The sequence below is a fragment of the Oryx dammah genome, unplaced genomic scaffold, assembly GCF_014754425.2.
Source record: "Oryx dammah isolate SB20612 unplaced genomic scaffold, SCBI_Odam_1.1 HiC_scaffold_28, whole genome shotgun sequence".
Taxonomy (NCBI): domain Eukaryota; kingdom Metazoa; phylum Chordata; class Mammalia; order Artiodactyla; family Bovidae; genus Oryx; species Oryx dammah.
In genome coordinates this window covers 3285464-3357552 of record NW_024070212.1, presented here as the reverse complement: position 1 = coordinate 3357552, position 72089 = coordinate 3285464, and the positions used below count along the sequence as shown (strand labels likewise).

General features: G+C 44.3%; 1 protein-coding gene and 1 pseudogene across 1 annotated transcript; both read left to right on the top strand.

Moving 5' to 3' along the window:
* Positions 1-21126: 21126 nt before the first annotated feature.
* Positions 21127-21820, top strand: LOC120855502 (annotated as a pseudogene).
* A 15854-nt stretch (positions 21821-37674) lies between these two features.
* On the top strand, positions 37675-63264 carry LRRC52 (leucine rich repeat containing 52). The gene is made up of 2 exons (XM_040229980.1): positions 37675-38565; positions 62777-63264. Exons 1-2 carry the CDS (start codon positions 37944-37946, stop codon positions 63100-63102), a joined length of 948 nt encoding a protein of 315 aa, XP_040085914.1. The 5' UTR covers positions 37675-37943; the 3' UTR covers positions 63103-63264.
* The last annotated feature ends 8825 nt before the right edge of the window (positions 63265-72089 follow it).

The window sequence follows — 72089 nt, the reverse complement described above, 5'->3', positions numbered from 1 at the left end:
GGAAAATATAAGCAAGGTGAAAAGACAGCCTTCTGAATGGGAGAAAATAATAGCAAATGAAGCAACTGACAAACAACTAATCCTCCATTCCCTCTTGAGGTTCGGGGAGTTTGAGATTGGGTGAGAGCCCTTCTTCTTCTTTTTTTTTTTTTTTTTTTTTTGAGTTTCCCATTTTTTTAAATTTATTTTTTATTGGAGGATAATTGCTTTACAGAATTTTGCTGTTTTCTGTCAAACCTCAACATGAATCAGCCATAGGTATACATATACCCCTTCCCTTTTGAACCCGCCTCCCATTCCCCTCCCCATCCCACCCCTCTAGGTACAGAGCGCCATTTGAGTTTCCTGAGACATACAGCAAATTCCCCTTGGCTATCTATTTTCCATATGGTAATATAAGTTTCCATGTTACTCTTTCCATACGTCTCACCCTCTCCTCCCCTCTCCCAATGTCCATAAGTCTATTATCTATGTCTGTTTCTCCACTGTTGCTCTGTAAGTAAATTCTTCAGTACCATTTTTCTAGATTCCGTATATATGTTAGAATACCCGCCCCAGCTCGCACTGTGGCCGTCCGTGCTCAGCAGCGCCCCCTCTGGCAGCTGGCCCTCCAGGCTTCGGACGGGCTCGCCTGCTGGGGAGCTCTGGCGCCTCTGTGCTCCGAGGCGCTCCGCGCGACTCTCCGAGACCGGCTGCTGGTACATAGCTCCGTAACAACTATTGCTATTGGCCCCTCCCTTCCCTTCTCTCGCCAGCCTGTGCCGCTTCTCGGCCTCCCCCTTCCTCCCGCGGGAAGCATGGAGCCTGGCATGGAATGTGGCCGACCTGGGGCGGGAATGGCATGGAGATACTCTCCTTGAGCTGAACGGCTGGGCAGTGGACCTCCGCTCCCCATTCTAAACCGCAGCTCAGAAACTCCGCTCCACGCGCGAATCCGCCCCTCAAGGGGCACACAGTGTGGCCCAGCGCACCATCGGTCTTCACTAAATCTTTATTAAATTGAATAGAACGCCTGCTTTGTTTTCATGATTATTCTGTCTCCTGCACAAGCAAGCTGGCAGGTGTTAGTCCAGTCTAAGCAAACAACAAGCCGATTTCTAAGTTTCTGACTTGGCGGTTAATATCTCTGGTATTACCATGTGAAAAAAGACAGATGCAAAAGGCCAGATAGTGTATGATTGAATTTACATGAAATGTCCCAAATAGACAAATCCATAGAGACAGGAAGTAAATTAGCAGTTGCCAGAGACTAAAGGGAGGGGGGAAGTGGGGCATGACTGTTAGTAGGTATGGGGTTTCTTTGGGGAGTGATGAAAATAAAAGGTAGAATTAGCAGTGATGGTTACACAATCTTGTGAATATACTAAAACCACTGTTTGTAAATATAAGATGGAGATGTGAATTATATCAATTTTTGAAAGATCTCGGACTTTGGACTCAGTCCACCTGAGTTTGAATCTGGCCCCTGCCACATCCCAGCTGTGCTACAGGCACAAGTTAATTTATCTCTTTGAGATCCAGTAGCATGGTCTGGAGAAGGCAATGGCACCCCACTCCAGTATTCTTGCCTGGAAAATCCCATGGCCAGAGGAGCCTGGTGGGCTGCAGTCATGGGGTCGCTAAGAGTTGGACACAACTGAGCAACTTCACTTCCATGCATTGGAGAAGGAAATGGCAACTCACTCCAGTGTTCTTGCCTGGAGAATCCCAGGGATGGGGGAGCTTGGTGGGCTGCCATCTATGGGGTTGCACAGAGTCGGACACGACTGAAGCGACTTAGCAGCAGCAGCAGCACGGTCTGGAAAGAGAATGATCAAAGTTCCCATGTTATAGGCTTGCTGTGAGATTTAAATAGGACAGTCTTTGAAAAAATGCCTGGTACATCAAAAGTGCTAATGAATGTTTACTGCTGACATTAAATCCAACAATTCTCAAACTTAAGATGCATAAACATTACCTGGAGAGCTTGATAACCCCTTACATCTTCAGATTTATAAGCCTGGAGTTTGGCTTTAGAATCAGCATTTTTAATAAGCTTACCATTCTGATACAAATGGTCCTGAGAATGACCCTAAGAGAAATACTGTTCTACACTTCCATAAAATGGAAGAATTGATAAATCATATTTTTAAGAAGTACATGTTAGCTTCCCAGTTAGGAGATAGAAAACTGGAAAAAAATATTGCTCATACCCTCACACCAAAAAAAAAAAGTTGGACAATCTACAAATCCACAAGTTCTCTTGAACCCAGCAGAGAGCTGAAACTGAAGAGAAACCAACTGACACAAAATTTACGTAAACTACAGGCACCTCCCCAGAGAGACAAACATGAGCACTCTGTAATCTGGAGCAAATGTCACTAGACCCAGATAAGAATAATTCAACTAAAACTTTCAACACATTGTTAAAGGCTGAGTTTAGGCTGGCAAGAAATGTAGAACCGCTGGAGACACAGACAAAGGAGAACTATGCACACTTTCACAGGCTTTTCTCCATAGACCTTGCCAGGTACACCCAAGAAAGATTAAAGCAAGGCAAGAATCCTGAAACAGCATCCTGTGTGCTGCAGGCTGTCATAGTGGCCCAGATGGTAGAGCATCTGCCTGTACTGTAGGAGACCCAAGTTCGATTCCTGGGTCAGAAAGATCCCCCGGAGAAGGGAATGGCAACCCACTCCAGGATTCCTATCTGGAAAATTCCATGGACAGAGGAAGCTGGCGGGCTACAGTCCATAGGATTGCAAAGAATCAGACATGACTGAGCAGCTAACACACACACATGCTTCAGGCTTGGGAGAAAGGGTCGCAGTCACCATGGGAAACACGTGATGCTCCACCTGGATCCTTAACCTCTATTTCTCCTACAGAACACAAAGCCTTACAATACTGGCAAAAGGGCAACAAGTCCTGTCACTCATAGCGCATGGTGAAAAAGCCACTGCAGCTGGGAGAAGGAGTGTGGTGAGGACAGAACCAATTTTCTAGCCATAGCAGGGAGCAAGAACACATGCTGGACCCAGACCTGCAGCTGAAGGTAAAGGGTGACCACTGAGAGAGCACCACCCCCGAGACCCAGAGACACACTGTCTGCTTACAGCTGAGACTCAGTCAGGGCACAGAGGGTGCTTTCTGCTGCTCCAAACCACCGGGTGACCAGCGATCATAATCCTGCTGAGAGAAGTGCGAAAGCACAGGGAGAGGCCCCACTGAAGCACAGTGCAAAGGCAGCACTGAAGCTGAGGGCAGAGCAGACACTGGGGCAACAAGCCTTCCAGCAAACCAGTTCCCCACCCTAAATACAAGGTACACTAGAGGTACTGGAAAACTCTTGTACTGCAGCTGACCAGCGCAACAGCATCCCAGACGGGTTCATCTTTTAAGTAGCCTGACTCATTTCCCTACATTAAGTGCCTAGAATAAGAAAAGGCACGTGTGTGTGCTCAGTTGTGTCTGACTCTTTGCGTCACCAGGCTCCTCTGTCCGTGGAATTTTCCAGGCAAGAATTACTGGAGCAGGTTGCCATTTCCTACTCCAGAATATCTTCCTGACCCAGGGATCAAACCCACATCTCTTGTGTCTCGTGCATTGGCAGATGGATTCTTTACCACTGCACTACCCGGGAAGCCTAAGAAAAGGCATGCCCATTTCTAAATGTAACAACTAGTTAACTCAGTCACTACCATCCTACATAAGATGTCTGGATTTCATAAAAAAATTACAAGGCATTCAAAGACACAGAGAATGAAAACCATTGTCAAGAGGCAAAGCAGTCAACAAAATCAGATTGTTACTGTCACAACTACACTCAGCTATGACGCAAATGTCAGAATTATCAAACAGGGAATTTAAAACAACTGTGTTTATTATTAAACATATTAAACTATTTAAAGGCTCTAGTGGAAAAGCTGGGAAGTATATATGATGAGATGAGCAATTTCTATGAAGAGAAAAACTGTAAGGAAGAATCAAATGGAAATGTTAGAAACGGAAAACACAATAGCACAGATAAATGCCTCAATGGGCTCATAAACAGACTTTAAATAATCAAGGAAAGAATAAGTGAATTTGAAGATAGGTCAAAAGCTGAAACCCAAGAGAAAAAAAAAAAAAGAATGGGTTAAAAACAAAAAACAGAATAGCACACCTAAGAACTGTGAGACAGTATCAGTATAATCTGCATGTAATTGGAATCCCAGAAGGAGAAGAAGTCTCTAGCAGGACGTGAACTGTGAACTTCCAGATGTTCAAGCTGGATTTAGAAAAGGCAGAGGAACCTGAGATCAAATTGCCAACATCCGTTGGATCATCGAAAAAGCAAAAGAACTCCAGAAAAACCTCTCTTTCTGCTTTATTGGCTATGCCAAAGTCGTTGACTGTGTGGATCACAAGAAACTGTGGAAAATTCCTCAAGAGATTGGAATACCAGACCACCTTATCTGCCTCCTGAGAAATCTATATGCAGGTCAAGAAGCAACAGTTAGAACTAGACATGGAACAACAGACTGGTTCCAAATCGGGAAAGGAGTATGTCAAGGCTGTATATTGTCACCCTGCTTATTTAACTTAAATGCAGAGTACATCATGCAAAATGCCAGGCTGGATGAAGCACAAGCTGGAATCAAGATTGCTGGGAAAAATATCAATAACCTCAGATATGCAGATGACACCACCCTTATGGCAGAAAGCAAAGAACTGATGAGCCTCTTGATGAAAGTGAAAGAGGAGAGTGAAAAAGTTGGCTTAAAACTCAACATTCAGAAAACGAAGATCATGGCATCCAGTCCCATCACTTCATGGGAAATAGATGGGAAACAGTGAAAGACTTTAATTTCGGGGGCTCCAAAATCACTGCAGATGGTGATTGCAGCCATGAAATTAAAAGACGTTTACTCTTTGAAAGAAAAGCTATGATCAACCTAGACAGCATATTAAAAAGAAGAGACATCACTTTGCAAACAGAAGTCCATCTAGTCAAAGCTAAGGTTTTTCCAGTAGTCGTGTATGGATGTGAGAGTTGGACTGTGAAGAAGGCTAAGCACCGAAGAACTGATGCTTTTGAACTGTGCTGTTGGAGAAGACTCTTGAGAGTCCCTTGGACTGCAAGCAGATCCAACCAATCCATCCTAAAGGAAATCAGTCCTGAATATTCATTGGAAGGACTGATGTTGAAGCTGAAACTCCAATACTTTGGCCACCTGATGTGAAGAGCTGACTCATCTTAAAAGACCCTGATGCTGGGAGAGACTGAAGGTGGGAGGAGAAGGGGATGACAGAAGATGAGATGGTTGGATGGCATCACCAACTCGATGAATATGAGTTTGAGCAAGCTCTGGGAGTTGGTGGTGGACAGGGAAGCCTGGCATGCTCTAGTCCCTGGAGTCGCAAAGAGTCAGACACAAATGAGTGACTGAACTGACTGAACTGAACTGAAGGAGAAGAGAAAGCATGGCAGAAAAATATTTTAAGAAATAATGCATTTAAATTTATCTTCATTTATTCCATTTTCAGCTATTTTCTTCATTTCTTTGTATAGATCCAAGACTCTATCTGGTATCATTTTAACTGATACCAAAAGAACTTCCTTGAACATTTCTTATAGGTCTACAATTTCCTTGGATAGCATTACAGGCTTTTCTCTTCCATCTTCTATCACCCGAAACATACCTCCTAGTCTCCTTGCAAACTTATCTATGCTATCTATGGTCCATTCCTTTGGACTTTACTAAAGTGTTTATCAATCTCTCCTTTTCTCCACAGAGCTAAATTACATTTTCCAGCCTCGCTTGCTGTTAGTTTTGACCATGTGCCTGAGTTTTGGCCAATATGAATAAGAAAAAAACTTTTATTATTCCCCATCACTCCTAAGATTTAGGAGTATTTAGGCACAGCATTCAGATTGATTATATTCTTTGCAGCCAAAGATGGAGAAGCTCTATACAGTCAGCAAAAACAAGACCAGGAGCTGACTGTATGTGGCTCAGATCATGAACTCCTTATTACCAAATTCAGACTTAAGTTGAAGAAAGTAGGGAAAACAACTAGACCATTCAGGTATGACCTAAATCAAATCCCTTATGATTATACAGTGGAAGTGAGAAATAGATTTAAGGGACTAGATCTGATAGACAGAGTGCCTGATGAACTACGGACAGAGGTTTGTGACATTGTACAGGAGATAGGAATCAAGACCATCCCCAAGAAAAAGAAATGTAAAAAAAGCAAAATGGCTGTCTGAGGAGGCCTTACAAATAGCTGTGAAAAGAAGAGAAGCGAAAAGCAAAGGAGAAAAGAAAATATATTCCCATTTGAATGCAGAGTTCCAAAGAATAGCAAGGAGAGATAAGAAAGCCTTCCTCAGGGATCAATGCAAAGAAATAGAGGAAAACAATAGAATGGGAAAGACTTTAGTTCTCTTCAAGAAAATTAGAGATGCCAAGGGAACGTTTCATGCAAAGATAGGCTCAATAAAGGACAAAAATGGTATGGACCTAACAGAAGCATAGGATATTAAGAAGAGGTGGCAAGAATACACAGAAGAACTGTACAAAAACAAATCTTCATGACCCAGATAATCACAATGGTGTGATAACTCACCCAGAGCCAGACATCCTGGAATGTGAAGTCAAGTGGGCCTTAGAAAGCATCACTATGAACAAAGCTAGTGGAGGTGATGGAATTCCAGCTGAGCTATTTCAAATCCTAAAAGATGATGCTGTGAAAGTGCTGCACTCAATATGCCAGCAAATTTGGAAAACTCAGCAGTGGCCACAGGACTAGAAAAGGTCAGTTTTCTTTCCATTCCCAAAGAAAGACAATGCCAAAGAATGCTCCAACCACCGCACAATTGCACTCATCTCACATGCTAGTAAAGTAATGCTCAAAATTCTCCAAGCCAGGCTTCAGCAATACTTGAACTGTGAACTTCCAGATGGTCAAGCTGGTTTTAGAAAAGGTAGAGAAACAAGAGATCAAATTGCCAACATCCGCTGGATCATTGAAAAAGCAAGAGAGTTCCAGAAAAACATCTATTTCTGCTTCATTGACTACGCCAAAGCCTTTGACTGTGTGCATCACAATAAACTGTGGGAAATTCTGAAAGAGATGGGAATACCAGACCACCTAACCTGCCTCTCGAGAAACCTATATGCAGGTCCAAAGCAACTGTTAGAACTGGACATGAAACGGCAGACCGGTTCCAAATAGGAAAAGAAGTATGTCAAGGCTGTATATTGTACCCTGCTTACTTAACTTATATGCAGAGTACATCATGAGAAATGCTGGGCTGGATTAAGTACAATCTGGAACCAAGATTGCTGGGAGAACTATCAATAACCTCAGATGTGCAGATGACACCACCCTTATGGCAGAAAGTGAAGAAGAACTAAAAAGCCTCTTGATGAAAGTGAAAGAGGAGAGTGAAAAAGTTGGCTTAAAGCTCAACATTCAGAAAACACAGATCATGGCATCTGGTCCCATTACTTCATGGGAAATAGATGGGGAAACAGTGGAAACAGTGGCTGACTTTATTTTTCTGGGCTCCAAAATCACTGTAGATTGTGATTATAGCCATGAAATTAAAAGACGCTTACTCCTTGGAAGGAAAATTATGACCAACCTAGACAGCATATTAAAAAGCAGAGACATTACTTTATCAACAAAGCCCTGTCTAGTCAAGGCTATGGTTTTTCCAGTGGCCATGTATGGATGTTTGAGTTGAACTATAAAGAAAGCTGAGCGCTGAAGAATTGATGCTTTTGAACTGTGCTGTTGGAGAAGATTCTTGAGAGTCCTTTGGACTGCAAGGAGATCCACCCAGTCCATCCTAAAGGAGATCAATCTTGGGTGTTCACTGGAAGGACTGATGTTGAAGCGGAAACTCCAATACTTTGGCCACCTGATGTGAAGAGCTGACTCATTCGAAAAGACCCTGATGCTGGGAAAGATTTAGGGCAGGAGGAGAAGGGGACGACAGAGGATGAGATGGTTGGATGGCATCACCGACTCAATGGACATGGGTTTGGGTGGACTCTGGGAGTTGGTGATGGACAGGGAGGCCTGGCGTGCTGTGATTCATGGGTTTGCAAAGAGTCGGACATGACTGAGTGACTGAACTGAACTGAACTGAGGCACAGCATTTAGCCCACCCTGACAAATACACTAAGTATCTACCCTGTCAAAAGTAAACTAATTTTTAGATAACTATTACAGAGGAGCCTGGTGGGCTGCAGTCCATGGGGTTGCTAAGAGTCAGACACGACAGAGCGACTTCACTTTCACTTTTCACTTTCATGCATTGGAGAAGGAAATGGCAACCCACTCCAGTGTTCTTGCCTGGAGAATCCCAGGGACCGGGAAGCCTCATGGGCTGCTGTCTATGGGGTAGCACAGAGTCAGACACGACTGAAGCGACTTAACAGCAGCAGCAGCAGCAGTGAATTCCTTGGAATGATATGTTTTATGTGAAAATATGTTTTATACAACTGCTGGCAATTTCAGAAAAAAGGCTATAAGAACAAATAAGTAAAATTTTATGTATTCTCTAACTCATACAACATTGAGAGCCACATATGTTACTTTACCAATATCTACCTCTTGGGAGCTCCTGGCAAAACTCCTGGGATTTGTGCTCTTAATTAAACATGGTATAGTACAATGGAAAGTGCCTTGTATTTGTAATAGGAAGACCAATATTCCAGCTTCTGAGATGCTACTGATCAGTCATATGGCCTCAGAAAGCATTTTACCCTTTTGATGTCCTTTTTATTTTTTTTTTAATCTATAAAGGAGGGATAATAGTACCAATCTTCAAGGGTAGAGGATTACACTGTGAGGCTTATGTAAAGCAATATCTGTGTGGTAGATTGCTGTAATCTCACCAATGCTTTTCCCTTCCCTGTATCTATACCTTTTGCCAGATGACTCTATTAATACAGCTCCTCCAGCAAAAGGAGTGAAGTGCATTTCCCCGTACTTGACCCTGAGTTCAGCCACGTGACTTCCTTTCACCAGGATCAGAAACCTAGCACGCTTCTGCCTACTCTTATGCTTCTTGCGTCGGCTCTTCCATCACCATAACACACCTGGGTTAGCTTGAAGGAACACAGGAGAAGTGGATCAGATCTGAGTTATCCAAGTCTTCACAGCGGAGGCCATTCTAGGTAAACTGACAGCCAGCTGAACTCTGGCTATATGACCAGTATAGCCAGACAAGATCAGCAGAGCCGCCTAGCAAACCTCCAGACACGTGAGCCGTAAATACTTATTGTTGTATACCACTGAGATGTCACAGTTGTTTGTTACACAGCATCATTGTGGCAGCAAGTAACCAACAGAGTATGTAATTAGGCTCCTACAAACTGTAAACTACTGCATAGATGAAAATTATTTAAGTTCATGGGAGAAAACATATATATGGGGCTTCCCCAGTGACTCAGCAGTAAGGAAGCTGCCTGCAATGTAAGAGCTGCAGAAGATGCGGGTTCAATCCCTGGATTGGTATGATCCCCTGGAGGGCATTCCAGTATTCTGGCCTGGAGATAGCAACCCATTCCAGTATTCTTGCCTGGAGAATTTCATGGACAGAGGAGCCTAGCCGGCTATAGTCCAAAGGGTTGCACAGAGTTGGACACAACTGAAGTGATTTAGTATGCACAGCACATATATAAATACATATATATATACACACACACATATATATACATATATATATATATGGAGTCCTGCCCCAAAGCCACAGGTGTGAGACCTTGTACCAAGGCCACAGAAGCTGAGTCCAGAACCAAGGTCACCTCCCAAGTTGACTGAGCCCTTTGTAACTGTTGCCAAAAGCCCCCTGATCATCACCAGTAGACTTTCTGACCCCAAATTAGGCAAAAATGCCCACTGCAGTAGGCACCCTATAGCACCCTAGAAAGTGAAGTGAAGTCACTCAGTCGTGTCTGACTCTTTGCGACCCCATGGACCGTAGCCTACCAGGTTCCTCCGCCCATGGGATTTTCCAGGCAAGAATACTGGAGCCCTAACCAATCACCTAATGCTACCCTTCCAGCAGGAATTTTCTTTGTCTCAGGGTTATAAAAATTGGCTACTAACCCATGAAAAGCATCAACTCTCCCTGGTCTGTGAGAAAGTCAGCCCACTGTGCTTGCAGCGTCCTATAACAGAGATATTAGTATTCTTTGTTCTAAATAAACTCACTCCCTTCTGAAATGCTGTGTCTGGAAATTCTTTTCCAACTTGAGTTTGGACTGCCCCAACATATATGCCAAAGCCTTAGACTGTGTGGATCACAATAAACTCGAAAATTCTGGAAGAGATGGGAATACCAGACCACCTAACCTGCCTCTTGAGAAATCTGTATGCAGGTCAGGAAGCAACAGTTAGAACTGGACATGGAACAACAGACTGGTTCCAAATAGGAAAAGGAGTACATCAAGGCTGTATATTGTCACCTTGCTTATTTAACTTATATGCAGAGTACATCATGAGAAATGCTGGACTGGAAGAAACACAAACTGGAATCAAGATTGCCGGGAGAAATATCAATAATCTCAGATATGCAGATGACACCACCCTTATGGCAGAAAGTGAAGAGGAACTAAAAAGCCTTTTGATGAAAGTGAAAGAGGAGAGCAAAAAATTTGGCTTAAAGCTCAACATTCAGAAAACGAAGATCATGGCATCTGGTCCCATCACTTCATGGGAAATAGATGGGGAAACAGCGGAAACAGTGTCAGACTTTATTTTGGGAGGCTTCAAAATTACTGCAGATGGTGACTGTAGCCATGAAATTAAAAGACGCTTACTCCTTGGAAGAAAAGTTATGACCAATCTAGATAGTATATTCAAAAGCAGAGACATTACTTTGCCGCCTAAGGTCCATCTAGTCAAGGCTATGGTTTTTCCTGTGGTCATATATGGATGTGAGAGTTGGACAGTGAAGAAAGCTGAGTGCCAAAGAATTGATGCTTTTGAACTGTGGTGTTGAGAAGACTCTTGAGAGTCCCTTGGACTGCAAGATCCAACCAGTCCATTCTAAAGGAGATCAACCCTGGGATTTCTTTGGAAGGAATGATGCTAAAGCTGAAACTCCAGTACTTTGGCCACCTGATGTGAAGAGTTGACTCACTGGAAAAGACTCTGATGCTGGGAGGGATTGGGGGCAGGAGCAAAACGGGACGACAGAGGATGAGATGGCTGGATGGCATTACGGACTCAACGGATGTGAGTCTGAGTGAACTCCGGGAGATGGTGATGGACAGGGAGGCCTGGCGTGCTGCGATTCATGGGGTCACAAAGAGTCGGACACGACTGAGCGACTGAACTGAACTGAACTGATACGTGTATTTCTCCAAGGACTCCCTTGGTCTATGAGATATTAGAGCCTGTGAAGAGATCTCATTGAGTCCTGATTCAGAGTCATGAGAGCAAAGTCTGAGTAGGGCAGAACCTTGAAAGTGAAAGTGTTAACCACTCAGCTGTGTCTCGCTCCTTGTCACCCCGTGGACTGTAGCCTACCAGGCTCCTCTGTCCATGAAATTCTCCAGACAAGAATATTGGAATGGTTTGCCATTTCCTTCTTGAGAGGATCTTCCTGAACCAAGGATTGAACCTAGGTCTCTTGCACTGCAGGCAGATTCTTTACCCTCTGAGCCACCAGGGAAGACAGAACCTTGAAAATGGTCTAATCTACCCTCTACCTGTGTATCTAGCCTCCTGTTTCCTCAGCCACATTGATTCTCTTTTGCACATACTGCAAGCAGGGTTGTTACTTCTAGCACTTTTATGCTCTAACAGTTATAAAAAGTTCACCTTTGAATCTTGCCCTCTCTCTGGCAGTCCCTGTGTTAGACAAGCCAGGAGGCTGGGTCCAGTTCCATTCTTCTCAATTCACCATTTCTCTGCCTTGCCCTCTATTGGTTATGCTCTGATCATGCTGTGAGTTACAATTTTTTCAGATGCCTTCAACATGCAGCCACTTTACAGACTAGAAGCTGCTAATGCTGTTTCATTTATCATGTTTTCCGGCATATTGCATTAATCTTAAATATCCAGCTTAATGCACACAAGAACACCCTCTCTGAATATAGGAGAGCTGGTCTACAAAAGCCCATAAAATAAGCATCCTCCTAGCTTCCAAAGGAATGAAAAACCACAAGAATAAATTGGAAGAGAAACCAAGCAAGCTGTTTTTTATTTTCTAGAGGAAGGAAGAAATTATTCAGCCTGACTCAGGCCTCTTTCAGGCACCTCACACATTATTATCGCTGAACATTTGTTATTATTTATTATTATGTTTTCTTAACAATCAGGTAATCTGAGATGGACCTTTTCTTCCCTAAAAGGAATAAAGAATATTTCCAGGTCTATTTCTGCATCCTAAATGGTATCTTTACCTTACTAGCTGAAGGATCATTTTTTTCCTCTGAGAAGAAGGCAGGAGGCAGAGTGCCTGTCTAGAAAGTGACAAATCAGACATGACATACATACAGACCCATTACTTCTGTCATATTTCTCCTGTTAACTTTTCTCAGCAATTAAGGTTTCCATGAGCCTCCCACTCCTTTTCAAATCCTGCTCGTGAGGCAGTTGTAATTAAATCCCTTGATTTCCCAATGCTTTTTTATAAAGTAACTTTATATTAGAAAAGTTCTCTTTTAAATTTCCCCAGACACCCTTTCCTGACTCAGACTGTGATGGGCCACAAAAACCTCTTCCTCCTTCTCTTTCGTGTCTAAATTCAGGTCAAGCATTGTCTCCTCCAGGAAGTCTTCCTTGATAACCTAACCCAGCCTCATTTTAAGGCTCTTTCTCTGGACTCCCATGCCCCCCTATACTTGCCACTATCATAATATTTACTACACTGTCTTACAGTCTTCAATGTCCTTATTGTCTCCCACACTTTGCAGTCATGGAGCTAGTTTTGGCAGTAGAATTCTAGAGTAGGAACACTGACCAGTTGTTTATCAACCCTCACAGCAACTATTTTGTTCCCCTCTGAAAGTATTCTCAACGTGGTAAGCCTAAACCCAGCATTGCCTTTGTTTCTGCCTTATTTGCATCACAGCGAGAATAAGATTGTGATGCTTTACCTGGAAATGAGCTTCATGGGATCTTCTGAAATCATCATATTATCAAATAAACTTTGGTACCACATTTGTACTGGGCACTGTGGTGGGTGATCGGGGGAAGGTGATGTATGGATGTGAGAGTTGGACTGTGAAGAAAGCTGAGCGCTGAAGAATGTATGCTTTTGAACTGTGGTGTTGAAGAAGACTCTTGAGAGTCCCTTGGACTGCAAGGAGATCCAACCAGTCCATTCTGAAGGAGATCAGTCCTGGGTGTTCTTTGGAAGGAATGATGCTAAAGCTGACACTCCAGTTTTTTGGCCACCTCATGAGAAGAGTTGACTCATTGGAAAAGACTCTGATGCTGGGAGGGGTTGGGGGCAGGAGGAGAAGGGAACGACCGAGGATGACATGGCTGGATGGCATCACTGACTCGATGAACATGAATTTGAGTGAACTCCAGGAGATGGTGATGGATAGGGAGGCCTGGCGTGCTGCGATTCATGGGGTCACAAAGAGTCAGGCACGGCTGAGCGACTGAACTGAACTGAACTGAATAAGGAAATACAAAACTAGGTCTCAGACAACCAGAAATATATTATCTACTTGGAGATATAAGTATATGTACATAAAACACTAATTAACATGAGGGTAAATGAGTGCCAAATAAGTCACATAGATACAATAGCTAAGGGAGAAATTCAGATAGAAGGAGATTACTGGAATAAGGGGGGCTGCCCTGGTGGCTCAGTGGTAAAGAATTCACCTGCCAAGCAGGAGACACAGGTTCGATCCCTGGGTTGGGAAGATTGCCTGGAGAAGGAAATGGCAACCCACTCCAGTATTCTTGCCAAGGAAATCCCATGGACAAAGGAGCCTGGCTGGCTACAGCCCATTGGGTCACAAGAGTCAGATACAACTTAGCAACTAAACAACAACAACTGGAAAGGGAGGAAAGTTGGAAGTTTTCAACGCAGCTTTACAAAAGAAGCTATAATTGGGTCTTGAAGGAACAGCATAAATGCAGGCACAGGGGTGGAATCTGCACTATTTAGATTTAGACAATAATAAATAGACTTTTTTGGCTAGTATAAAGGCCTTGTGATGAGCAACAATGCAACATTAGGTTCCAAAGCCAGATCATATTATTTTCATTTTTCCCCCACTAAAAGAACTGTCCAAGTCACCTACTTTTAAGAGGCCCCATCAAATCCGTGTCCTGAACAGGAAATGTGTATTTAGCAGGCTGCACATTATTACATAACTCAGCCACCACCAATGACTCTTCAAGAGCACCATGTTAACTCTTGGTTAACCAAAAGCTATTTTTCTAGTCTGTGCTCTACCTAATTCAACCAACCAGTAGAGATTGCACACCCACTAAGTTCTACTTTCTGAACTGAACTCCCTAAACTACTAAAAAATGAAGGAGATAGAATTCCTAATTTCAAAGAACATATTTTTGTCTTATTTTTCTTTTTCCATACTTGTCTATCTTCCACCATTTCTTACAGATAGTATTCTTTTAGGCATTTCATCAAATTTCAGACTTTCTGCAGCCCTTCCCCGTTAAACACATTGTAATTACACTGGTAGATTTTAAAAGAGAGGAAGGAAGAAAACAAGAAATGCTTTGGCTTTGGAAATGAAATGGTTACATTCAGAGAGTCTTCTTTATAATACTAGATCTATAGCTATTCTCTCCTCAGTGGTTAAGAATTGGCTCTATCTGCCAGAAAACTTTTTTTTTTTTTGCATCTCTCTCTGATGAGAAATAAGACATCTCTCTTGTTGTCTAAATGAAGAATTGAAATTGTGGCCAGGCCAAGATAACAGTGTCCAACTCATCCTTCTGAGCTTAACTTCTTCTAGCCCCTGAGCCAGCTCCAAGGCAGCATAGCATGCCTGGAAAACTCTCCTTTTCACCACGCCAAGCCATGTGTCTCTTATCGTTTAAGGAATTCCTCAAATTCCACCCTCTCTGTGGTCCTTAAGACTTCAAGAATGACCAAGTGCTTCCCATCAACAGAAACTGCCTATTCATGCAAGCCATTGGCCACTTTCCCTGACTGATCACCCCTCCAATCCCAGCCCTTCCCACCTCATCCCTAAACATATGTGCCCTTGAACTGGCCTGTCTAGAAACAGCCTACATTTGAACTCATCTGTGGCTTCATGAAACCTTTCTGTGGGTCTAAGTAGTCCTAGATTTGTTGGGATGTAGGGAGCTAGCCCTGTGGGGGGTTGTTTTCAAAGGGCATTGGGAGAAGACTACACCAAACAAGCAAGCACCCATTCACACATTATTTTCTTATAACAACTAGAAAAAATAGCCTTTCTATAGTATTTATAAAATGCTTTCATATCTATGACCTTAGTTTTTGCTTCAACCTAACTCTTCAAGTTAGGATGTATCTTATCATCTCTTAATAAGGAAATGGAAGTTAAAAGAGGTTAAGAAGAAAAAACAGGTTTAAAAAAAAGAAAAAAAAAGAGGTTAAGTTATTTGCCTTTGATCAAGTAGTAAATGGTTTTAGGAAAACTATTTGGGACTAATATCATCTAGACCCTTCCCCTGACATCATAAAGCAAAATAAATCTCAGATGGATTAAAGAATTAAACATAAAAAAGTAAAACTATTAACAAAAAGAGAAAATGTAGTTCAAGATTTGCCTAATCCCTGGATGAAGAAAGATTTGTCAGGCATAAAAACACTGGAAGAGATGGCAAAAAGAAAAAATTTAATAGATCAGTCTACATAAAAATGTAAAACTTTTACTTGTCAAAAAATCAAATAAAAAAGCAAACAACAATCCGAGGGGAAATGGTCAGGCTGTCGTGGCACAACCTTGCTCAGTCTCAGCTGGAGTCACCTCAAAGTCCAGGAGGGACTTCCTGGTGGTCCAGTGCTTAAGAATCTGCCTGCCAGGGGACATGAGTTCAATCCCTGGTCCAGGAAGAGCCCAAACTAAGCCCAAAACCACAACTAGTGAGCCCACGTGCTGCAAGTACTGAAATCCATGTACCCTGGAGCCTGTGCTCCACAAAAAAGAAGGCACCACAATGAGAAGCCTGCACACTACAACCAGAGAGTAGCCCCAGCTCTCCACAACTAGAGAAAGACTCTGGAGCAGTGGAGATCCAGCACAGTACAAAATTTAATTAATTTTTTTAAAAAAAGAACACAAGAATGTTGACACAAATGCTGAGGCCAGCTCCAAAGGAGGTGATAGCTGGACGCCAGGTCTCTCACATCTGCACAGAAAAAAGACTGGAAATGCACTAAAACGTTGACAGTAGTTATGGAATTGTACATCATTTTTGTTTTCTTCTTTATCTTTTCCATATCTTCCATAATTTGGCAAAAAAAAAAAAACAATAATCAGGGGGAAGAAAAGGTGCTATATTCGGGAAAATAGGGCTTTTTGTTTTAAAATGAGGATTATCAAGGGATTTCCGTTTTCCTTGATCTCTTGTTCCTATCGCCACACATCTTTTGAAGGTGATAGTCTAATATATCCATAGTTTGCCTGGAGACATTTGTGTCAGGACAAGACCAAGCTTTAAATTACACACGTATACACATAGCAGTGTCTTCGGTTCACTGTCTGAGGTCTTTGTTTCTTTCAAGGTTTCTATGAAGTTCCAATTTCTCTCTTGAAACAACTACGTTGGGAGGAAGATAAAGAACTTGGGGCTGAGGGGCAAAGGTGTTCACAATTACAGTCTGCTGTATGCAGGGCTGGGGCAGGGGTTCCCAGCACTAGCGCCGCGTGTCTGGGGTAGGTCGTATCATGGCCACTCTACAAAAACCAAGGCTCAGAGTCCAGTCTATGACCACACAGCTAGCGACAGCTGAAGATGGGATTCACTCCAGGTCTGGCCCCAAATCTCTGCTCATTCGCCTACACCTCACTCCCTTCAATCAAGGTATATCTGTATTCTGCAGCTCAGCAAGTCTGGGGGAACTGAGCACTGGAAATGCCTTGGCAGGCAATTTGGAATTCTGTTGAGAGCGGGCTGAGAGTCAAGGGATTGTCTTCTAAGAATGACCACAGACAAGGTGCCAGATGACTTTGGACAAATCTGTCTTCCTGCCCATAGAAGGAGTAGTTGGAAATAGTAGTTTCAAGAAGGCTTTGCTGTTCCTCACCTCTGGCTCCCTTAATATTCATTTCTCTATGTGTGAGTGGTGTGTCAGCAAGCCAAGGCTACTCATCGTGCTGCAGGGGGAAACAGAGGGCTTGAAACAGTTCCCTGTGAGTGCCTCAGGAAAAACTGCCAATAAAGTCAACCACACGCCAGCAAAAGAATAGTAACAATCCAGATACCAATGGACAGAGGACTAGTTAAATAAGTGATGTTATAGCCATACAATGGCATGCAATGCAAATATGAAAAAGAATTGGGGGAGTTATCTAGCACTTTCTATGCTGGGCTGCCAAAATGCCAGACTCATGTTTTTCTCCTTCCTCCCTGGTTATCCCATTTCAGTCTCTGTAGCTGGTGTAGCTGGCCTCCCCTCTTCCCAACCTCTAAATATTAGGGCAACCCAAAAATCAGTTTCAGCTTTCTCTTTACATTCTCTGAATTCAATCCCTGATGGCTATCTGGGCCCAAAGTTTAAAATATCCAATGACACCCAAATTTCTATCTCCAGCCCTAACCTAAGCTGTGCCCCCCAGACTCATACATCCTACTTGGATAGAAAATAGCCACCCTGAGTATAGCCCTCCTAAGCCAGAAAATGGCAGTCTCCACCTTACTGGCCCCTTTACCCCCATGTCCCTCATTTTAGTAAATGGAGAACGTTCACCCAGTCGCTCAGGTCACTTTGATTGCTTTCTCTCCCACCTCATATTCTGCAGGCTCTACTCTCAAAATATAAATCTACTATTACCACCCTAGCCCAAGCCACTGTCACCTGCTTCCTGATTATAGCAACAGCCACCTGGTCTTCATCAATTCCACTCCTGCCCCTTGACAGTCTGTTCACCACACAGAAGGCAGAGGATCTTTTTAAAACATACCAGCTATTCTCCCCACCCCCCAAACCACCCAGTGGATTTATATATCCCTTAGGACCTCGTGGGCTGCGTCCCTGACGGCCTCTGTGACCTTTTTTGGCCATCGCACCCCCATCTCACTCTGTCCCAGCCACAGCAGCCTCCTCCTGTCCCTCTAACAAACTAGACACATGTTCATCCTCTTCCTTTGTATATTTCTGCCCACCTGGCAAGCTTGGCATGGTATGCCTCTCTTTTATGTCATCTCCCCAGACTGGCCTTCTTATCTAAAAGAGACCCTAGCAAATCTATCCTTATACTGCTTTTATTTTCCTTCACAGCACTTCTCCCTACCTGACCTCATATTACATAATTACTGTTTACTTGTACATCTCCTGGTATTGTCAATAGAATGTCAAGGAGAGTGGAGATCTTGCCGTGCTTTTCTACTGCTATATATTCAGGGCCTAGAACAGTCTGCACCTCAGAAGACACTCAAAGTTATGTCTAAATAATTAATGAATGTCTGCGTGCCAGGCTACGGTCCAAAGGGTTGCAAGAGGCAGACATGACTGAGCGACTAAGCACGCACATGCTGTGACAGGACCATCTCTAGCATGTACGTTACATAAAGCCAAGTGAGGATGACACCCAGAGTACTTCTAGAAGGACACACAAATTGTAAAAGATGATTGTCTCTGTGAATGAAGACCGAAGGTCAAGAGCAGAAAGGAAATGCATTTTTCAGTGATAATTATTGGACTGTCTGAATTATTTCCCATGTACATGAGCTACCTTCTCAATGGAAAAAAGGAAAATCCCCTTGTGTCCGGCCACTTATTGCTCTAAGTGGACATGTTTTTTGATAGGACACTGCAGCCTCCCTTGTTGTCCTACCAGGGTCCTCAAACACCTCCAGTTTACCTTGATTTCTCCAAATGGACCACCACACCCTCCAAGTTTTGTTTTAGTTTAGTTCTGTTTTGCAGTGGGAGGTTCCCTGACACAAGACCAGAGACCAGAATGTGATCTCACACACATACACTATTCTGACGGGCTCCACTCTCCTCCCAGGGACTCTCAGAGCTCTGCTGCGTGCAAATTACACATCCCCTGCTCTCCCAGTGGCTCCTGGCTGTCCCACACCTCGAGACTGCCAATTCTAGACTGCACCAGCCTCAGAATCACATGTTGTCAGCTTGGACCACACTACTTGTAAAGGACAGCTGGGATGCGTCTTTCAGTAGGAAGGGAAGGGGCTGTTTCCTGCCCTGATGCGTGTTCCCGGCCTAGGTCCACAGAACCTGAGACCTGAGCCCAGAGTGCCTGCATTTCTCAGATGATCAAACCAAAGCCTAGAGTGTGGCACTTGCCCAAGATTGCATGGTGAGTTAATGAAGCACCAGGACTAAATTCAGGTCCCAAATTCCCAGTTCTAAGCTCTTTCCAGTCAGATTGCCATCAGGGTGGATCCCAGTTAGACTACCCCTCAGCTCCGCGCTTGGCTTTTAGGGGAATTGAAAGATGGGGAGGGAGGAGAGCACAGCCTCATCCAGAGCAGCTCCAGGAGGCTCTGAAGGAGCACTGACCTCTCATGGATTTTACCAGGGCTGGGGGCCAGCTCCTGAACACACTTAGGCCTTACAGGGACGTGTTAGTAATTTCCTGTGACCTCAACCTCCTTCACAGACCACAATACACAAGTAGTATCCCTTTCAGTCTCCAAAATCAGGTAGACTTTAAGTTGACTGCAGAAACCTCTTACCTTTAAAGAGAGAAAGAAAATAAAGTATTGCAAAAGCAGAGGGTATTAAACAAAACTACTCTTTCTCCTGGTAATGCCTAATCAAAGAAGAGTGTTTAAGAAAACACCGAAGACATGGGATTCCATTTGTAATGGATTTATCCATCAGAGATTACACACTCACACGTGCTCTCATGGTCAAAATAAGTGATAAGCTTTGGGGGTTGCAGGTCTGCTAGGGAGAGAGTCAAGAAGCAGCTTCAGGTGTAGGCTTCATGTAATGCTTCCAAGAAAGTTAATTGTCAGGAGTTTCCCATCCAGTGTGGGGGGTGGTGATCTCAAACAACCCAGGGTCGTGTGCAAAGAGATCACCTGCATTTTATGTGCTCTGTGAGACTGTGCTGAAAGTCTGTAACCACCCAGCCTCCCAACACACACTTGGCCTGCTTATTTGGTCCCCTAGCCTTGTTTGCTAATCTTGCTGTGCTCAGAACCACAGATTATCTGAGCCTCTTCTCTCTGTGGGATGGCCTTAGCTGAGCAGTTCTTCTGGAATTATTCTGAGACTTGCTCTAACCTCTCAGTGTTAAACAGCTACTAATGACAAACTAAATTATAATGTACCAGCAAACTAGTAATTATTACTGCAAGTTCTATTTCTTTGGAGGAACTTACAAAATTATTGTATTATTGCCATCTTACAAAATTATTGTATTATTGTATTATTGCCACTTACAAAATTATTGTATTATTACAAAGTTATTGTATTTTTCTGTATTGCAATAGTACATTTTATCAATAACTAATAATAGCTCTAAAGTCAAACAAAAATAATAGCTACTATCTTTTCTGAACACTGTCCCATATATCAGGTACCCTATTAATTACATGGCTGAATACCTCAAAACGGCTGTAGGAATGGCTAAAGTATAATTATGCCCATTGTACAGATAACAAAACTGGCAAGCAGTTCAGTGAGCTGCCAATCATACAGCTAAGTGGTATCTGCTTGACTCCAAATTTCATGTTTTAACCACCACATTATATGACCTCCCATTACTAAGCATTTATAAGACACTATTAGCATCATAGAGCAAGTGATTCTTTGGTGACCTCTAAGTTTGACCTTTCTACCCATTAACCAAAGAAGTATCAGTGAACTGTAGTTTTAGCTTCCTGCTACTGCTGCCAATATGAAAAGATGATTTCCTTCCTCAGAACACTGTGGAACTATCATATGCAGCACTGCAGAAAAGACCAGGGTCACAGTCACTTCAAAAATCTTTATGGATCAGCTTTTACTGCTGAGCTGAGCGGGCTGGCGTCGGGCCTGCGGCAAGCGGAGCAGGTCTGCGGCTCTACGTGTTAAGTGTTGCAGCAACTCACTTTGCAGCAGGAGTTGGGGGGAGGAGGAGACAGCAAGGATAGGCTCAGGAGCAATGATGCCCAAAGAGGAACAAGTGCTGAAAAATCTCACCACGGAAAATGCCAATGAAGAAAATAAAAAAAAGGATGAAAAGAGCAAGTTGCTAATAAAGGAGAGCCTTAGGCCCTCTCCTTGGGAGCTGGTGAATATTGTATACCTAGAGGAAATCGCAGATGGTTCCGCGTTAGGCAGCCCATTCTACATGATAGATGGGACATGACTCAGAGGCTTGGAAAGCCACAGGCGAGGATGAGAGAAGAGAATATAGAAAGGATTGGGGAAGAGATGAGACAACTCTTGCAAAAGCTGAGGGAAAAGCAGTTGAGTCACAGTTTGCAGGCAGTTAGCACTGACCCCCCTCACCATGAACATAATGATGAGTTTTGCCTTATGCCTTAAATCCTGATGTTAATAGGGAGACACACTTGCTTCCTAAACTTACATGTTCATGATGTACCTTTATCATAAACCTTTTGAAGCCACTCATTTCTGGTGGGTCTCAGATTACCAGCTGCTAGTTGAATGTTTTGACCCAGTCTGTAAGATTTTGTTAACAGGACAATTTTACCTGTTTCATGGCAAGATGCTCACAGCAGGATCCTCTATGACCCACCTCCCAGAATATTGGAAATAAAAGCAAAAATAAACAAATGGGACCTAATTAAAATTAAAATCTTCTGTACAACAAAGGAAACTATAAGCAAGGTGAAAAGACAGCCTTCAGAATGGGAGAAAATAATAGCCAATGAAGCAACTGACAAAGAATTAATCTCAAAAATATATAAGCAACCCCTGCAGCTCAATTCTAGAAAAATAAATGACCCAGTCAAAAAATGGGCCAAAGAACTAAACAGACATTTCTCCAAAGAAGACATACAGATGGCTAACAAACACATGAAAAGATGCTCAACATCACTGATTATCAGAGAAACGCAAATCAAAACCACAATGAGGTACCATTTCATGCCAGTCAGAATGGGGCTGCTATCCAAAAGTCTACAAGCAACAGATGCTGGAGAGGGGTGTGGAGAAAAGGGAACCCTCTTACACTGTTGGTGGGAATGCAAACTAGTACAGCCACTATGGAGAACAGTGTGGAGATTCCTTAAAAAACTGGAAATAGAACTGCCATATGACCCAGCAATCCCACTGCTGGGCATACACACCAAGGAAACCAGAATTGAAAGAGACACGTGTACCCCAATGTTCATCGCAGCACTGTTTATAATAGCCAGGACATGGAAGCAACCTAGATGCCCATCAGCAGATGAATGGATAAGAAAGCTGTGGTACATATACACAATGGAGTATTACTCAGCCACTAAAAAGAATACATTTGAATCAGTCCTAAGGAGGTGGATGAAACTGGAGCCTATTATACAGAGTGAAGTAAGCCAGAAAGAAAAACACCAATATAGTATACTAACGCATATATATGGAATTTAGAAAGATGGTAACGATAACCCTGAATGCGAGACAGCAAAAGAGACACAGATGTATAGAACAGTCTTTTGGACTCTGTGGGAGAGGGTGAGGGTAGGATGATTTGGGAGAATGGTATTGAAACATGTATATTATCATATGTGAAATGAATCGCCAATCCAGGTTCGATGCATGATACAGGGTGCTTGGGGCTGGTGCACTGGGATGACCCAGAGGGATGGTACAGGGAGGGAGGTGGGAGGGGAGTTCAGGATGGGTAACACATGTACACCCATGGCGGAAACCAATACAATATTGTAAAGTAATTAGCCTCCAATTAAATAAATTTATATTAAAAAAAGATTTAAAAAATCTTTATGACCTCATAATGCTGCATATGAATTTCAATGCTAATTAATTAAATCCTAAATTTAAATCCGCAGCCCAGTGTCATGAACTTAAGTTCCTTCAACAAGTGTTGGGCACTACACGGATATATAAATATTTACGTAACGAATAGGTCCCTGGGTCCCAAGGAGCTCACAGTCTAGTGAGGAAATGCATAATTTTGGTGCATTATGATGAGAATTGTCATAAAGTGCAAAATTCAAGAAACTCTAGGGTAATTCCATCTGGAGGAATCCAAAGAGGTCTAGCATGTAAGCTAGAAGGAGGTAATTTGAACTGGGTTTTGAAGAGTGAACAGGAACTTGCAAAGCCAAGAGCATACACAAAAAAGAATCCAAAGAGTTAATAATGTAAAGAGACCAGGGAGCACTGTGTCAGCTGTTGCCAGCAAGCACCTAAGGGTCTAGCAGTAGCAAACGAGTTTGGGAAGGAGGTTGGCTCAGATCCTAGAAGGTCTGGACTCACACGTGTTAGGAAGATTGACCGTCATCTGCCCACAGGACGATGGTGAGCTGTTAAAAGTTTCTGAGCGGAGGAGTAGAGCAATTAGAACAGTGTCCTGACAAAGAAAGATCACTCTGGAGGCTTTGCGGCCAACAGATTAATAGGTATCTGGGTCTGAGTAGATTTGATGGTCCTGAATATTTAATTAAATGAATTTCCTAAACATGAAAAGTATGATACATTTTAATGTGTTTTTGTCTCTCTCTCTCTCTCTATGGCAACTAATCTTAATTATCTTAGAACTCCTAGGTCAAGAAGATATCTCACCTGTTTATCTTCAGAGGGAACAAACCAAGGGTTTACTCTGAGTATTAAATGTCCATTTTTATAGGTTTAGGATTTAATTAAATAGCATTGAAATTCATATGCAGGTTATTGAAAGTGAAAGTACCTGGAAATGATAGAGGGGAAAATATTTAAAAGTTGCCACATTGAAACAGTATTATTAAAAGAACAGAAAACTCTTGTTAAAAACCAACTCATTGTACCCTGGTGTCTTAATCTGTTCGGGTTGCTATAAAAGAATTTGCTACAGACCGAGTGTCTTACAATAGGGATTTATTGCTCATATTCTAAAGGCTGGAAGTCCAAGATCAAGATGCTAGAATATTTGAACAAGGGCCCTCTTCCAGGCTTCAAGCTTCCTACATCCACACATGGTGGAAGGGGCCTCTTTTATAAGGTATTAATTCCATTCATGAGGGCTCCACCCACATTACCTAATCACCTTCCAAAGTCCCTGCCTCCTATTATAATCACATTGGTCTTTAGGCTTTAACCATAGCACCTGGATTGCATTTGGTACAGGTAAATTCATGTCCTTTGGGATCTTACAGCATCTTTCCCCATTAGAAAGAAAGTCTGTGAAGGAAATATGATCCAACCTCTACCTGCCGGTCCCTCCACGCCTGCTCCCACTCACCCCTTCTCCCCCGCCACATACAGGGTCATACACCCAACACACGTTATAATCCCATCCACCACTGTGATTTAGCTAAATCCAAAAGTTTAAAGAAGTCATCCCAAAGCAAAATAAATTGTGGGAATCATCCAGGACAGCAGACAGGTGGAAGAGGAAGAAATCTCAGTAGAGTCTAGCAAAAGGAGTGGAGCCTGCCTCCCAGGTGACTCTGTGGTAAAGAGCCTGCCTGCCAGTGCAGGGGACACAGGAGATGGGGAAAGATCCCCCGGAGGAGGAGATGACAACCCATTCCAGTGTTCTTGCCTGGAAAAGCCCATGGACAGAGAAACCTGGTGGGCTGTAGTCCATGGGATTGCAAAAAGTAGGACACAACTGAGCAACTGAACACTGCATTATGTACAGCAGGATATGCAACCGATTGTCATCAATTCATTCAGGAATCAGCGCACGTGGCACCTGCCCAGCTCTGGCCCGGGCACTGGGAATGCTAAGAGGAACAGCTGTCTGTCTCTTCTGATGCGTGCTGCAATTCCGTAATGGCTTAAGCATTCAGAGGAGGGAAGCTGAGGCTCAGAGATGCCAGTGCACTTCAAGACCAAGGATCCCAGCTTGGGAGTGGAAGGCAGGGGTGGCGGCAACAAGGCAGAAGACCAGAGTGAAAGCTGCACGCGGAGCCACTAAGTCTGAGCACCATGTCAGGAGAACACATGTCACAGAAGGAGCTCCCAGGCTAGGGGCCAAATTTACACACAGGGACCCCAGACGAGGGGGAAGAGCGCTGTCTAAGCAAGAAGCCACACAAACCATTATGTTCCCCAAAGACCAACTTCACACTAAAAGCACGTATAGATGAGTAAGTGATAGATAGACAGACAGACAGATAGATAGGCAGATAAATTGAAAAGGACTGAGTTCTTAGCTGCGGTAAAGAGGTTTAGGAGTCAGTGGGCATAGTGGTAAACTATGTAGCCTCTGGAAACACAATGACCTCAAATCCCATCTCTACTACCTAATAACTGCAAGCAGGTTACTTAATCTTGCCATGTGTTAACAGTACTTATCTCAAGGACTTGTGAGAATTACAAGAAATAATGCATTTCCTGTGCTTCATATATTCCTGGCACTCAGTGAGAATCAGTAAAAGTGAGTTAGGCCACTTCAAATTCAACAAGCCCAAAAATGAAATCATTGGTTGTTTTTACAACCAGTTCCTTCTGCACCTGGATTCGCCAAAATCAGGAGCCATTCTCAATTCCATCTCTCATAACTTTCCCCTTTCTCCACGATCTTCATCAACACAGCCAACATGTTGAATGAATTTCTATGTTCAGTGAATATGTTCATATTTCTGTGATGCCAAGTGCCATAGAAAATCTTTAACTGAGCAGAGAATCCCTTATGAGGAAGGTACTGTCATCATGTCCATTTTGCATTTGGGGAAATTGAGACTTAGATTAAGAAACTTGTCCATGGTCATACAGCTGGCTCCATTAGACTAATTTCAATATGCTTAAACATTGCACTGTATTGCTGGAACCAGATACAGCAGATTCCAGGTTCTGGGAAAAACATCTCAGGCAAACATCTTACTGTTCAGGCCATGTGCTCCTTGGGACATGTGCAAGCCTTAAAACGACCTTGCTTGGTAAAGATTCACCCATATTTCTCCAAGGCAGCTTGAGGATCCAAATCTGTCTGCTTTGTGCTCGTGGTGGGCGTTCCATTTCTTCTGTTGTATGCAAAATGAATGTTCACAACTATCTGAAAAGGCTACTAAAATTCCCCTCCCTTAATCTCTGGAGCAGCGAGCGGTGGCTGCACAGTGCTGGAGCCCTGAGTGGCTGAGAGGAGCTACCCCATGTCCAAGGTCAGTGGCGGCTGTGAGGAGATACCAGGAGCCATTCTGGACCAGAAGGTCCAAGGTAAGAGAAACCCCAGCAAGACAGTAGGCACTGAGAGAGGGCATCAGAGGGCAGACAGACTGAAGCCACAATCACAGAAAACTACCCAATCTGATCACATGGACCACAGCCTTGTCTAACTCAATGAAACTAAGCCATACCCCGTGGGGCCACCCAAGACAGGCGGGTCATGGTGGAGAGGCCTGACAGAATGTGGTCCACTGGAGAAGGGAATGGCAAACCGCTTCAGTATTCTTGCCTTGAGAACCCCATGAACAGTATGAAAAGGCAAAATGATAAGATACTGAAAGAGGAACTCCACAGGTCAGTAGGTACCCAATATGCTACTGGAGATCAGTGGAGAAATAACTCCAGAAAGAATGAAGGGATGGAGCCAAAGCAAAAACAATACCCAGCTGTGGATGTGACTGGTGATAGAAGCAAGGTCCGATGCTGTAAAGAGCAATATTACATAGGAACCTGGAATGTTAGGTCCATGAATCAAGGCAAATTGGAAGTGGTCAAATAGGAGATGGTAAGAGTGAACATCGACATTCTAGGAATCAGTGAGCTAAAATGGACTGGAATGGGTGAATTTAACTCAGATGACCATTATATCTACTACTGTGGGCAGGAATCCCTTAGAAGAAATGGAACAGCCATCATGGTCAACAAAAGAGTCTGAAATGCAGTACTTGGATGCAATCTCAAAAACGACAGAATGATCTCTGTTCATTTCCAAGGCAAACCATTCAATATCATGGTAATCCAAGTCTCGTCTATGGGGTCACACAGAGTTGGACACGACTGAAGCGACTTACCAGCAGCAGCAGCAGCAGCAGCCAGTCTATGCCCCAACCGGTAAATGCTGAAGAAGTTGAAGTTGAACGGTTTTATGAAGACCTACAAGACCTTTTAGAACTAACACCAAAAAAAGATGTCCTTGTCATTATAGGAGACTGGAATGCAAAAGTAGGAAGTCAAGAAACACCCGAGGAACATGCAACTTTGGCCTTGGAATACGGAATGAAGCAGGCCAAAGGCTAATAGAGTTTTGCCAAGAGAACGCACTGGTCATAGCAAACACCCTCTCCCAACAACACAAGAGAAGACTCTACACATGGACATCACCAGATGGCTAACACTGAAATCAGATTGTTTATATTCTTTGCAATCGAAGTTAGAGAAGCTCTATACAGTCAGCAAAAGCAAGATCAGGAGCAGACTGTGGCTCAGATCATGAACTCCTTATTGCCGAATTCAGACTTAAACTGAAGAAATTAGGGAAAACAACTAGACCATTCAGGTATGACCTAAATCAAATCCCTTATGATTATACAGTGGAAGTGAGAAATAGATTTAAGGGACTAGATCTGATAGAGTGCCTGATGAACTATGGACAGGGGTTCATGACCAGGAGACAGGAATCAAGACCATCTCCAAGAAAAAGAAATGTAAAAAAAGCAAAATGGCTGTCTGAGGAGGCCTTACAATTAGCTGTGAAAAGAAGAAAAGAGTAAAGCAAAGGAGAAAAGGAAAGATATACCCATTTGAATGCAGAGTTCCAAAGAATAGCAAGGAGGGATGAGAAAGCCTTCCTCAGTGATCAGTGTAAAGAAATAGAGGAAAACAATAGAATGGGAAAGACTTGAGATCTCTTCAAGAAAATTAGAGATACCAAGGGAACATTTCATGCAAAGATGGGCTCGATAAAGGACAAAAATGGTATGGACCAAACAGAAGCAGAAGATATTAAGAAGAGGTGGGAAGAATACACAGAAGAACTGTACAAAAAATCTTCAAGACCCAGATAATCATGAGGTGTGATCACTCATCTAGAGCCAGACATCCTGGAATGTGAAGTCAAGTGGACCTTAGGAAGCATCACTATGAACAAAGCTAGTGGAGGTGATGGAACTCCAGTTGAGCTGTTTCAAATCCTGAAAGATGATGCTGTGAAAGTGCTGCACTCAATAAGCCAGCAAATTTGGAAAACTCAGCAGTGGCCACAGGACTGGAAAAGGTCAGTTTTCATTCCAATCCCAAAGAAAGGCAATGCGAAAGAATGCTCAAACTACCACACAATTGCACTCATCTCACATGCTAGTAAAGTAATGCTCAAAATTCTCCAAGCCAAGCTTCAGCAATACATGAACCATGAACTTCCAGATGTTCAAGTTGGTTTTAGAAAAGGCAGAGGAACCAGAGATCAAATTGCCAACATTTGCTGGATCATGGAAAAGGCAAGAGAGTTCCAGAAAAACATCTATTTCTGCTTCACTGACTATGCCAAAGCCTTTGACCGTGTGGATCACAATAAACTGTGGAAAATTCTGAAAGAGACGGGAGTACCAGACCACCTGACCTGCCTCGTGAGAAATCTGTATGCAGGTCAGGAAGCAACAGTTAGAACTGGACATGGAACAACAGACTGGTTCCAAATAAGAAAAGGAGGATGTCAAGGCTGTATATTGTCACCCTGCTTATTTAACTTCTATGCAGAGTACATCATGAGAATCACTGGGCTGGATGAAGCATAAGCTGGAATCAAGGTTGCTGGGAGAAATATCAATAACCTCAGATATGCAGATGACACCACCCTTATGGCAGAAAGCAAAGAAGAACTAAAGCCCCTCTTGATGAAAGTGAAAGAGGAGAGTGAAAAAGTTGGCTTAAAGCTCAACATTCAGAAAACTAAGATCATGACATCTGGTCCCATCACTTCATGGGAAATAGATGGGGAAACAGTGGCTGACTTTATTTTTCTGGACTCCAAAATCACTGCAGATGGTGATTGCAGCCATGAAATTAAAAGACACTTATTCCTTGGAAGGAAAGTTATGACCAACCTAGACAGCATATTAAAAAGCAGAGGCATTACTTTGCCAACAAAGATCTGTCTAGTCAAGGCTATTGTTTTTCCAGTAGTCATGTATGGATGTGAGAGTTGGACTGTGAAGAAAGCTGAACGCTGAAGAATTGATGCTTTTGAACTGTGGTGTTGGAGAAGACTCTTGAGAGTCCCTTGGACTGCAAGGAGGTCCAACCAGTCCATTCTAAAGGAGATGAGTCCTGAGTGTTCATTGGAAGGACTGATGTTGAAGCTGAAACTCCAATACTTTGGCCACCTGATGTGAAGAGCTGACTCATTTGAAAAGACCCTGATGCTGGGAAAGGCTGAGGGCAGGAGGAGAAGGGGACGACAGAGGATGACATGGCTGGATGGCATCACTGACTCAATGGACATGAGTTTGGGTAAACTCCGGGAGCTGGTGATGGACATGGAGACCTGGCGTGCTGCGTCCATGGGGTTGCAAAGAGTCAAACATGACTGAGGAACTGAACTGAACTGAACTGTATTGCCTCCCGCCCAGCCGGTCCCTAGATAAGCCCCATGGATTCTCCTTGTTTAGTTCCTCTTGGATCTATTTCTTGACACTGCCCTACAGCCACAGTGTGCTCTGCTGAAGCCAGGTAGTGCTGTGGGTTTTAGGAATGGAGGCATGGGAATGTTTAAATGCCAGCTGATGGAGACATTGACCAATGCTGAGTCTCTGAGCCTGAGAAACGGTGTTGCTGAGCCAGAAGCAGCCCCAGTGGAAAGGGTGGGCAGGGCACCGAGGCCAGGGAGGAGAAGAGTACATTATGTGTGAGGCACACGGGGCCTGAAGTGAGGGGGTGGGAGTGGAAATGAAAAGAAAGCCTGGATGCGACAGACATTACCTCACCAGCATAAATACTCCTGAGGCTAGAACATGGTTTAATAATTCTGTTACTAGGGCAACAGCAAAAGAATCTATCTCAGAAGGAACCCAGCGTGGACTGTTTCTGCACATGAGTGTGGCAGGTATAAGCTGGGAAAACAGAGATGAAGTCTAGTGGCCTGATAACACAGCAGGATGTATGGACTAGGATTTTCTCATAGGCATTTTCCTGACCTTTCATCCTCTACAGTTGGGAAGAAACATGTGAAGCAAGCTCTCCAGGAAGGAAGATAGCAAGGTCATGAAGCAGAGGCTATTTAAGCCCCATAACAGACTAGAGACTCTGCTCCTGAAACTTAGATTAATCCCCACCACAAAGTGGGGGGGCGATGCCTTGCCTGCATCTGCTGTTTTGGTAAACTGAGCATGACCCTGTGAGGCTCTGCTCATAGAAGCCTTTCTGTGTCCCCCATTCCTTGTTTGTAGGAGACAGACTTCAGGCTCCATGACCTTCCCTGACTCCAAAGGGCAGATTCAAACAGTTGCCAGTAAGGAAAGGGAGGGGCTGCAGAGGCAAGAGAGAAGTAGGCAAGAAACAATAGTGCAGCCTTGGGGCAGGGTCCTGGCTCCCCCTCAAGGGACGCACATAACAGTGTCTTTTGAGCTCTTTATAGAACTAAAAAGTGAAGTCGCTCAGTCGTGTCCAACTCTTTGCGACCCCATAGACTGTAGCGTACCAGGCTCCTCTGTCCATGGGATTTTCCAGGCAATAGTACTGGAGTGGATTGCCATTTCCTTCTCCAGGGGATCTTCTCAACCCAGGGCTTGAACCCAGGTCTCCCGCATTGTAGACAGATGCTTTACCATCTGAGCCACCAGGGAAGTCCTCACCAAATCCTCCCAGGTTGGGACACACAGCTTTTAGGGCAGGAGCCCGCTGTGTCCCCCTTTGACTGGCAAAGCAATAAAGATCTTTGCTACTTCACCCGACACTCTCTCTCTGAGGTTCAATTTGGCACCAGTGCACAGAGGCCAAGCTTTTGGCATCAACAAAAGCTCTCATGGAAAAGAGCTCAGGCCTGGCAATGGAGGCAAAAGCATTTATCGCAAAGTTAACCTGCTACTCAGCTATTTACTTCCTATGAATTGGTATCACTGGGACTATGGCCAGGCCTTAAAGGTCATCTTTTTCAGTCTGTCCAGGAAGTGAAATGCTAGGAGGACCCTGCCCATGGGAGTGGGTCTGTGAGCTCCAAAAGGAAGTACTAATGCTCCTTGCAAGACTCACAGTACAGTCGGCTTTCTTCCTATGGTCTCCCTGCTTCTCCCCCTCCCCTTTATCATCTGCCCTTGCAGAAACAGCATGATGAGATACTCATGACATTCCACTTAGCTCTGACAAGAACTTACAGACTTTGCAAAACAGTAGGAAAGCCTTGAGACTTAGAGACATTCTTGCCAGCCTCACTCAGGTTGAGTGCCATGCTTTTTAATTTCCAGGCCAAATACCAAGTTGATCACTCTACACAATATCAGGTAGAAAAGTTGGTAGCACTTGTGCTCAAAGTTTTTACCTCCCATATTACACATTTTCTTGAAAATCTGTCCACAAGGAATGCTGAAAATGAAATAGGACTCCCTTTCCTTCAGTCCTCCTCCTGACTTCCCATGAGCCTATGGGAAGTGTAGATTAAGAAGCCACTAAAGGCTTTCACTCTATTAGAATTTCAGTGTTGTTGTTATTGAGTCACTAAGCTGTGTCTGACTCTTCTGCAACCCTGTGGAATGTAGCCTGGCAGGTTCTTCTGTCCATGAGATTTCCCAGGCAAGAATCCTGAAGTGAGTTGCTATTTCCTTCTCTGCTATTTTCTTGGGATCTTCCCAACCCAGGGGTCAAACCCAAGTCTCCTGCCTTGGCAGGTGGATTCTTTACTTCTGAGCCACCAGGGAAGCCCACTAGAATTTCAGTATAAAATAGTAAAAAAAAAAAAAAAAAAAAGGCAGGCAAAGAGGTAGGGTTATCCACACTTGATTATGAAGAGATAGATTTCAACTAGATTGGTTTTGTACTATCAGAGGCTTCGATAAGTATTCATTGCCCAATGGCTTGTAGCATGTTCCACATTATATTCAAAGGGATTCCTTCTCATGAGAATAGCTATATGGGGAATTCGATTCACCTCAGGATTTAATGAGTCAGCTGCTGCAGGCTTTGTCACTCATTTTTTGAGTAAGCCTAGGCAAGCTTTTTTCCCCTTTTAGCATATTTGCCTGAGGGGGGAAAAATGTATACAAAACAATCTCAATCTTTCATATAAGAATTTAAAGAGAAAAATCATAGCCTTCTGAAAGACAAGAAACCCCAAAGCATATATAAATTCTATGGCAATAGTGGTTTTGATACTGTCTGAAGTCAAGGTACCATTTGGCGCTAGGAGGTGACGATTTATTCCATAGAGTCAGTAAAAACAATCATGAATATTTTGAGACATTTGTTCATGATGTAAATGTAAGTTTAGTAATTAAGGGCTTGTACTCAGAAGTAAAACTTTCTGAAACAAATTCCGCCTCCATCACTCACCACCTCTGTGACCTTAGACAAATGCTACCTCCTAGAGCTTCTTTCTGGAGAAGGAAACGGCAACCCACTCCAGTACTCTTGCCTAGAAAATCCCACGGAAGGAGGAGCTTGGTGCAAGCTACTGTCCATGGGGTCGCAAAGAGTTGGGCACGACTGAGCAGAAAAAGAGAGTGAAAGAGAGAGCTTCTTTGTCTTCATCTGTAAGATGTGGGTCATGCTGTGTGACTCACTGGGTTGCTGGGAGGATCACGTGCTTGACACAAGGGGATAATGAATGGTAGATACTGTATTATATTAAATCACATGCAATCTTTCTAAGAACCCCGGAAAAGCAATATTTGTCATCCCTATTTTATCAAAAAAGGAAACTAATACCCTAGAAACTAAGGTATTTGCACAAAATCATTCAATGAAGAGTCTTCTCATCTCAGAACTCACACTATACTACATTCAGTTGTCTCTCCCATGCTGAAATCTACAAAAAGATCCCATATTTTCCTCCCATATCAATGGGCTCAGGCAAATCACAATGTGAGTTTCAGGAAGAATGACTATCACACAAGACTAGCCTTGGGCAACAGTGTATAGATTTGTTACAAGCTGAAAATGTGATCCTAACCCTCCCAAAACAGTATGCAATTCTGAGGCTTCCCCTTGGATTCCTCTAGATAATGAATGCTGCAGAAGCGTGTAATGTGGAGAAAGCCTAAAAACAAAGGCATCCCTGGGGAACACAGCAATTGGAGTGATTTTCTCTGGCCTGGACTCTGTAAGGGTCCAAGCTCCTGAGTGGGAACTCAGGCAGCCTGAAGGGAAAAGACAAAAATAGTTCATACCAGCTGATACTAAAAACAGACCCAAGGCTCATTATAGATAGGTAGGTAGGTAGATAGATAGATAAATGTACATATTTGACCCTTAGGCCCCAGGCTTCCCAGCTTATCTTGGGAGTTTTTGTTTTTTTTTTCTTCCAGTCTGACTCATTAATTTTTTGTCTGCTTTCCATAGGATTTGCCCCAAGCCTCATACCCACCGAGATGAACTTGCTGAAAAGGGCTCAGATGATGTCCTAAGTCTGGAGTGAATTGAATAACATCAGCAGCTCCTACAGAAATGTCCTTGAAATTTTGACATTCTTCAGACCTCAGCTCACTAAATTTCCTGCCCAGGAAGCAGGGCAAAATACTAACTTGTGTGCCCCTAGATCCTAAACCCATGCAAGTACAAAATTGAACACATGAGCAGTTTTACCTTAATGGCATATGTATTATTTTCTGCTATTTTTCTCCTGAGCAAATTAACGTATGTCAAAGTTCAGCACTTGTACCCACGCCTCCAGGTGGAGTTATTTCCTGGCTACATGGACAGACTTTCTCATACCGTGCCAAGCACTGGGCGGTTGGTTGCTTGAACCTCTGTCCCTAGTGTGTGAGTCTTAAAACTCTTAAGCATCTGTCCTCTCCCTGCACAGGCTTGGTCTTTATAGAATTTCACATTTGGAAGGGCCCTTAAGAGACCATCCTGTCTTATTTCACAGAAAGGAGATCAAGGTCCTTGGAGTCACATAGTCATACTGCTTCACAGTGAGAGAAATCCAAGTGCCTCGGCTGAGTCCACGTTTCTCTATGTCACCCTGTTCTTTCCTTTTATAATTCCAAGGGCCTTTTGGAATGTGAGAGAGCTGTTTGGAGGCACATGAGTACCTAAACACAATCGCTAAGCTGGGAAGTCAGTGTCTGTAACAGATACAGCTAACAATAGGAGCCCGACTAAGATCAGTTGCAGTGAGAGAGACTGTACTGGTACCAGGGCTTCTCACTGTGGCCGCCTGATATTCCACCTGTGCTACTGGAAGGATGGCCACGCCTGCCGCCTAGGGGGCACAAGAGGGCTCGTAAAATAGCTGTTCATCCAAAGAACCACCTAGCTGCAGCGGGAGCTGCTCAAGTAGCTCGCTGAGAAGAGCAAATTCTGTCTTTGCAGCCTCCTGACATTGAACTTCATGGTGTGATTAGAAGGAATAAGAAGTCTTTTATCTTCGCCCCGAAATTCTTCTCTACTAGTTCACTGGGTGGTGCCTGAAACCTTTCCATTATGAAGGAGTTTGGAAGTCCTAAGGGAATATGGAAATGGCAACCCACTCCAGTGTTCTTGCCTGGAGAATCCCAGGGACAGGGGAGCCTGGTGGGCTGCCGTCTATAGGGTTACACAGAGTTGGACATGACTGAAGTGACTTAGCAGCAGCAGCAGCAGCAGCAGCAGCAGCAGCAGCAGCAGAAGGGAATATGGAAATTACCTTGTCCACCTTTCTGAATATACAGATGAGAAAAATAAAGCCCCAGAGACTTTACACAGTTCTACCCAGGGCAAACAGCCTCGTCCAGAATCTCTCGAAGCAGGATCCCTGAAAAAGTAGTTTAACAAGATGTTCCTTGAAAAAGGAATCTTTAAGTTTCTGAGATCAGGTAGTCTTGGAAAGACTACACTCTCAACTCCTTTGTCTCACTCAGGCATCCTCTATTTAACACTTATTTACTCAGTCTCAAAACAAAGGAAACATTTTAGGGATCTGGTCTAAGCGGGCAATGCTGAAACTAGCCTGTGGATACTTAGACTTCGGGACCAAAACACACACAGCTAGCTCAAGCCAAAAGACTATCCCTTGAGGTTAACCACTCATAAAACTTTGTTAAAATGGTAGTAGTCCAAAGAGAGACACAGCTGTTGTGTGTTGGTCAATAAACTGTTTTATTCATCTAAGGCTTTTCTAAGAGACAGCACTTGAATTGTATGGCCAAACGGGTAAGCCTGAGCCAGAGGCTACCGTCTTGAGACAGTGAATCTACACGAGGGGGGCTGAAATTCAATAGGGCAACCGGGAGACCCTGGTTCCCTGAGGAAGAGGAGTCTCAGAAAGAGAAAGTCACTGAAGAAGAGGTGGACGTCCCTCAGTATGTCACTCTTTGGACCCATTCACGTTGCTGCAAATGGCATTATTTCATTCTTTTTTATGACTAAGTCATATTCTGCCGTACATATGTACCACTTCTTTATCCATTCCCTTGTCGATGGACACTGAAGCTGCTTCCATGAACTGGCTAGGGTAAAGAGAGCTGCAATGAACACTGCCTGGTTTTCGAATTATGATTTTCTCTGGATATCTACCCAGGAGTGGAATTGCTGGATCTTATGGTAGCTTGGGAAACTGAGATTGACATATACACACTACTATATGTAAAATAGATAACTAATAAGGACCTACTATATGGCACAGGGAACTCTACTCTGTACACTGTAATGACATATAGGGGGAAAAAATCTAAAAATGGTGGATATATGTATAACTAATTCACTGTGCAGCACAGCAGAAACTAACACAAAACTGTAAATCAACTTTACTCCAATAAAAAGTTTTAAAATAAAAAATAAAAGCATTGAGAAGATTTTTTTAAAAAAGAAAGAAAGAATAGATGGAACATCAATAAAAACACTCCACTCACTGAGGCTTGATAGGCCACTCAGCGATTCTCCCATTAAGGAAACACAACACACAGCCCCAGCTGAAGAAAGCATCCCCACCACACACCACCATCGAGCTACACCTTTGCCCCAGCCCCCAAAAGAAACAACCACTTTGGAAATTAATTCTCCTCCATAGACTTCATGTACCAAATTCCTCTCCTGGGCAATCACATAAAATCTAGCCAGGAATTTATTTTTTTTAATTATAAAGAGAGGGTGATGTTTCTATCAATAAACTCCTGCCTCAATTAGTACAATTATCATCTGGGTTATTATTTTAAGTGTTTGAAATTTCTGCTTAAATAAGGTCACTTTCAATTCAGTAAACACACCAAAGTCATCATCTTAATTCATGGCCAGTCATCCCGGAAATGCTGAGTAAGTAAACACAATCAAGCATTAGCTAAACCAGCCACAGATCCACTTGAGTTTATTAATTTCTCTCTTGGCAGAGAAACAAGAAAAGGAAGCAGACCATCAGAGACATTCACGCATCATTCATTCAATAAATATTTATTACATACCAGGTGCCAGGCACTGTTCTAAGCTAAATATAGATTTCATTGCCTTATTAATATTCAAGCTATGTTATATATGAATGTTTAAAGAATGAGATTCCTTCTTCTCCAAAATAAAAATTTTAATTCCTGAGATGCTTTGTTTCTGCCCAGTGTGCCTTCTTCTGTAGAGTGGATGATACATCCTAACTCTTAAGCTTCAGGCTCTCCTTCCCTCGCTTTTAAAGAGCCCCTACCATCACCCCTCAAGTAACTAATGGATATAAACTCACACTAGAGCATTAGTGACACCTTATTTTAGAATATAAATATAAATGGTAAGAAAAGTTCATATGATTATATTCAGACTTTTTTATACATTTGGGTTTTGTTTCAGGGGGATTATTTATACTTGCTCAAAAGGCTTTTAACACTAGTACACATATATATTCCAAATGCAGACAGAATTGTATGCAAACTGGGAATACAACCTTATCAGGGAACTTCCCTTGCCTCATTTCAAAGGAGCCCCCCTGCTTCCTGCCCCTTTCCCATTTTCTAACAACAGCCCCAAAAATGGCACCTAGCCAAACTCAATACCCAGGGAAGATACCCATGGTGAGAACTGACCTCAAACAGGTCACTTTTCACAGCAGTAAAAGAGGGAGTTGCATTGGAGATTTCTGTGATCCCGCTATGGCCTGCGGATTAGGGGGTCCAATCTAGTATAATCCACTGCACCTCCTTGGGGAGCTGATACGGAGCTCCCCCCCTACTCCCATGCTTCAGGCACCCACTCCCCCAAGGACAGCCAGCTTACCAAGTTACACAAAACACCCCCACACAACCCAGAAGAAGAGTCAGGACTCTCCCTCCCCCCGCCCCCGGGCAGTCTCCGGAAGCTGCTGACATCACAAAGGTGTCAACTGACAACCTCATTGTCTTGTGGCTCTCCCCTGGCTCCCCTTCACTTGCAAACGCAAGCAAGCAGGCAGGCTTCCAGCAGCAGTCTGGGAGTGAGCAACTAGCAGAGTCACCAAGCCGGGTGGTGGGGCACCCGGCCTGGCGTTTCAACTTCTGTTCAGTTCTCCTGTAATGGAAAATTGCTTTGCACAAAGCTAGAGTGTTACAGTTCTTTCCAGCGCCCTTCCCCCGCCCCACCCCGCCCCTCGCAGCCTTCTGATCAGAGGGATAGCGCCCGCTGGAAAGTGGAAGGAGGGTAGTCGCTGCGACTTACTATGTCCCTTGCTTCAGGCCCTGGGCCGGGGTGGTTACTCTTTTCCTTCGGAATGGTACTGGTATCGGGGTCAAAATGTCCAAATAATTGTCATTGTCAAGACCAAGAAGTGATCTGCACAGGGATCCAGTTAACTGAATACCCCTCTGACATACCCCTGAACACCCGGAGGCTGTACCTGAATGATAACAAGATCCGTTTCTTGCCAGCGATGAACTTAGGACTCCTCAGTGACCTTGTTTACTTGGACTGCCAGAAGAACAGGATTCAGGAGGTGATGGATTACACCTTTGTCGGGGTCTTCAGACTCATCTACCTTGACCTCAGCTTCAACAATCTAACCTTCATCTCCCCGTACAGTTTCTCCATGCTCAGCAACCTGCTGCAGCTGAATATCTCCAACAACCCTCATCTGTTATCACTTAACAAGTACACCTTTGCCAACACCAGCTCTTTGAGATACCTGGACCTCAGAAATACTGGCTTGCAGATCTTGGATGAAGCTGCCTTCCAAAACCTCATAACACTCCAGACTCTGTATCTGAGTGGAAACCCCTGGAAATGCAACTGCTTATTCCTGGACTTCACCATCTACTTAATAGTGTCCCATCTGAACTATCCAGGTGAGGGCTTGATTGCGTGTGGGGATGAGGATATGATGGCATAGGAGGAACTGGTTCCAGAAAAGGTGAAGTCAAAAGGTGGTTAGTGTGGGAGAGAAGTCTGGGTAAAGCTGATTGAAAGTATTCTTATTGCTCTGCAGGATCCATCCTTGGGTTGACTGGAGGGGCAATAAGGATCAATAGGAAATGTTCTAGAATAGTTATCCAAAGGGCTGAGTTCTGCTCCCACACTCAGCCCTTACTACTCAGCTGCTGCTGGGGAAGTCTCAGTTTCTCTGAACCTCAGTTTCTTGATCCATAAAGTGGGGACAATAATATTACCAAACATACAGAGTGTCCTTTCAATATGAGATGAGTAGAAATGATAATGTGCTATAACTGCAAATTGACAAAGTAATACAAGGACACTGAATTCCCTTGGTAAATTATTTTAATCTGTTTAATTCAGTGACTGACTTTTCCAGGATCTAAAAGTAAATTCAGTCATTCCTAACCAGGAGAAAATCCAGTGGTATGACACATAGAAAGGGAAGTTCAGTAGAGATGGAGGAGGGACAGTTGAGCCACCGAGACATGAATGAGAGAGGGAGGAGAAGAGAAGGCTTTGCTATCTGCTTTGTGTTCAGATGCTAACATGCCAGGAAGGAGAGAGCAGCATGAATGAGTGGAGAATGGGCCGCCAGCGTCCACTGTGGCAAACAGAGAGCTTCCGAACTCACCGGCAGACTCTCAAGTCTTACCTGGTAGAGTTCCAAGCCAGTTGCTGCCACTCTGTCCACTGTCCCCACGGCTCTGCCCCGGTCCCTGGGGCACTCTGGTGCCTCATCCCTTCTTCTTTTCAGTGACTTTAGTGCCCATTCTCATCCTTCAGTTCCCCCACACCACCAATATCACATTGACCCAGAGAAGCCAGAGCTTGGGATAAGTGTGAAATAATCAGCCCCTCACAGAAAGCTGGGAGCCACTGACGCAATTAAACTCGATCAGAACCATGTCTTCTCTGCCTTCCCTGTGTGCGTGTGTTTGAAAATAATTTCAGACACCAGCTTCACAAATGTCCCGCTGGAGTTTCCACCCTTAAGTCCAAGTGGCAATATTCCAGAAAGATTCCTGACCAAAATGCCAAGCTTTAAGGGGCACTAGGGGAGAAGGGACTGGGTAATGAGAGCAAGTAAAAATGTGTCCTCCTGGCTTTCTAAGTGGGTCTGTCGCTAAATGTCTTCCAGGCAGGGGCTGTGCTATGATGGGACAAGTGATGCAAAATTGGGGCTCCCAGGATGCAAAGTTGAAGGTGGCACCAAGAGAAAGTATCTCCTTCAGTTTTGTGCCTGAGGCACCTGGCCCTGCTGCCAGGCACTTCAACTCGAATCGTGTGTGTCGCTCAGTCATGTCCAACTCTGCAACCCCACGGGGTGTAGCCCGCCAGGCTCCTCCGTCCATGGGATTCTCTAGGCAAGAATGCTGGAGTGGGTTCCATTTCCTTTTCCAAGGGATCCTCCTGACCCCAGGTTTCCTGCATTGCAGGCAGACCCTTTACCATCTAAGCCAACTCAAGTTAGAATAAATCAAAAGGAACAAACTTTGTCAGACCATTTTCTTAACAGTACTAATCATAAAAGAATACAGGAGCAGTTTCTTGGGTCGCTTGCCTTGCCTCTCCGGAGATGATGTCTTCTGCTTTTCTCAAGACTGGTGCTGTGGTGGTTTCTAGAAAGCTCTCTAAAAGAAGGTCAATATTAATTATTCTCATACATTAAATGTGGTTCCCAGATGGGATTCTTCCTGTCAATGTTCGTGTAACTAGCCTGTGGACCAGCATCATCTTCTCTTGCTCCCTCCCCACCATTCATACACATTTTTCTTGAGCAGAAATTGCCAATTTGCCAGGAGGACCCCCTGCTGAAAAGTGTGAAGGAGCTTGGTTTCTTCCCCAGTCCCAAAGCCTTTCACTTCACCTCCCAGGTAATCTCCCTTAATCAGAATTTTAGCTTTTAAAGTTGTATCTTCTCAGAATTTTCAGACTAACTACTTTGGACTCTTCAACTGAATTCAATCCAGGATTGAACAGGATTATAAACTGAATCTGTTTCACAACATGTTTTCAAAAACATCAGAAGCTGGTGTCTATCTGGTCAAGCTCATAAGCTTCTCATGAATGAAGAGTCTGTCTTTTGAGGTAGACAAATCTTTCATCCACTGTCCAGTGGAAGTCCCCCACCCAACACACACACACACACACACACACACACACACACAAACTGCAAATCTGCTCATCTCACTCTGCTGCTTGGTTAGATCACTTCATGCAGAAATATAGTCCCACTGCCCCAATTCACTATTATTATTTCTTAAAGATATCAGTGAGCCCCAGGCCAGGCATAGAAAAATGTAGCTTTGTATCAGGTTTTGCAGCTACTGAAGTTTTTCACATATGCAGTTTCATTTTCTTTACTTTGAGTTTCATACCAGCTCTTAGATTTTGTGCCCTACGACTATGGAAAGAGGCTAGAACAGGTATTTTTGACCCTATCCATGGTTGAGAAGATAGATTGGTTCACCCAAAGTCACACAGCTACTAAATGTCAGGAAAGTGGTGTGAGCTTCCTGATTTCAAATTCAAGTCTTTTTCTATATGACTGCTATCTCAAGTCCTCAAATTATATAACTACAATCCAATAAGTCACTTTAGTTATAAATATAAGTCATGCCATAAGCATAGGGCCACAGCACCTAAATTTCACCTTTATGTCTTGTCTACATTTGGAACTCACACAAGATCACTTTCATGGTATAATAAGCCCGAGCCATTGTAGATTCATTATAATATGCCTGCACTTCCCTTCCAATCCAAGGTTTCACCCCAATCTACCCAAACTCTAAAAGAATAAACCTAACTTCAGGGTTTGCTCTCCTTTGCACCTTATTCAGTCTGGTTCTCCCTTCCCATGTATACACACACACATACACACAAACACACGTGCAAAAACATACATACATGCACGTATACAAACAAAACTATATCTACGTAAACATACATACATATATATACATACTCACACTCTCAGCCACCTATTACATATGCATGACACACATACACGTATAAAAATGCACAGATACACACCAACACATGAACAAACACACACACATAAAGTTGAAAACACACACAGTAAAATTCACTGAATGCTCCACTTGGCCTGGGAGCTTCCCTGGTATCTCAGAGGTTAAAGCATCTGCCTGGAATGCTGGAGACCTGGGTTCGATCCCTGGGTTGGGAAGATCCCCTGGAGAAGGAAATGGGACCCCACTCCAGTACTCTTGCCTGGAGAATCCCATGGAGGGAGGAGCCTGGTAGGCTACAGTCCATGGGGTCGCAAAGAGTCGGACACGACTGAGCGACTTCACTTTCACTTTCAACATAATGGAAGACATTTATTTTATGTGACTCTCATATGATGATTCATGGCTCTGCTAGGTGAAAGTATCTTTGCTATTTACAAACACTCTAATTGAACTCTCAACCTTTAGCCCACATATTACACCACATTTTCTATCAAAATGGTGATCTTTGACATGTTCTTGAATGGTATCACATCTCTTCCCCATGTGCCCAAATTTTAGGATATAGGAAAAATTTCTATGAAATAAGCTGAATAACCTGGTTGTTTATAAAGGAGAATCAAACTGAAAGATGGGTTTCATTTTAGACGCAGGGAGAATACCAAACCTTACTATTGGAGATTTTGCCTGCTGTGCAGTATTGAGGTCAGTATGACAGCAGAATTATAGTATGTAGACCGTTTGACGGAGAAGGCCATGGCACCCCACTCCAGTGTTCTTGCCGGGAGAATCCCAGGGACAGGGGAGCCTGGTGGGCTGCAGTCCATGAGATCGCTAAGAGTCAGCCACGACTGAGCGACTTCACTTTCACTTTTCACTTTCATGCATTGGAGAAGGAAATGGCAACCCACTCCAGTGTTCTTGCCTGGAGAATCCCAGGGATGGGGGAGCCTGGTGGGCTGCTGTCTATGGGGTCGCACAGAGTCAGACATGACTGAAGTGACTTATAAAAAATACCATTTGAAGAGCATGGCAGTGAAGCAAGGAGCTTCCATGCTACCACTCAGCTCATCCTTTCATTCATTTAAATATTTATTATGTCCCAAACAAGCGCTCATGAGATAACTAGCCAAGAAGCCTGGGACTATGTACAGAGACTCGTGTGACTATGAGTCACTTGCACATATGTGTCCCATGGTCCAATGGGACACCAGAACTAAACTCACTGGACAGAGCAGGACAAAGAAGGCAAGCAGGTGCCTTTTGGGGTAGAACAAGCACTTGGGACAGTCTCAGCTGCAGGTGGTGAAGGATGGCCACCATGCAGGCAGGAAAGCCCAGTGTTAAGAGCTCAGGTTCTGGAACAAAACAGACCTGAATCTTAATCCTAGCCCTGCCACTTAGTATCTGTAGGAAATCAGATAATTCATTTAACCTCTCTGCACTTCAATTTCCTCATCTTTCAGACAGGTCTAATAATAGACCCAACTGCCCAGGGATGGTACAAGGATGAAATGAGAACATTTATGAACTTCCATTAGCATTAAGACTGGCACAGCATAAACATTCAATAAATGAATGGTAGGAAGATATAGGAAAGGCGCAAGGTACGGAGAGAGTACCAGTTATCAGTCAGGTGGCCAATGGGGCAAGCAGTGGACTTCAGCAAGGCTCGGCGGTATTGGAGGACAGTGGGCCTTGTCCAGGAGACATGCCTGTACAGATGCACGTGGGCATATAAATAGGCTATGAGAAAGTGGGCAGCAGGTCTCAGGACACTCATCCCTGAGAAAATGGGATGGAGGGAATCCTGGAGGGATTTGGATATTGGATGAATTATGAATATAGGAATTCAGACCCTGGGGGTTGGGGGTGGGGAACAGAATCTCAAATAAAGGCATGGTCTCAACTGGACCATGAGACCCAGGGCTGGACCAGCATCAGTAAGGGGATTCTTCCTGAGTCATCTGAGTCTAGAACTGAAGTTCTACCTTAAAGAAAGCCCACTTCCAGGAACAGGTATGGACATGCAGGCATCTTTCAAGGGATGAAGTCAAGGAGGTCAGTTCCAACCTCCTGTTATGCCCAGAGTCCGAGTCCCCAAAAGTGAGAGAGTAAGACGTCCACAGCAATGCAAAAGCATAAAGGGGTTTATTACAAGCTTGAGCCCGGGCCTAGGTTTCATCCAGCACAGTGGAATCTGACAAAGGCCCTGAGCTCTGAATCACATATACTTTTATACAGACGGTTCTTTGTTTCTGTAACAGCATAGCTGATTGGTTAAACCATACGTGCATGGGACTTTTAAACCTCGCATCCCTATCTGGATTGGCTCGGGTCTGGAGCAGGTGGGGGCTATGGGGATTTTTCTGATTGGTCGAGCTACACTGCCTGCGGGAGTTCCCAGAGCCTCAGCTTTCCTCCGGCCTAGCCTCCCCCTGAGTCTGTCCCGTTTGGTCCTAACACTCCAAGGGGTAGACATGGCCTTGGGAGAAAGAAGTCACCTTCATGGTGTATTTTTGTCATCTGAAGAGTACTGAATAGAACTTTTGTCCCAGGCTCTCCCCATCCACTGCCTACCATGAGGCTACCATTAGCCATTAGAGATCCTTCTGGGTCCCCCAAAGTGCCCCAATCCTGAAAAGGATTGTGAAAGATATATAAATTCCTGGGCAGAATAATACAAGTGCCCCTTGATGCCTGCAAACTGTGGTGCTAGAGAAGACTCCTGAAAGTTCCTTGGACATCAAGGAGATCAAACCAGTCAATCTTAAGGGAGATCAGCCCTGAACATTCACTGGAAGGACTGATGCTGGAGATAAAACTCCAGTATTTTGGTCATCTCATGTGAACAGACAACTCATTGGAAAAGTCCTTGATGCTGGGAAAGATCAAGGGCAGAAGGAAAAGAGGGCATCAGGGGATGACATGGTTGGACGGCATCACAGATGCAATGAACATGAACTTGGGCAAACTCCAGGAGATGGTGAAGGACAGGGAGGCCTGGCGGGTTGCAGTTCACGTGGTCACAAAGAATCAGACACAACTGGACGACTGAACAACAACAAGCTTTTATCAACTTTCATATCAGAGGAAAGAGTGATTTCTTAGGAAATACAATTAACAATGGCACCTCACTCCAGTCCTCTTGCCTGGAAAATCCCATGGACGTCCTGGTAGGCTGCAGTCCATGGGGTCCCGAACAGTCAGACACGACTGAGAGACTTCACTTTCACTTTTCACTTTCATGCATTGGAGGAGGAAATGGCAACCCACTCCAATGTCCTTGCCTGGAGAATCCCCGGGACGGGGGAGCCTGGTGGGCTGCCGTCTATGGGGTCACACAGAGTCAGACACGACTGAAGTGACTTAGCAGCAGCAGCAGCAAGACTAACTGAAACAGTGGGGAACCTTGAAGGAAGCCAAGATCCAGAAAAGACATGGAGTGGTCTTAAAAGATATGAGGGTAATAATGTGTTCTCCCCTTATGTCATACTGCAGCTTGCCCCCTCAGAGGAACTGTAGAGGAGGTTGAATGTTTTATTTACCTTGCTTCATCACAAGGCTACAGCTAATAGGAGCATCGAAACTTTCCCTTATTGACCAGAGATTTAGTGCTGTTATCAAAAGTCTTCATTAAAGGAAACCCTCAATGATAAACTCACCAGATGCACTGGAAACTGCCCAGTTCTCAAAGAGTTCATGTATTCACTTTCCAAAGACAAAAATCGTAGCAGAAACAGAAGTGAGTTGAAGTGTGCTTGTTCCCCGGATGCTCTGATCAATACAGAGTTAAAACAGATTCACATATTCCATTTTCTTTTTGGCTCAAGTCAGCAAATAGAAAGACCAATTCCTGGCCAGAAGTGTAATTTTCCAGTCATTAATGCTATTTGAAGGTGAGCATGGAAATTGAGCTCTTCCCAGGACAGAGATCCCCAGTAGGACAGAGTTGAATGCCTCTGAAGATGCTCTCAAAAACTCATGCAGCTCTAAGCTCCTGGACAGAACAAGTCTGGCTTCCTACATCCCCGCACCCTGCCTCCACACCCTCAAAGCATGGTCTAGCACTGTCCAGCAAAAGTTTCTGCAGCAGCAGAAATGGTCTAAGTCTGTCCAACACAGTATCCACTAGCCACATGTGGCGATTAAACCTTGAAATAAGGTTAGTGGAACTGAGGACCAAATTTTTAATTTTATGTCATTTCAATTCATTTAAATAGCCATATTTATGACTGGTCAGGGACGCCTTTAATATAAGATGCTTAAGCTGGAACTTTAGAATTTAGCCTCCTCTCAGGTAAATGGCTGTAAAGCCCAGCCCAGGATGGAGATCTTCTAACATCCAAGTTAAGTGTCTCCCCTGTGCCATGATATTTCATTACTATCAGGTACATCACAATCCATTCAACTCTGAAACAGTTATTGTATGTTTATTATATGCTTAACATTGTTTTTTAATGTTGGGGTGCTTTATCACAGGGAAAGAAGTCGTAAATCCTGTCTTTAATAAGACAAATCTTGGGATACAAGAGAGGGAAAATGCGGTTGAAAGCCAGGAGTTCTGATCTCAATCATGTCAATGTATGATGTGGGTGGCAAGTCATTTTCTCGCTGAGTCTCACTTGTCTCTGAAATAAGGAAACAGGAGTAGACACTCTGTAAGACTCCTGCTGCTGCTGCTGCTGCTAGGTCGCTTCAGTCGTGCCCGACTCTGTATGACCCCAGAGACGGCAGCCCACCAGGCTCCCCCGTCCCTGGGATTCTCCAGGCAAGAACACTGGAGAGGGTTGCCATTTCCTTCTCCAATGCATGAAAGTGAAAAGTGAAAGTGAACTCGCTCAGTCGTGTCCAGACTCCTAGCGACCCCATGGACTGCAGCCTTCCAGGCTCCTCTGTCCATGGGATTTTCCAGGCAAGGGTACTGGAGTGGGGTGCCAAGACTCCTTCTAGTTGGACATAAATAGAAAGATAAGATGCACTTAAGACGTAGGAAGAGGAAAGCAGTGGTCAGCAGACAGGGTCCCAGATGGGCAAGTACACAGCGGGTTAGTGTTGAGGTGCAGATGTTCCTAGAGATGAGAACTGTGGTCACACAATTAGGAAATGCAATCTCTAACTTCCTCATTCTCCCACCTCCCATCTTAAACACCCTCTACTGGCTGGCACAGTGCCTCCACCCTCCAGGGACTCAGTGCCTTGAATGTTCCTCCCATGCCTGGACTGCTCAGCCAGCCGTTCTCAAACTCTGATGAGCGCAAGAAGCCCAGGCTCCCTGTCCAGAGATGATGACCCAGTGAGCTGTGGGGCGGGGTCTATGAGAAGCCCGATGGCAAGGACCTGGGCTCTAGCTCTGCAGTGGCTGCTTCAACCAGTGAATAAAGTGATTTACACTGAGATGTTGGGGGCTTCCCTGAGGGCTCAGACTGTAAAGCGTCTGCCTGCAACACAGAAGACCCAGGTTCGACCCCTGGATTGGGAAGATCCCCTGGAGAAGGAAAAGGCAACCCACTGCAGAATTTTTGCCTGGAAAATCCCATGGATGGAGGAACCTGGGGGGCTACAGTCCGTGGGGTCATAAAGAGTCAGACACGACTAGGCGACTGGCACACTGGATGAGATGTTGGTGGCTAATAATGTTTTGATATGTCTCCCTCAAGGGGCATTTGCAATGTGACAGGGAACAAACAGAACCAGAGAGAATGCAGAAAGTGACAGGCTAGTAGCATAGACATGGGGGTAGTTTCAGGACAGAAGGTCTGTCTGTGTCAGCCCTTAAATTATAGTCTGTGGACAGTCCTGTTTAGTCCAATGGTGGGGTCCACATGTCAGAAAGAGGAGTCTAGGCAGGAGTGCCACCAAAGCAGGGGGATAAAGCCACTTGGGGACTTCTGCAGGAAGCAGATGGGCTGGGTCACGTGCTGCTTCAGGTCTCAGTCATTTAGAGGGCATTCTGAACAGAGAACATCTTAGTTTCCTTCTGAGGCTATTTTATCCTGTATTCCAGGCTGCTGTAATAGGATAATGGCCCCATTTCAACCCGTCAAGTACAAAGTCATCTACAACTGTGCCAAAACTTAGATTTTCAGAATGAATTCAGGTCTTCACACCCTTCCACTATTAATGCTAACCCATCTCCTCCATCAGGGAGATTGCAATAAAGACCAGACGCCAAAAGCGGGAACAGCTGGGCAGCAGAGATTCCAAGGCTGTCAGCTGCTCTGCTACCACGTCTCTCCCACCTTACCCTGGCCTTGTGGCTCCCTTCTGCTGAGAGCCACAGAAGCAGCCTCCCAAGGGCAATGAAGCAGCTGATAGGTCTGCGACTGGGTCAGTGATCCCTAAACGATCCAGAAAATTTGAGAAGGGATGGAGGTGGCAAGCTTGTTCAGTTTGGGAAGGACCTTGTGTGATTCTCATACACTCTCTAACTCAGCCCAGTTGGAATCCCTGAGAGTGGGTGATATAAAGCCCCCTCGAATTCAGAAATGCCAGACCTCTATGCATGGCCCCTCTGGTCACCCAACACCATTCAGGCCTCTGGAAGAAGGCAGTACAAGGCCGCCAAAGCAGCCAACCTCAGTTTCTTCATCTCTAGAGATGAAGAATTCCCCAACCTGAAAGAAATCCAACAAAGTGTGGATGCGGCTAGAAAAGAAAAATGGGGTGTTGGCCATCTGGGGCCTTTGAATGATTTTCTAGGGAACATGCAATGTATCCTGAGAAGTTTTGGAAGGCAGGCAAGATGAATACAGAGCTAGGAGGCTCCTGTGGGCATCCAGACAGGAGAAGATGGCAGTCTACAGCAGAGGCATGAATGAAGGGATACAGATAGGCAGAAGAAACTGTTCAGAAGGCAGACACAACAGGACCTGGGAGTGAACCAGACCCTCTCAGAGTCCTCTGTACTCCCTTTGTGACTCCGGGCACAGTTCTAAGTAATTAACAGGTTTGTGTTCTTTAACATTTGTATTCCCTGATAGGTCTACAAGATCAAAGAGCAGGTCTGAAACTTCAGACACAGAGAAAGTTCTCAAAAAATACTTGAGTGAATAAAAAAGTCAATGAGATGTGGAAAATAAAGGGAAGGAAAAATCAAGTGCAATTTCCAAGGCTTTGGCTTGGACAGCTTTGGGGGCTCCACTGAGAGAGTGAAGTCGCTCAGTCGTGTCTGACTCTTTGTGACCCCATGGACACCAGGCTCCTCTGTCCATGGGATTTTCTAGGCAAGAGTACTGGAGTGGGTTCCACTGAGAGAAGAAAGTAGTAAAGGGGCTTGGGGAGAAGCCAAGTCCCATCTTGAATGTGTTGAGTGGGAGCTCTTTGTGAGACAGGAGGCTTTTGGGTATTTTGACCTGAAATTCAGAATAGAGAATAAAATATATGTTTGGGAATAATCAGCTCACTGGTGATCATGAAGACCAAACAAACTATGCTTAGAATGAGAGGATCATAGGGTAAGGACAGAAGATTTGGGGAATGCCAACATAGTGCAGTTCAGTTCAGTTCAGTCACTCAGCCATGTCCAACTCTTTGCAACTTCATGAATCGCAGCACGCCAGGCCTCCCTGTTCATCACCATCTCCCGGAGTACACTCAGACTCACATCCATCGAGTCAGTGATGCCATCCAGCCATCTCATCCTCGGTCGTCCCCTTTTCTTCCTGCCCCCAATCCCTCCCAGCATCAGAGTCTTTTCCAATGAGTCAACTCTTCTCATGAGGTGGCCAAAGTACTGAAGCTTCAGCTTTAGCATCATTCCTTCCAAAGAAATCCCAGGGTTGATCTCCTTCAGAATGGACTGGTTGGACCTCCTTGCAGTCCAAGGGACTCTCAACAGTCTTCAATACCACAGTTCAAAAGCATCAATTCTTCGGCACTCAGCCTTCCTCACAGTCCAACTCTCACATCCATACATGACCACAGGAAAAACCATAGCCTTGACTAGATGGACCTTAGGCGGCAAAGTAATGTCTCTGCTTTTGAGTATACTATCTAGGTTGGTCATAACTTTTCTTCCAAGGAGTAAGCATCTTTTAATCTCATGGCTGCAGTCACCATCTGCAGTGATTTTGGAGCCCCCCAAAATAAAGTCTGACACTGTCTGATCTATTTCCCATGAAGTGATGGGACCGGATACCATGATCTTCGTTTTCTGAATGTTGAGCTTTAAGCCAACTTTTTCACTCTCCTCTTTCACTTTCATCAAGAAGCTTTTTAGCTCCTCTTCACTTTCTGCCATAAGGGTGGTGTCATCTGCATATCTGAGGTTATTGATATTTCTCCCGGCAATCTTGATTCCAGCTTGTGTTTCTTCCAGTCCAGCGTTTCTCATGATGCACTCTGCATAGAAGTTAAATAAGCAGGGTGACAATATACAGCCTTGAAGTACTCCTTTTCCTATTTGGAACCAGTCTGTTGTTCCATGTCCAGTTCTAACTGTTGCTTCCTGACCTGCATACAGATTTCTCAAGAGGCAGGTCAGGTGGTCTGGTATTCCCATCCCTTTAAGAATTTTCCACAGTTTATTGTGATCCACACAGTCAAAGGCTTTGGCATAGTCAATAAAGCAGAAATAGATGTTTTTCTGGAACTCTCTTGCTTTTTCCATGATCCAGCGGATGTTGGCAATTTGATCTCTGGTTCCTCTGCCTTTTCTAAAACCAGCTTGAAACATCAGGGAGTTCACAGTTCACGTATTGCTGAAGCCTGGCTTGGAGAATTTTGAGCGTTACTTTACTAGCATGTGAGATGAGTGCAATTGTGTGGTAGTTTGAGCATTCTTTGGCATTGCCTTTCTTTGGAATTGGAATGAAAAGTGATATTTTGCAGTCCTGTGGCCACTGCTGAGTTTTCTAAATTTGCTGGCATATTGAGTGCAGCACTTTCACAGCATCATCTTTCAGGATTTGAAATAGCTCAACTGGAATTCCATCCCCTCCACTAGCTTTGTTCGTAGTGATGCTTTCTAAGGCCCACTTGACTGCACTTTCCAAGATGTCTGGCTCTAGATTAGTGATCACATCATCATGATTATCTGGGTCATGAATATCTTTTTTGTACAGTTCTTCCATGTATTCTTGCCACCTCTTCTTAATATCTTCTGCTTCTGTTAGGTCCATACCATTTCTGTCCTTTATCGAGCCCATCTTTGCATGAAATGTTCCCTTGGTATCTCTAATTTTCTTGAAGAGATCTCTAGTCTTTCCCATTCTGTTGTTTTCCTCTGTTTCTTTGCATTGATCCCTGAGGAAGGCTTTCTTATCTCTTCTTGCTATTCTTTGGAACTCTGCATTCAGATGCTTATATCTTTCCTTTTCTCCTTTGCTTTTCACCTCTCTTCTTTTCACAGCTATTTGTAAGCCCTCCCCAGACAGCCATTTTGCTTTTTTGCATTTCTTTTCCATGGGGATGGTCTTGATCCCTGTCTCCTGTACAATGTCACGAACCTCATTCCATAGTTCATCAGGCCCTCTATCAGATCTAGGCCCTTAAATCTATTTCTCACTTCCACTGTATAATCATAAGGGATTTGATTTAGGTCCTACCTGAATGGTCTAGCGGTTTTCCATACTTTCTTCAATTTAAGTCTGAATTTGGCAATAAGGAGTTCATGATCTGAGCCACAGTCAGCTCCTGTTCTTGTTTTTGTTGACTGTATAGAGCTTCTCCATCTTTGGCTGCATAGAATATAATCAATCTGATTTTGGTGTTGACCATCTAGTGATGTCCATGTGTAGAGTCTTCTCTTGTGTTGTTGGAAGAGGGTGTTTGCTATGACCAGTGCATTTTCTTGGTAAAACTCTATTAGTCTTTGCCCTGCTTCATTCCACATTCCAAGGCCAAATTTGCCTGTTACTCCAGGTGTTTCTTGACTTCCTACTTTTGCATTCCAGTCCCCTATAATGAAAAGGACATCTTTTTGGGGTGTTAGTTCTAAAAGGTCTTGTAGGTCTTCATAAAACCCTTCAACTTCAGCTTCTTCAGCGTTACTGGTTGGGGCATAGACTTGGATAACTCTGATATTGAATGGTTTGCCTTGGAGACAAACAGAGATCTGTCATTTTTGAGATTGCATCCAAGTACTGCATTTCAGACTCTTTTGTTGACCATGATGGCTACTCCATTTCTTCTGAGGGATTCCTGCCCGCAGTAGTAGATATAATGGTCATCTGAGTTAAATTCACCCATTCCAGTCCATTTTAGTTCGCTGATTCCTAGAATATCGATGTTCACCCTTGCCATCTCTTATTTGACCACTTCCAATTTGCCTTGATTCATGGACCTGACATTCCAGGTTCCTATGCAATATTGCTCTTTACAGCATCGGACCTTGCTTCTATCACCAGTCACATCCACAACTGGGTATTGTTTTTGCTTTGGCTCCATCCTTTCATTCTTTCTGGAGTTATTTCTCCACTAATCTCCAGTAGCATATTGGGCACCTAATGACCTGGGGAGTTCCTCTTTTGGTATCCTATCATTTTGCCTTTTCATACTGTTCATGGGGTTCTCAAGGCAAGAATACTGAAGTGGCTTGCCATTCCTTTCTCCAGTGGACTACATTCTGCCAACATATCAAAGGATGAATTAAGAAGTGCAGAAAACTGAATAAAATGAGGGGATTGGCAAAAAAATATGACACAGAGTGGTGTGGGCTTTCTAAACAAAGGCAAGAGCAAATGCAAAGACCCTAGGGCGGAATAAGTTCGATGTAGTAGAAGGTGAGTATGGTGAAAAAGAGTGAAGCCAAGGTAAGAGATGAGGTTAAAAATCAAAGGCCAGATCATATAGGACCTGGAGGTCATGGAGAAGCTTTTGATTTTATTCCAAGTGTGACAGGAAGTTATGAAAGGGTTTTAAGTGGAGAAGTGACACTATCTATGATGTACAGCTGCCTCCCTCTGCTAGATGGAGAGCTGGGAAAGCAGGGACCTGAGTTAAGAGGCTGCCTCAGTTTTCAGGCGGCGGGGAACAGTGGCTTGGCCCCAGGTAATGGTCCAGAGAAGGTAAGAATCGGGGTATACTGTGAAGGTCAGACTAACAGGACTGGCTCATGGCTTGAATTATGGGATGTGAGAGAGGCAGCAAGAAGGACTCCCAAGTGTCTGCCTGGGTGACTGGTGAATGGTGTTGCCCTTCCACCACTGAGCTTTTCTAAATTGCCTCTTATCCATGAGGATGATAACTGTCCACTATCTGAATTTTTTCAAGAAGATGGGTAGTTATTCACAAGGTCCAGCTCTAGGCCAAACTGAGAGCCAACTAGGGTTTACAAATTAGCTTCCCAGAACTGCCTGGTACCATCCCCCACGTCCGATATGCAGTTGGCTCCTCTCCCCCATCATAGCCTGCCACAGAAAGTCAGTAGCAGGGGTTCCCCATGGGAGGGCTTAAGTCTTTGGCTTCTTTTCCAGAGGACTTTACACTTTAAGCCTTATTTTATCAGTGAAGTGAAGCTCCTGCTGACAGAATTCTGGGCACTGAGAAGCACATGAGAAATGTTATGAAGAAAAGGTGGTCTTTCTACCTGTAAACTTTGCTCATCTACAACTGCTTATACAAAAGACCAGTCCTGTAGTCTAAGCAACTTTAAAGCACAGGAATAATCAGGCTGAACTTGCTAGACTTCAGGGTTTGTTCCTGTAGTGTTCCAATGGTCTATGAATCAGGCTTAAACTTTACCAAAATATGAACTCTTCATGCAAGGGAAAAAATTGTTTTAAGAACTGTACTGCCCAAGTCCAAATCATCCAAAGCCAAGGATGCTTTAGACCAGGAGTCAGCACACACTTTCTGCCTATGGCTGATTCTTGTTGATGTTTGACAGAAAACAACAAAATCTGTAAAGCAATTATCCTTCAATTAAAAAATCAAACAAAAAAAAGGACAAATAAATACTTTAAGCTTTGTGGGTCTTTGTTGTGACTACTCACTCTGTCTCGGTAGCGTGAAAGCAGCCATAGAAAATGCATGAATGAATGGTCATGGCTGTGTTCCAATAAAACTTTATTTATCAATACAAAAACATGCCACAGGATGGATTTGGCCCACAGATTGTAGTTTGCTGAAGCCTGGCTTCCATCATGGGAAGACATCTGGGTGATGAGACAAAGGAGCTCTAGGGAGGCAAAAGTAGGAGCCAATGTCGGGACTAGAAATACTCAGAGGACCATGCATGAGGGTCTAAGAAGGGGCCTTGTTGGCCAGTTGGCTTTGGTTGTGCTGGGCTGCCATATGGTGCAATCCAGGTTCCCCTCTAGGGAGTCTTCTCTGAGCCACTCATAGGATGCTGCTGCTGCTGCTTGGTCAGTTCAGCCATGTCCAACTCTGTGCAGCCCTATGGACTGCCACCTGCCAGGCTCCTCTGTCCATGGATTCTCCAAGCACAAGTACTAGAATGGGTTGCTGTGCCCTCTTTCTGGGGATCTTCCAGACTCAGGGATCAAACCCAGGTCTCCTGCATTGCATGCAGATTCTTTACTGCTGAGCCACCAGGGAAGCCCCACTCATAGTATGGCAGAATATAATAGTCTTCCCTTCAAATTCCATCAGAAACAAGTCCTGCACAGCAAAGCCAAAAACACGAGTTTTAAAGAACTGCTGTATGAGAATCCAGCTGAGCTATTTCAAATCCTTAAGGATAATGCTATTAAAGTGTTGCACTCAATATGCCAACAAATTTGGAAAACTCAGCAGTGGCCACAGGACAAGAAAAGGTCAGTTTTTATTCCAATCGCAAAGAAAGGGAATGCCAAAGAATGCTCAAACTACTGCACAATTGCACTCATTTCAGATGCTAGCAACGTAATGCTCAAAATTCTCCAAGCTAGGCTTCAACAGTATGTGAACTGAGAAATTCCAGATGTCCAATCTGGATTTAGAACAGGCAGAGGAACCAGAGATCAAATTGCCAACATCTGTTGGATCATGGAAAAAGCAAGACAGTTCCAGAAAAACATCTACCTGTGCTTCATTGATTATGCTAAAGCCTTTAACTGTGTGGATCACAACAAACTGTGGAAAATTCTTCAAGAGATGGGAATACCAGACCATCTTGAGAAATCTATATGCAGGTCATTAAGCAACAGTTAGAACTGGACATGGAACAATAGACTGGTTCCAAACTGGGAGAGGAGTACATCAAGGCTGTATATTGTCACCTTGCTTATTTAACTTACATGCAGAGTACATCATGCAAAATATTGGACTGGATGAAGTACAAGCTGAAACAAGATTGCAGGGAGAAATATCAATAACCTCAGATATTTCAATGACACCACCCTTATGGCAGAAAGCAAAGAGGAACTAGAGAGCCCCCTGATGAAAGTGAAAGAGGAGAGTGAAAAAGCCAGCTTAAAATTCAGCTTTGAAAAAACGAAGATCATGGCATCTGGTCCCATCACTTCATGGCATATAAATTGGTAAACAATGGAAACAGTGACAGACTTTATTTTCTTGGGCTCCAAAATCACTGGAATGGTGATTGCAGCTATGAAATTAAAAGACGCTTGCTCCTTGGAAGAAAAGCTATGATAAACCTAGACAGTGTATTAAAAAGCAGAGGCATTACTTTACAGGCAAAGGTCTGTATAGTCAAAGAGATAGTTTTTCCAGTATGGATGGATGTATGGATGTGAGAGTTAGACCACAAGGAAAGTTGAGTGCTGAAGAATTGATGCTTTTGAATTGTGGTGTTGAAGAAGACTCTTGAGAGTCCCTTAGACTACAAGGAGATCAAACCAGTCAGTCCTAAGGGAAATCAGTCCTGAATATTCACTGGAAGGACTGATGCTAAAGCTAAAGCTCCAGTACTTTGGCTGCCTGATATGAAAAACTGATTCATTGGAAAAGACCCTGATATTGGGAAAAGTTGAAGGCAGGAAAAGAAGGGGACGACAAAGGATGAGATGGTTGGATGGCATCTTGAGTTGATGGACATGAGTTTGAGCAAGCTCCAGGAGCTGGTGATGGACAGGGCAGCCTGGCATGCTGCAGTCCATGGGGTCACAGTCAGACATGACTGAGCAGCTGAACTGACCTGTATGAGATTAGGCCAATAAACCACACATTTTCTCCTGTATGCATTCAACAGACATTTATCAAGGCTCTATTGTGTGCTAGCACTAGGGATATACAGGTGAACAAATAGGGTCCCTGCTCTCAAACAATTCTCAAGCAGTGATTGGAACAGTAGCTACCTTTTGATATCATGCCTGCAGCCCTTGTATCCTCATTTCCATCTGCACTTACCCCCATTTCCTTCTCCACTCTCAGAAGACAGTTCAAGGCTTACCCTTCATTTTGTCTTGGAGACCATCTGTTCCTGCCTCCTCTAAGACTTCACATCTGTTAGCTCACTGAATTATCCCTAAATGTTCACAAGGTAAGTAGGGATTGGTATTACCCTAGTGTAGAATAGTCCAAGATGGTATGAGGTTAGCTTGCCCATCTATGGCCTTCTATCACCCCAAGTTCTCTTTCCTCCCACTAAGCCTTATGTCAATAACATTTCCCCCAAGGGACATTAATAACCAAAAATATTTAATCCACTCAACAAACATACTTTGAGCTCTGGTGTGTGTTAAGCAGTACTCTAGATGTTGGGGACACAATGGTGAACACAAATCCATGTCTTCATGGAGTTCATAATCTAGCAGACAGAAGCAAACAGATATATACATAGTAAATCCATTTCCTTGATAAATACATCATTTAGCTGGACAAAAAAAGAAAAAGTACTGAACATCTAATGATATTCAGGCAAGCTAGGGCCTAATAAGGACAAATGGAGGAACTGGGCCTTTCTCTAGGTTCCAGGTGGAAACATTTACCACAAAGTGCTTAGGCTGATAGAAACTGGCATTTGTTCTCCAAGGGGCAGTGTAACTGAAGTCTGCAAATTGCATCCTCTCCCATTACATGGCCATCACCTGAAGGCTGGCCTCCTCCACTTAGCCCAGGCAGTTCCTGAGCAAGACTGTCCAGGGAACTCAAAGCAGCCTGCTCATCTGGAGAGCCAAGCAGACTGCAGAACTGTGGTCACTTTTGTGGATTAAGAAAAAGGGCAGTTCTGCATGAAGCCACCAGGTTCAAGCTGGTTTTCTGAAGGAAGGTTTCCTCAGTTCCTATGCTACCAGCTGTGGTTCTGGGTCCCTGAAACTTTTCCCTTCACACGTCGATTTTGGCAGACAGGTTTTCCACTTGCGATGCCACATGAGGAACTAAAGAAGCATGTGGTTTATATTTCCTTAGGAACTACTTGCAGGGAGAATTTAAACATTAATGATACCTGTAATTGTACCTAGGCACTTTAAGTGGGGCAAATGCTCTGCACCTATGAAGTGGAGCTGAGGAAGGGATAATATGGGGCTTAGCCGCCTGTTTGTAATGTGAATGAAAGCCCTGGGATTGTGCAGTGTGCAACATACACAACAGTGCCTGGTAGCCTTTTCTCAGAGGCAAGGAGATCAAGAAGGCCAGAAAAGGAGTAATTAATGAACCATTTATTCATTCGGTAGCCTGGGAATAATTAAAACTACTTAGTGGGGCACTTTCCTGGTGTCTCAAAAGGTAAAGAATCTGCCTGCAACGTGGGAGACCCAAGCTTGATCCCTGGATTGGGAAGATCCCCTGGAGAAGGGAATGGCAACGCATTCCAGTGTTCTTGCCTGGAGAATTTCATGGACAGAGGAGCCTGAGAGGACACGACTGAGTGACTAACACACACACCCAGCGGGGTGCTCAAGAGTAGAGTTTAATTTCGTGAAGCACCTTATATGATGCCTAGAACATATAAGACACTCCAAGATGAGCAGATAGGTCCATAAACTCTAAAGTCATCATACTAGACTAGGAGAAGAATGCATGACTAACAAGCTAAAGAAGAGATGAGCCAATAAGGACCCATTGTATAGCATATGGAACTCACCCTGATGTTACCTAACAGCCTGAATGGGAGGGGAGTTTGGGGGAGAATGGATACATGTGTATGTCTAGCTGAGTTCCTTTGCTGTCCACCTGAGACTGTCACAATGTTGTTAAGCGGCTATCCCCCAATACAAAGTGAAAAAAAAATTTTCTTTAAAGAGAGAGAGATGAAATAATAGAGAGCTAGGATCATTTAAAAAGTGGGAGAAATGGAAAACAATAGTTAATCCAAATATATCAGTCTAACATTAAATGTTAATGGGCTGATTAAAATACAGTTTACTAGATTGAATGAAGAACAAAGCCCAGCTGCATCCTGCTTACTAAAGGTACCTTAAATATAGGAACACAGAAAGATTAAAAGTAAAATGATGGGGAAAGATATGCAACACAAACACTAACCAAAAGAAAAGGGTAAATCTACCAGAAAGAGGTAACAGTCATACATGTATTTAAGAACATTGCTTCAAAATATGTAAGCAAAACTTGACAACTATTTGGAGAAGTAGACAAGTGCACAACCATAACGTGATTTTAACATACTTCCCAGTAACTGCTGCTGCTGCTGCTAAGTCGCCTCAGTCGTGTCCGACTTTGTGCAACCCCATAGACGGCAGCCCACCAGGCTCCACCGTCCCTGGGATTCTCCAGGCAAGAACACTGGAGTGGGTGCTAGGCTAATAGTAACTGAGACAATAAATAAAGGTAACAAAAAGCCAAAAAAGATGAAAAGTCAACAGAGACGTACACAATCTGTATAAAAGCACACTCGTTAGCACATACATAGAACAATGTATTCAACAAAGACAATACATTTTTTCAGTGCACATGCAAAAATTACTAAAACTGACTCTATTATAAAGAAAATTCTTAATAAACTTCAAAGGACTGAAATCAGAAGTATGCCTCTGACTACAGTAGAATTGAACTAGAATTGAATAATGAAACCAGTGCTAGAAAATCCCCAAATTTTAAAAATCAAGTAATTCAAGGAATATTAGCTCTTATTAACAAGAATGATAATGATCAGACACGGTTTATGCCTTCAAGAGCTAAAAGTCTGTCTTGTAGGAGAGAAAAGATGCTTTTTGCAGGACTTTCTTAGAGGTCCGGTGGTTAAGACTTCACTTGCAGGGGCTATAATTTTGGTCCCTGGTTAGGGAGCTAAGATCCCACATCCCTGTGGCCAAAAATCCAAAGCATGACGCGGAAGCAATACTGTGGCAAGTTCAATAAAGACTTTAAAAATGGTCACATCAAAAAAATCTGTTTAAAAAAATATGCTTTTTCAAATTTTCTTTCTTTTTTTTTTTATGCTTTACTTTTCTAGCAAATAACCACCAAGTAAGATAGAACGTGACAGGTGCAGTAAGAATGATACTAGGAAATGCAACAGATGAGTCCACGGTGGGAACAATCACAACATCTCTGAACTATGAGGATGAAGTGGCTGGGGAAGGGTTCCTGGAAGTAGATGCATTTACATTAGACCTTGAAGGACTGGAAGGCCTTGATGATGCAAAAATTGGAGGAAGAGATACTTGATGCGAAAAGAGCAGTGTAACAAAGCTAGCTGTAGGTAAGGGGGAGAGGTAACCAAGGAGAAAAGAGAGCTTAATTTGACTAGAATAAGGGTGAGTTACTGGGAGAACTGAGAAGTAAGGTAGGAATGGTGGAACGGGGCAATGCTGAGGGCTCTGAACACCAGCCAGTCTGGGTGTTATCCTGAGCCCCGCGGGGGAGTCAGACAGGGTTTTGAACTCTGGTGTGTCTGGCAAGAGCCAAGCTTGCAGAAGGGGAATCTGGCAGGAGTGTGTGCAGCAGTCCAGAGCTGGGAAACTGGCAATGGTGGAGACAGACCTCCTGGGAGGTGAGGAGCGCTCACACCTTGGCGGTGACAGGCAATGAAGAGGGGAGAGACAATGCAGCGGAAGAAAAACCCTCCCCACCGAACCACCCACACCCCTCACTTAAAATCAGCCTAACAATGCATTAAAATCGCTGCCTAATTGCTCCTTTCAAGGTAATGCTCCAAAATGGGGAAATAACGCATTTAATGTTTAGTCTCATATCTGCCGCCCAAACCCTGATTTGAAAGCCTAATCTTTTAAAAAATAGAATGAGATAAACCCCTCTGCCCCCACCACTGGGCACACTCCAGACCCTCAGAGTCCCATGTTCTCCTTTCTCATATACATCTTTCTTTGTATATTCCCATGTGGTGTCTCTGGCAGCTTGGGCAGGTGATCTAAGCCCTGTCTTGCTAGAATTCCTGGATTGCAGGAGTCTTCCGTCACCTCACCAGCCTCTGCTTGGGCCTCCTGGAAAAGCCCCAGAGGTCCTTGAACCAGGCTGACTAGAGAGAGAGGTCTTGAGACATAATTGCGTTCCTGACCCTTTACAGCACCCTGAGATGGAAGCCCAAGGCTCCTTTCCTCTCCAGTTGGCCTGGGTCACCCACAGGGCCTCTGCCTCACACTCATTCTAGAGAGGGGCTTCTTCCTCTCCTTTCCTCTGTAGTCTTTGCAAACAGTTGATGTGGCAGCCCCCTGCTGGCTTCCTCCTCCTGTGACTAAAACCTCAACCAAGAGCGAGTCCTCAGTAGCATTACAAACATCAGGCCATCTTCCTGAAAGTAACCAACAAGTTCACTGCAGGTGCACTGACCAGGAACCAGCGTGCACGCGATGGTGTCCAGTTTGGAGAGGACTTAATGGCCAGCCTGGACAGCTCATTCCAGTCACCCAGAGCCAGCTGCCTCCCAGTAAGCTCACCTCTGTATTCCTTCCTCTATTTTTTCTGCTTCTAGCTCTAGTCCAAACTGATTTCATCAAGGAAATCAGCGCCCTTACATAGCCTGGGCTTCCCCTGCGGCTCAGCTGGTAAAGAATCTGACTGCAATGCGGGAGACCTGGGTTTGATCCCTGGGTTGGGAAAATCCCCTGGAGAAGAGAAAGGCTGCCCACGCCAGTATTCTGGCCTGGAGAATTGCATGGACTGTATAGTCCACGGGGTCCCAAAGAGTCGGACACAACTGAGCGACTTTCACTACTACCACTGCATAGCCTGGAGTTCCTACCCTGTTGTGGGGGAAGCTTCTCCCCGCATTAGTCTCTCTCTGTGACTCCCGCTTGGCTCAGTCCAGGGTTTTTGTCTCCTGTTCCCTGCTGAAATCATGCAGTTTATCCAGAACCTTCAGGTTAGGAAACCTTTCTGAGTCTCAGTTTCCTGATGTGAAAAACAAGGATGAAAATGTGTGCAAACATTCTTGTAAGAATTAAATGAGATAGCATTTGCATATCACTTAGCATGTAGACAGAACATGGTAAATATCAGCTGCTGCTATGATCTGATCATAATTGTCTTAAGCCCTAATCTCAGCCCTGAATGGAAACTCATTTATCTAATGCTTGCTGGATATTTTCACCCAGACACTGCACACAGGCACCTCAGCATCAGCATGGCAGAGTATATGGAGCTATAAAAATGTAGGGCTGACAACAGAGCTCTGAGCAGGCTATGAAGCTCTTGTGTACAGTGTACTGTGGGCACTGCTGTGTACAGTAGCTCACCTGTGACAATTAAATCCTCTTTATTACCCTGAGAATAGATGTTATTCTTTATCAGTTCAGTTCAGTTGCTCAGTTGTGTCCGACTCTTTGCAACCCCATGGACTACAGCACGCCAGGCTTCCCTGTTCAATACCAACTCCTGAAGCTTACTCAGACTCATGTCCATTGAGTTGGTGATTCCATCCAACCATCTCATTCTCTGTCGTCCCTGTCTCCTCCCGCCCTCAATCTTTCCCAGCATCAGGGTCTTTTCTAATGAGTCAGTTCTTCATATCAGGTGGTCAAAGTATTAGAGTTTCAGCTTTAGCATCAGTCCTTCCAATGAATATTCAGGACTGATCTCCTTTAGGATGGACTGGTTGGATTTCCTTGCCATCCAAGGGAATCTTCAAGAGTCTTCTCCAATACCATAGCTCAAAAGCATCAATTCTTCGGCACTCAGCTTTCTTTATAGTCCAACTCTCACATCCATACATGACTACTGGAAAAACCATAGCTTTGACTAGATGGACCTTTATAGGCAAAGTAATGTTTCTGCTTTTCAATGTGCTGTCTAAGTTGGTCATAAGTTTTCTTCCAAGAAGCAAGCGTCTTTTAATTTCATGGATACAGTTATTCTTTATAGGATGAGGCAATGGGATTCAAAGACAGTATCAGACATCCTGCTGAAGTTTCCAAAATTAGTGACCGTGGGTTTGAATTCTAGTCTGTCTGGCTCCATGACCCACTTTTCCTTCTATTATATACTGAAGTCCACAATGCTTGGTGTGGGGAGGTGCTCAGAGAAGGAGCCAGGCAACTGAGTCAGCCGCTAAAAAGGACTGAGACTCATGTACATCATGAGTGATGCCAACAGCATCACAGAAGCAAAACTGTTTCCCAAATTGGCTGTCTCTTTGCCCTGAAGCTCGTTCCTGATTTCTACAGGTTGAGGGTGTAGAGAACACACAATAGGCATTTCCAGAGAATCCTGTCCCTCCTAAGTGGGGTGTGATGACCTTGGGTGGCCTTAGTGATCCCTGGCTGGGCTCAGGCACAGGAGAAGGAAAAGGGACAAGGTGGAGGTGAAGGTGGGGGTAAGATGAGGAAGGGGAGCAAGAGATGCCAAGCACTGATGGAGCTCTGTGGAATGTCAACACTCCGTGACCATCTTGCTTGAGTTTCCAAATTCCCAGCTCCTTCTGTGGTCTCCCATTCCTTGAAGAGCCTTAAAAAGCAAAGGTCATTTTCAGGAGGTGATGTGAATGCAGCTAGAAGCGAAGTTGCTCAGTCATGTCCGACTCTTTGAGATCTCATGGACTGTAGCCTACCAGGCTCCTCTGTCCATGGAATTTTCCAGGCAAGAGTACTGGAGTGGGTTGCCTGAATGCAGCTAGGCCTGGGGCAAAAAGCAGTCCAGGTGCAGTCTCAAACCTTACTATGCCCACAGATCACCTGGAGATATTGTTAAGATGCAGATTCTGATTCCAGGAGGCCTGGGTGTGCTGCCTGAGATTCCACATTTCTCACGGGGTCCCCGTCATGCCGGTACCACTGGCCCCCAGACCACGCTTTGAGTAGCCGGAGTCCAGACCATCACTCCAGGTCCCGGTTGGCCTCACAAGCCTAGGAGTTCTGTTTCAGCACTCTGCCTGCTGTGTGTTTCCTCTTAGATGAACAAAATGCCACTTGCGTGGAGCCCACAGAGCTGGCAGGATGGCCCATCACGAAGGTGGGAAACCCGCTCCGGTATATGTGCATCACGAACCTAGATCTCCAGGACTACATCTTCCTGCTGCTCATCAGCTTCTGCATCTTCTGCGCCGGCACCGTGGCCGCCTGGCTGACCGGCGTGTGTGCCATCCTCTACCAGAACGCGTGCCGCAAGTCAAGAGAGGACGAGGTGGAGAACGAGGAAGAGCAGCGGGTGGAAGTCAGCAGGCGGATTTTTCATAGCAGGGTGGACTCGGGCCCTGATGGGTTCCCTCAGCTGATTTAGTTGCAGAGGCTGATGCTGCTGTCTGATGCAACTTTCCCAGGCTCCTGCCTTCCGTCTTGCCCTCCACTTCCCACTCCTCAGCGCTATCTTAGAAATGAAAGCCTCCTATTATGGTAAAGTACTATTAAGGTAAAATAAATAAAATGTTTGGTGGTCATTTCACAGGTTGGTCTTCTTCTGCTCAACCAACCCAAGCACGATTTCTCAAGCTCAGAAGGATGGGGTAGAACAAAGTCTAGCGAAGCTGTTGTAGGCATCTAAACGTTGAGGAAGCCCACCCTGAAAATGGGCCATATTGTGTTTGATGAGCACCTTACTCTGCCCCTAAATTAAGTGCTGGGGGGAGGCATCTGAGAAATATAAGATTTAGAAGATTTGTCTTGGAAGAGCAACAAATCGGTTCAGAGGAGTAGTCAACATTAATGTGAGTCAAATGGAGAGAAACACAAGACAAAATGACAAGAACTAACAGGAATGGAATAAGTCTATGGGCTATGTTCACACTTCACCTTGTAATATCACAACAGCCCTACTTTACAGTGACTCTAGTTTACCCAAATGGTCAGCAGCACAGCCTCCCAAAGTCTATATTTTTTCGTTTAAGAGAAGCTGCCTTTCCAAGAAATGTTTAGCAGCATTCCCAAAGGTCCATAGTGCCAGCCTTGTCACAGTGAAGGAGAGGCACAGAGGCAGCCACCACTCCGGAGGCCTTACCGTGTGCCTGGCATCATGACACATCTAATGGGAGTAATCCTCATAACAGCTCGGTCGGTTGGCCATTGTTACCTCATTTTCATGACACTCAGAGAGGCTAAGTAACCAGCTCACATAGATGACAAGAAGCAGCACAGTTGCTGAGCCCAGACTGCCTGACCCAAAGCCCGCACTCTGTGCACTGTGGCCTCCTGACCCTGATGAAGTGACAAAGCAGCCAAGTGTGCACCCACCTGGTCCTGCTCTGGGCGCTGCTTAGAAGACGGGAAAGAGCAGAAGTCAGGGGTGGCTCAGCCCAAACACTCATGCTTTCCCTTTCTCCCTTCCCAGACCGAATTAAGACTCAGATCAAAGCCGCACCCGTGGAGCTACCTGTCCCTAAGCCCCCAACAAGGCTTGCCTTTCTCTACACTTACTCTGCAAATTCGTGCGATTCCCTTGAATTTTCGTGGTGCCATGCCCCCCAAATTGTTGTTGTCATTGTTCAGTTTCTAAGTTGTGTCCGACTCTGCGACCCCATGAACTGAAGCATGCAAGGCTTCCCTGTCCTTCACTAACTCCCTGAGTTTGCTCAAACTCATGTCCATTGCATCAGTGATGCCATCCAACCATCTCATCCTCTGTCACTTCCTTTTCCTCCTGCCCTCAATCTTTCCCAGCATCAGGGTCTTTTGCAATCTTTCCTTCGCATCAGGTGGCCAAAGAATTGGAGCTTCAGCTTCAGCATCAGTCCTTCCAATGAATATTCAGGACTGATTTCCTTTAGGATGGACTGGTTGGATCTCCTTGCAGTCCAAGGGACTCTCAAGAGTCTTCTCCAACTCCACAGTTCAAAAGCATCAATTCTTCGGCACTCAGCTTTCTTCACAGTCCAACGCTCACATCCATACATGACTGCTGGAAAAACCATAGCTTTGACTAGATGGACCTTTGTCAGCAAAGTAATGTCTCTGCTTTTTAATATGCTGTCTAGATTGGTCATACCTTTTCTTCCAAGTTGCAAGTGTCTTTTAATTTCATGGCTGTGGTCACCATCTGCAGTAATTTTGAAGCCCAAGAAAATAAAGTCTCTCACTGTTTCCATTGTTTTCCCACCTATTTGCCATGAAATGATGGGACCAGATGCCATGATCTTAGTTTTCTGAATGTTGAGTTTTAAGCCAACTTTTTCACTCTCCTCTTCCAAGAAACCAACATTGGAATACTGCTATTAACTAAACTTCAGAGCTTATTTGGATTCCCCGGTGTCCTTTTTCTGTTCCAGGATCCAGTCAAGGACATCACATTTATATTTAGGATATTCTTAAAAACAACAATATATCTAACATTTATTGGGCATTTCTATATGTCAAGAATTGCTCTGCATGTTTAATTTAATTAAACACTAAATGTATCAACTCATTTAATTGTCAACATAACCATTGTGACGTGGATATTATCATTATTTGTATCCCCTTTAGATAAGGAAATTGGGGCTTAACTAGCTCAAAATTTTGAAGTAAGACAAGAAGTCAAACCAGCTCTGTGTGACTATAGACTGTTTTCCCCCAAACTACTGATCAACACTAGCTCTCAAGAATTTAAACTACCAGGAAAGTATTGGCAAAAGAAATCTGAAATGCAGATTTGCACAGTAGTTCTTCCCCTAAGACACCCTGGATCTTTACACAGACACACACACACATACACAAATAGGCCCAGCATCTACTCTGACTGGCCCTGAGGATCCCACAGGGAACAGACAGAATCAAGACTCTCAGGGAGATCATAGTCTAGTTTGGCAGAAACAAGTAAGCAAGTGATTTCCAGCCAGAGTGGTAAGTGAAGTGTAAGCACGGGGTAGTTCAGTCGGTAAAGAATCCACCTGCAGTGCAGGAAACCCGGGTTTGATCCCTGGGTTGGGAAGATCCCCTGGAGAAGGAAATGGCAACCCACTCCACTATCCTTACCTGGAAAAATCTCATGGGCCGAGGATGGAGGAGCCTGGTGGGCTGCAGTCCATTGGGTCACAAAGAGTCAGGCACGACTGAGTGACTAACTCTTAATCTGGCCAAGGGACCCAGGGGAAGGGCACCTCTCACAGTAAGTAGCAGGGAGTTTTGAAAGTCTTCGCTGAGGAAGAGACATCTAAGCTGAGACTTGGCTGAGTGCAAAGTGGCAAAGAATATATGTGTGGGTGAGGGGGACATTCTAAGTAACAAGAACTGTGTATGTAAACACCCAGCAGTGGGAAAGAACCTGGTGCATCATTGTAGCTAGAATATAGAGTTGAAGAGGGGAGGAAGACAGGAGAGATCACAGGAGAGAGAGAGACGCAAGGCCAGGCTCCGCAGTCTTTATGCCACCTTTTGTTACCCAGGGTTATGGTAGGTTCTGCTGCAGTATCGGAGAAGGCAATGGCAACCTACTCCAGTGTTCTTGCCTGGAAAATCCCATGGACGGAGGAGCCTGGTGGGCTGCAGTCCATGGGGTTGCTAAGAGTCGGGCACGACTGAGAGACTTCACTTTCACTTTTCACTTTTCACTTTCCTGCATTGGAGAAGGAAATGGCAACCCACTCCAGTGTTCTTGCCTGGAGAATCCCGGGGACGGGGGAGCCTGGTGGGCTGCCGTCTATGGGGTCGCACAGACTGGGACACGACTGAAGCGACTTAGCGGCTGCAGCGGCAGCAGCTGCAGTATCAGATAAAACCCGAAGTTTCCTTAGCTTAGCATAACAAAGACCCTTCTCACCCGTGTAAGTTCTGCAATGGGAAGGGCAGCCCTCATCCACCCCTCAGCTCCAGCATCTAGAACACAGGCCTGGAGTCCCCAGCACAGCATCCCTTCAAGAGAAGAGATGTGACAGGCACGCAGCTCTTCACTGCCCACAGCTGGAAATGACAGATCGTTTTCAACTCATTTCTTATGGCCCCAACCTCATGACAAGCAAATACAGTCTGTGTGCCAGGAGCGCAAAATCCGATGGTAGACAAGGTTTGTGTCTAGCTCACCACAATAAGGAATTTGAATTGTCCCCTGGAGACTCCAAGGTCCACTCAAGAGGTTTTAGCATGAGAATCCCATAGTCTAATTTGTGTTTTAGAAAGCTCACTCCGGCTATAAGGTGAAAGAGCCTAGAGGAAGGCACAAGAACACACAGTCTAGCACACTGCAGAACTCCAGGGGAGACCCAACGGTGATGAAGCAAGGGCTTTGACAGTGGAAACAGAGAGAAGCAGATGAATTTCAGTTATATCAGAGATGGAGTGGATAGAATTCTGTGAATGATTGGACAGGGAAGATAGGGACGGAATGGGTGGGCAGAGGATTCAGAGAGGGTGGAAGGAGTTAAGGAGGGGGCCCAAACTCCTGGTCTAGACAGCCAGGAGGCTGGCAGCACAAGTCAGTGAGGCAGAAAGAACCAGGAGGTGACCTGGATGTAAAAACTGGCCAAGCAGTAAGGCGTGGGGGTGGGACAGGGCACGTGTGAAGGCACGGTGGGGTGGAGGGAGGGAGGTCCAAGGTGAAGTCCTTGTGCTCTATATGGGAAAGTCAATAGTGCTTAAAACTGAAAAATGACATAGAAGCCATCTAAGCATAATCTTTAGAGATATCAAAAAAATCAGTCAAAAGAGTTTCAAGTGTCTGGGGAAGGGGAGAGCGTGGGAGAAATCATAGAAGATGGCTGTTTTTCATAAATTTTGTAGAGCTACAACCGTAAATAAACTATGTGCTTCTATGTTTGATTAAAATGTTTTTTTTTTTTAATACTAGCTCATCTAGAGTGTTGCTATCTCAAGAGGTTCTTCAGCGCCCTTTTCTATCCATGTGGGTATCCATGTGATTTAAAAGGGCAATGTGCCTGCAAAGGGAATGTCCCTACTCCATGCTAGATTTCTCCACTCACAATGTGCCCCTAAGACTGAGTCCCAGAAAAATCAGAGAGGGCTTTCTACAGGAGGCCATGTTTAGCCTAGATCTTAAAAGTCATGGGATTTCATGGAAGAAGGGGCATTTCAGATGAATGGTAAGGGTGAAAGCATGGAGGTATGACAAAGAGAGATGTGTTCAGGGAATGATTTTAGTTCTTTTTGGCAGCCTGGACGACACCGAAATAACTCTAGGATGGGCTTCTATGCTGGTTTAGATGGTAAAGAATCTGCCTGCAATGCAGGAGACCTGGGTTCAATCCCCGGTTGGGAAGATCCCCTGGAGAAGGACATGGCAACCCACTCCAGTATTCTTGCCTGGGAAATCCCATGCGCAAAGGAGCCTAGTGGACTACAGTCCATGGGGTCACAAAGAGTTGGACACGCCTGAGTAACTAAGCGTGCTGTATGGAAACAGAAGATCAATCAGGATCAGTCAGGTAGTGCAATGATATTTGTGCACTGTTTCGCAAAATCAGGCCCACGGAGCACGTGTAATAGGGACCTAAGGATCCTTCAGTGCTTCTAAATCCTCAGGAGGGGTGAGGCAGTAATCTACACTATAATATGTTCTCTCAGTAAATCCTATACATCCTAAAATTTGAGAAACATCAGTCAAGCACAAGGAAATAAAGTCCCGAAGTAGTGACTGAATGGGAAGGACAAAACGGTCACTGGACTCAGGACCTCATAGACTGCAAGCGCCTCTTGGATCTCAGTCATCATGTCAGGGTAAGTGGCTCTAGGGGCCACAAAGAAATGCGGATGCTGGCGGCAGGGGGCAACACTCAACAGCTCTTGCCCACCACCTACTGCCGTTCCTGCCTCACTAAAAGGGATCCTTGTAGTGATATGTGGGGAGAAGTACTAACTTCCAGGCTCACCTTTCCCATTGCATGTGTGATCTTAAGAAGTTGTTTATGGAAAAAAAAAAAAAAACTGCTTCTTTGCTTGGGTCTCAGTTTCCCCAACTGTAAAGTGAGGTGGTTAGACTAGATCACCTCAAAGGCCATCTCAAATATAAACGTCTGAAAACAACTATAGATAATATCCAGAATATTCAAGAACCTCCTGCAAATCAAAAAGAAAAATAGCAAGAACCCCAATAAAAATACTGGCTGACAATATGAACAGGCAACTTATAAAAGGAGGAATAGAAAGCTAACTAGCATACAAAGAAGTGCTCACATTCATTAGTATTCAAAGAAATGCAAATTAAAACAATAGATGTTACTTTACACTTGTTAGATTGGTAAAAAAAAAAAAAATTGAAAGCTGGATCTTGTCACATGTTGGCAGGGATGTAGGAAGGAAGTAGAGGTGGGTACAGTCAGCCAGGAGAGCAATCCAGCACCACTTAAGTCAAATTGAGTGTGTGCTTACCCTACCACCCAACAGGTCCACTCAGTCCTGGGTAGATCTCCTGCAGAAATGATTACGCAGCCTACAACAGAGCACACATGAAGACTTCTGTCGCATTATGGGTAGCAGCTTAGAGTTGGAAGAGTGACTAGCTAAAATGTATAGAGTGCTCTAGAATGGTTATAAGCAACTAACTCGATGTACATATGGCAGCATGAATGGATCTCAGAAACACAATGCTGAGCGAACAAAGGGGGAAACATAATGAGAATTTTTATGATCCCCCCAAAATCCTGAAATCCCCTAGTAAAATCTAAAGTCCTTACACTGTCCTACAGAGCCCCACGTGATCTGCCTCCCTGCCTCCATCTCTCTGTTTTCCTCACTGACATCATCTTCTACCACTGTCCCACTACTCACTCTGCCCCAGCCTCACTGGCTGCCTGCTATAGATACACGCCAGGCACTGAGGCTGCAACAGAGCCTTTGCACTGGCTGTTCTTCTGCCTGGAATTGTAAGCCTTCAGAATCCTCTACACACACACACACACACACACGCGCGGTCCCCCTTGCCCAACTCTATAACTCTATTTTTACCTTAGATAATAATGAAATGTAATGATAAGTAAATTATATAGTCATCTTAAAGGTAGTAAATGCTGTCACCCCCACTCCTATATTTACCACTAGAACATGAGTTCTGTGAGGGCAGGAACTCTTGCCTGTTTTTCTTTTTTTTCCTGATATCTCTTAAGACCTAGAACAAAGCCTATCATAAAAGAGGCACTTCTAAACTTTTCTTGAATAAGTAAATGAAAGGTGAGTGGGAATGAGGGTGTGTGCATGCTAAGTAACTTCATTCATGTCCAACTCTTTGTAACTGTATCCTGCCAGGCTCCTCTGTCCATGGAATTTTCCAGGCAAGAATACTGGAGTGGGTTGCCATGCTCTCCTCCAAGGAATCTTCCCAACCCAGGGATTGAATCTGAGTCTCTTATGTCTCCTGCATTGGCAGGAAGGTTCTTTACCACTAGCACTGCTGGGAAGCCTGAGACTGAGGTTAAAAAGTATATTTAATAAAATTTTTTAAAAAGGAGAAGGGCTGAGAACAGGAAAATGATGGTGAGGTTCAATTTATTGAGAGATACGAGTAATTTAACTTGTGTGCCTGAGATTTACAAAGGAGGGTAACTGTGGATCAGTGTCTCATCAGCCCCCCAGTGCCCACCCACTCCACCCATCTGTTGGAGATCCTCTTCCTGCCAGGTCTTTGCAGAATGAGCCGACCAAACCCTGGCTGTGGGAAGAACCCTCTGTTTCATCTACAAGAGCTGCTGTCTCTGAGATTTCAAGACCACAGCAGGGCTGAGGGCATGTTCTGGTAACAGTGTACATGACTCCACCCAGCATCTCACGCTTCCTCAAACACAGGGCCCACCTGAGCAGGAGAGGTCTGGACACAGAAGAGCATCTAATAACCAACTCACAAAGCCTTTCCTCAACTTTGAAGGAAATGATTCCCCCATTGGATGAATAAGAAAACTAACATTGAAAAAGGTTAGCACTTGGTCCAAAAGGTCAACAAAAAGTTCACAAATAATAAATGCTGAAGAGGGTGTGGAGAAAAAGGAAGCCTCCTACACTGTTGGTGGGAATGTAAATTGGTGCAACCACTATGGAGAGAAGTGTGGAGGCGCCTCAAAAATTAAAAATAGAGCTACCATGTGATCCAGCAATGCCACTCGTGGGCATGTGCCCGGAGAAAACTGTAATTCAGAAAGATACACGCACCCCAATGTTCACAGCCATGTTTTACAACAGCCAAAACATGGAAGCAACCTAAATGTCCATTGAAAGGAACGGAAGAAGATGTGGTACATATATACAATGGAATACTTGTTGTCGTTCAGTCATTCAGTCGTCTCCAGCTCTTTGCAACCCCATGGACAGTAGGTCACCAGGACTCAGCTATGTCCTCGGACCTCCACTATCTCCCGGAGTTTGCTCAGACTCATGTCCATTGAGTCGGTGATGCTATCTAACCTTCTTATCATCTGCTGCCCCCTGTCCTTTTGCCTCAGTCTTTCTCAGCATCAGTGTCTTTTCCAATGAGTCAGCTCTTTGCATCAGGTGGCCAAAGTATTAGAGCTTCAGCTTCCACATCAGTCCTTCCAATGAATATTCAGGGTTGATTTCCTTAAGATTGACTGGTCTGATCTCCTTGCAGTCCAAGGGACTCTCAAGCGTCTTCTCCCAGGACCACAATTTGAAAACATAAATTCTTTGGTGCTCAGCCTTCTTTATGGTCCAACTCTCACATCCATGCATAACTACTGTATAGCTTTGACTATACAGATCTTTGTCAGCAAAGTGATGTCTGCTTTTTAATATGTTGTCTCAGTAAAAAAAAAAAAAAAGAGAGAGAGAGAGAATGAAATAATGCCATTTGTATCAACATGGATATACCTAGAGGTTATCATACTAAGTGAAGTAATCCAGATAAAGACATATCATGTGATATCACTTATATGAAGAATCTGAAAAAAAAAAGATACAAATGAACTTTTATACAAAGTAGAAATACACTCACTGACTTAGAAAATAAACTGATGTTTACCAAAGGGGAAAGGTGTAGGGGCCGGGGATAAATTAGGAGTCTGGGATTAACACATATCTGCCACTCTATCTGGAGCTTCCCCAGTGGCTCAATGGTAAAGAATCTGCCTGTAGTGCAGGAGACACAAGTTTGATCCCTGGGTTTAGAAGATCCCCTGGAGGAGGGCGCAGCAATTCTCTCCTGTATTTTTGCCTGGAGAACCCCATGGACAGAGGAGCCTGGTGGACTACAATCCATAAGGGTGCAAAGAGCTGGGCGTGACCAAAGCGACTGAGCATGCATGCATATAAAACAGATATCCAACAAAGACCTGCAGTATGGCGCAAGGAACTATACTCAGTAGTTTGTAATAACCTACAAGGGAAACGAATCTGAAAAAGAAT

Excerpts from the sequence above, each read along its gene's own strand:
- LRRC52 (XM_040229980.1), top strand. The coding sequence starts at position 37,944 with ATGTCCCTTGCTTCAGGCCCTGGGCCGGGGTGGTTACTCTTTTCCTTC. Across the intron at positions 38,566-62,776 it reads GTCCCATCTGAACTATCCAG|ATGAACAAAATGCCACTTGC; the intron begins GTGAGGGCTTGA and ends GTTTCCTCTTAG.